Raw genomic sequence first — 68,005 nt, forward strand, 5'->3', positions numbered from 1 at the left:
GTTTAAATGTTTTGTACTTGTTTAATAAAATGAAGTTTTTCTTACACCGATTCAGTAATTTGATATGAATCATCTGACCTGATGAATCATCTCATCTGCTTTGAATCTATAAAAGATCCAAATAAGAAGACAATGATCAAATTAGATGAAGTACCTTTCAGTTACGGATTGTAGGCATTTTCATTTGTGTCAAATTAAGTACAGCATCGTTTCATCTTATTCCCATGTCTATCTACAGTTTAAGACATTTATTCCTTAAATGAGTGTAATCAGGCTCTGAACGGCTCACATTTGCTCGTGTAGGCGAGGGAGGGTGTAGATTTGATGCTGATGAGTCATTTTGGAGTGAGTGTTTTATGAACGCATCTCTGCTGACTGCAGATAAGAGCGTTTGAACACTGTAAGACTGGATTGGTCGCGCGCTCAGGAACAGTTGATCGCTCAGTCATTTCTAACCGCACAAACCAACCACAGCTTGCTCAAGCAGAATGAAAGCGTTGTTTAACACACTCACACTGTTGCTCAACGAGAGGCTACGTCACGCTTTGCACACACTGAACACACACTGAGCCACTGTGTGTCTGCTTACCTACATACAAACCCTGCTGGTTTTCATGCCATACGCAACCACATAAACGTATTTGGACACTGATGTTGCACTTAATATTCTGCATAAAGAAAATGAAAAATATTTTTTAACACTAACACTTGCAATTAGTATGATTAGTTCACATTGCTTAATGCATTAGCTAAAATTGAGCATTTATTAAACTTGGTTAATGTTAGATAAATAATGTTAGGTAAAATATGATGTTTCATTATTAGTACTATGGATATTATAGATAACAAAATAAAGCTATAAAATAAACTTTAACTGAAATAAAAAACAAATACACTTATTTAATTGCAACTAGTTTCTGAGGCAAAGTTAGTCTTTTTCGTTTTAGCTTGATGTACTAAAATAACTAAAATATAAATAAAAATGAGTAAAAAACTATATATATATTTTTTTTAAATGTAAAAAAAGAAAAAAAAAGGCAAAAACAAAAAACTTTACAAAAACTTTTATTACGATTAAAATAAAAAATGAAAATAAAAATGAAAAATAAATTCAAATTATTAATAAAAAACTTTATCTCGCGTGTGTGTGTGTGTGTGTGTGTATGGGTCAAAGACGTTAAGATGTCCGCATCAAAAGAAATGTACAAAAGTGATTTTGTGTCCATTTTAAGGTTTCAAATAAGTTTTTGGAGAATAAAATGTCAAAATTTGGTTGAAATAATGTCACATTGTCATTCAGTGTAACACAATATTTATGCAAAAATGCAAACAACATGCTTATTCTGACGTGTACATATTAAAATATATAAAAGAATAATGGAGCATACTAAATTTTATTGTGTTTTAAATTAGTAAAAAATTCTTACTGACAAATGGGCAAAACCTAGGATAGTGGCAAATGTTAAAAATTTAAAATTACAACTCATTAGTATTTGGGGTGAAAGTAATTAGTCTTTTAATATGTCATAAATTGATTTTTGTTGTAAATATGCCTGACGAGATTGTTACACTGAATGACATTTTACTGGGTGTCTTCTGTAAATCAGGGGGAAATGTATGATATTTATTTTTTGCTCAGAAAAACAAAAACAAAATTGCAATTAAATAAAACAGAAAACTTTTAGCATTTTTGGGGGGAAAAACTACAACAGTTTAAAGCAGTATTACACTTTTTTTTTTAATGCTTAAACGCTTTTTCGTCTTTGACCCGTATATATGCATATATATTGGGCATTCCAAACAAAAATAATATTCGAAAATTGCAGGTTATTATTAGATTATGATTTGAAAATTGCACCCCTCCGCTACATGCACGCACAAACATAAAATATACAGAAAAACAGAAAAATATACTTCAATATCTTCTGTTGCAATTATATCGTTGGGTAATTATACTGTAAATAAACTGCGGTAAATAAATAAATAATATATGATAAATAAAACAATTCCATCGCACACTTTACTGAAATACAGAGGGGAAAAGAAAGAAAGGGAAGAAAAGTCAGTAATTAAACAACACAGTGCATCAGTGTTGGTACTGTATCAGACACTTGCACGTAACATTAGGTTATATGAAAAACAAGCACAAATTATTTGGCCGGCGAATGAGGAGATCTGTGTTTTGTCTGTCAACAGAACGTCCGCATCTGAGGCCACATTATACGCTTTCATCAACTTTTACAGGCTATATAAAGTTTATTGTTGCTATATGGGTGCTTAGCTTTTCTTGTTGTTTAATACACTTGGCCAGAATCTCATGATATAAACGATTAAGAGCTTATGCACAGGATATTTAAAACGTACAAAAGTATATTAGCTAGACGGCAAATAACCTACTTCTCCGCTCTTCAAACACACAAAAACATTAGCCTTTAAATACATAGTGTTTGAGGAAAGAAAACCCTGTACTATTCAAACATCAGTTAATAAGATATATATATATTTTCATTATTTTCATTGGTTTCTGTGCTTTTTTTATTATATTATTATTTATAAATAAAATAAAACATTAAGCACAACAAAAGGTACCATTATGTACAATCTATATATGTGGTGACAATATTGCAATTTTTTATATACAATTTGTTTTTGCATTAACCGTTAAAATAAGCTTTATTGTCAGAAAATAATGCATGTATTTCACAATGCACGAAATTGATAGTGGTTCTAAAATAGCGTTATTTTCTTCATGCAGAATCACATTTTTGCTATTTTTTTTGTCTCTTTTTTCTCTTTTTTTATTAGGTCTATATGAGTTGTTAGCTTTACTTTGTTTAGTTTTAATTATTTTTTTAATGTTTTTTTTTTTTTTGCATTAGTTTATTTAGTTTTTGTTTTTTTGTTTATTTGTTTTAGTGTAAGTTAGTTTTTGTTTTTTTTTTTTGTTTATTTTTTTATGTTTTTTTTTTAATGGCACATAGTTTAAGATGTGTTTAAGTTTGTTTGTTTTTGTTTTGTGTTTGTTTTTTATTTCAGCTTAATGTTTATTTAATTTCAAATAATTGCACATTTTTATGATTTCACTTTTATTTTTTTTTTTTTTTGTTTTTAAGTATTCTTAAGATAATAATCCTGCACTGAAAACAACTTTTCACTCAGAAATTGCTAGTAAATTTCACAAATTATTACAAAGAATGTGCAAATACTATATAGTTGCTTTGTAAAATCATTTTAATGGTGTGGTTTTAATAGTTTTAAATAATTTTGTAATATTTATCAGTAATTTGCATGACCTTTGGTGTAAACAGTCTAGTTTTTCAAGATGTGAGTGAAAGCAGCAGCGGTGATGATGAGGATCTCTTCATCGCATGAATGAGCGTCTTCAGTTCTCTCGGAGGGGCTCCATGTTTCTCTGCAGGCTATGTCAAGAGACGCATCGGGGGATGCGAGTGGGCTGTGTCTTGACGTCACTGCACTATTTCTGCATTCAGCCGCTTTTTCGTTCTCTCTGGTGCTCTTGATCTCTCTCTCTTCCTCCGGCGAGAAAATACAGGCTAGCCTTTTTGGAAAGGGACGCCTCTGCTGGAATCTCCCTTCCGGGACGCTGGCGGAGACGTTTGTTTAAATGAAAGGCTTTTGAGGGTTCGAGTCTCATTTGTGGCGTTTATGTACATTATGGGATGTTTCTTTTGTAAGATGTGTACATTTTGGGCCTTTTTTAGAAAACAAAATCTACAGAAGTCTATGGAATGCAAAAACTTTGAAGTTCAATATCTTAAAATTGCTCAGAATGCAGATAGAACCTTATAATTCTAAGGAGACGATATATAGAATTATTATATTATATTTTATATTATATATTATGTTATATTATATTACATCTATTATATTACATTTTATATTATATTGTTTTATTTTATTACATTTATATTTTATTTTATATTGTATTAAATTTATTATATTTTTATTTTATATTTTATTTTAAATTTATATTATATCGTTTTATTTTTATTACATTCATATTATACTTTTTATTTTATATTATATTAAATTTGTATTATATTTTATTTTATTATTATATTTTTATTAAATTTATATTATGTTTTATTTTATTAAATTCATATTATATTTTATTTAGATTATATTACAATTTATTAAATTTATATTATATTTTATTTTATATTATATTAAATTTATTGTATTATATTTTATATATATTATGTTGTATTTTTATATTTTTATTAAATTTATATTATATTATATTATATATTATTTCTAGTTAAACTAAAACTAAAACCAAAAAAAATGCTACTTGAATTAAAATAAATGTTTAACTGAAAGAAAATTACAGAATGTTTCCGATGGCAAATATTTCTCATTTTCATTTAGATTTAACAACATACAAAAATAACTAAAAGTGAAATGATAAATACAACTGGTTGAAACACAAAATTAATCTGTTAACAACAAGAGGGACTGATAATAAAATAAAATAGTAAAGAGAAATAGCTGCGGGATTATAAGGATGAGTGTAGATTGAGCTTTATTAAAATCTCATTAGAATTGAGAGTGAAACACACATGCGGCTAGTCGTTTCTTCCGTTCTTCATGCGAGAGATCAGTGCAGATGACAGGAAGAGTAATTTGATGGGTTGTTTTTAGAGGATGTTCTGTCTGAGCCGTTAAACCGGGTCTGAGTTTAAACCGGTTTGGTGTCACTTTAATCGGATCAGTTTGGAGAAGTCAAGAGGTCGTGTGGAAGTTGTTTCAGGACTCAAATCTTTCTGAGTTTATTGCTAGCATGTTTCTACACTCACCGGAGGACGTTTAGCATTGCTTGTATTACAGACAGACATGCAGGATTTAAACGTGTGTGTGAAATACATGCAGGGTTTGCCTGTCTACAAAGCGTCTGCTGCTCTAAAAGAAGCCTCTGCATACCCGTATGTGAAGCTCATGAAATAAAAATGGAAATTATATTTTTTGCATCGGGTGTGCAACATCATAATAGATCCATGCATTACAGTAGGTCTTAATATAGATCTGTCTCAATGTTAATCAGACATTAAAAGAAAAGGCAGCATCACTCGCTGCTCTTGATTAAACTAGAGCATTATTATAGAGCTATATTGTGATTTAATAATATAGTAGTTATTGTTAAGAAAAGAATTAGAGGAAAATATGCAACGTTGCTTGGTGATTTTGCTTTGGAATCTTCAGAAAACTCTTCTCTAGAAAATCTCTATTCTTGAGCTGAGAATGCTGGGATGTTTTTCCACATCTCCGTCAACATTCCTGTGTGCAGTATATCGCATGTTATGCAAGACACGACTGCACATGGATCTGGCCTTGGTTCCCATCGCATTACAGCATTCTGACAGAACTGGTGTAAAGGCTCAGGGAAGCGCCCTCGGGTGACGTTGTCGTATGGTGTCCCAACTCTTCAGGATATGATTAGTGGCTTGATTCAGTTCAGGATGTGCTTCTGCTTCGGCTTCAGTTCAGATGCAAATGTTCAAAGTTCACACTAAATGAGAATCAAGCGCACGTGAACATAGCACGGATGCATTTCTGTACTGTCTTTGCAGAGCGGATATGAAAACTATATATATTTTTACACACACACACACACACACACACTTTTTCCTCAGTTTTCAGAATTTCACAAAGAAACACATTGAATTAAAGATAATTGAAGATAATGTTTTATTTACAATTTTGAAATACAAGTTTTTACAGTGTAATTAAAATCACTTAAATTTTTGGGTATTATATTTTCATTTGAAAATAATTCAGTTTTTCATTTTCGTATTATATTTGTATTTGGTGTTCTGATTATTATATATATATAATATTTCAGCATGAGTTAAATTTTGATACATTTCCTTCTACAATGATGTTGTACCTACAGTAATTATCATTTGGAATAAAACGTGCTCAGTTGTCCATCTATAATAATGTCATAAATTATTTTCCACTTGAATGTCTTCAATTCTTTTTTAAAAATTAATTAATTAGAAAAAATTGTTTTTACAGTTAAAAATTTTTTTTTTAATTATATTTTCTGTTGTTTTTTATTTATTTAAATAAGCATTAATTATTTGAAAAATCATTTACACTAATAATGAAAAAAATACCATTATTTATATATATATATATATATATATGATATATATATATATATATATATATTATAATATATTATTTGATTGATTGATTGATTGATTGATTTGATTGACATTTTTTTTTTTTTTTTTTTTTTTTTTTTGGCTTTTTCCAGGTGGTGGGGGGGGGGGTTCTGTTCTGTTTTTATTAGGTTTGTTTTTTTTATTTATTTATTTATTTACTTTATTTTTTTCAGCATGAATCTAAAATCGATACAATACATACTGCAATGATTTATACTTAAAGCAATTATCATTTTTGGATAAAAATGTGCTTAATGCCTTAACAGTTTAAATGTGCCTTACTTATGTTTCTTAACAGTTTTTATGAATATGAACCTTTGTATTCGACAGACACAGTATTGAAACATGAATTTTTTTGAAAATCTCTCGTATAAATAACGGGTATGTATAATTTTATTGCAGGCTGCAGATTGCGTTCCGTGCCGGGTGAGAGGAGAAGGCCCAGGAGATACCTGAAGAAGGATCTGGTGAGACGGATTAAAGATGACTTGGAATATGACTTCTAAAACAGGAGCGGTCAGTGTAATAAAAACACACACACACGCGCACATCCAAGTGTGAACAGAGACAGTAGTTTTGGCCTGATTGTGGAGAGCGAGGTGCGTTTGAGGTTTATATGATGATGAGTTCACATGATTCCTGCCTTGCTCTCATGCTGGAGTCAGAGCTCAGCCTCCGTATGGCTCTCATATATTATTATTATAGTATATCTTACTATAATCGTCCCTCTGTAGGGGGACAAAAAAAATGATATTTTCAGTGAATTTTATCAATAAACAATAATTGCACAATAATTTGCTGAGTGGTGTTATTGTGGTGGTATCTTAAACTTATTCTTCTGAAAGTTTTTTGCTATATCCACTTCATAATCTGATGTTTTCTTTCTAAAAGTGTGCACTATCTTTTTGAGTCAACTTCTTTATATTTAATTATAGTGAATTAAATATAATCAGACATTTAGGGCTGTTACCAAGCAAATATAAATCAGTATTGACAAAAAATGAATCTTTGCTAATGCAGAGCGGAGAAAACACAGAAGATGCATGCATTACACACTGTTTAATGCAGTACATGAATGCATTTAACCTGCAGTTACAAATGCATTAATACTGTTTTGATATTTTAAACATAAAACGTTAGATAGTGATATTCGAAATTATGAAAAAATCACATTTGTCATCATGCCGAAAATACTTCACTCTTTGGCTATTGTCGTCTGTTGATTATCCTATATTAAATATAAATATATACAGTTTCTGCCCTCTAATATCTTGAATTTTGTTATCATTTTTAAATAATCATGGCATTGTAATCATCAGTGAAAGAAATTGGCACACTAGTCTAAACTACTAGAATTGGTCATCACGTTATGTAAGGCATGCACATCTTTGTTTTTGTTTTTTTTGCGATGTACTCGATGATGTCAAATCGGGTCAAATTCATGTCCTCATACAGCAGGATAAACACAACCGGCTTCTGTCTGGGATCTCGACGCTTTTGTCACGTCAAGCAAACAGCTGTTTTACAGTCCCCCCCCCCCACCAAGCAACAGCATATTAATATTGAGTTCATCTGACCTGCTTCACTGGAGTCTTTGAATGACACTCATTTAATCTGAATTCACAGTCAAAACTTAAATTTTTTCCCCTTAAATCAAATGCCAGTAACTGTTTTCTTGTTAAATCAGTTAAGCTACTTAACTAATTTCCCAGATAAGCGTGATACAAAAGCAACAATTTTATTTTCTGTATTTAGATTTTAATTTAATTTACTTGTATTTTATTATTTATATGGATGTAAAAATATCAAAATCTCACAATACAGTATTATTGTGATATTAAGTCAACGATACGATATTTATTGCCATATTTTAAAAAAAAAAAAAATTTCTTTGGCACATTTTAAAGTTAAATTATTCTATCTAATGCACTTTTGCACAGTAGTGTATGTATATATTGGTTAACTGCACATGCATGCGTGTTTAACAGTAACTTGTGTACAGTCATGACAGTTTATATGCAAACTGCAAATGCGCATTAATTATTATTATTAACAGAAGGATGTAAGTTTATGCGCTGGATTAAACCCCGTCTCAGTCTGACAGAGCATCACATTTGGCAGAAATGCATTCCATTTTTCTGCTGGAAGCCTATGAGACTTCAGGCTGAGTTACCGTGGTATTCGATCCCATCAAGACTTCTCACATTCGGGGTAATTTATAGACTCGTCCCACACGCATGTGCTGACTGGAGGTCCTGTCGCCGTGGCAACAGTCTCTCTCTCTCTCTCCTCTCGCAGGGGGGCCAAACCCCACAACTGAAGTACGGGACGGAGCTCAACCAGGGGAGACATGAAGCCACCCAGCTACGACTCAGGTACACACCAGCAGGAACACACACACACACACACACACACACACACATACACACACACATGAACACACACACACACAAACACACACACTCACACACACACACACTCACACAACACACCAAAACACACACACTCAAACACAGACACACCACCTCACTCACACTCACAAACACCACACAGACACACACAGACACACTCTCCACACACACACACACACACCCACACTAGAAGACACACTCACACACACACACTCACAAACACACACACAGACACACACACACAACTCACACACACACTCACACGCAACACCAGAAACACACACTGGACACACTCTCCGAGTCACACACAAACACACACACACACACACACATGACACACACACACACCCAACAAACACGACATCACTCCCACACACACACCCTCACACACACACACACACACACACACTCAACACAGACACACACCACTCACTCACACCACACACACACACACACACATGAACACACACACAAACACACACACACTCAAACACAGACACACACACTCACACTCACTCGACACACACACCACACACACACACACACACACACACATGACACACACACTCACAACAGACTCACTCACACACACAGACTCACTCACACAAACACACACACACACTCAGACACGCACTCACTCACACAAACACACACACACTCACACACACACACACACAGACTCACATCACACACTTCACACTCACACTCACACTCACACTACACACACTCACACTCACACTACACACACACACACACACTCACACTCACACACTCACACAAACACCACACACACACACACACACACACACACACAACACGCACACACCACACACACAACACACACACACACACCACACACACACAGAACTTACACAGACCTACACACACCACACACACACGCACACACCTTCACAACACACACTCACACACTCACAACATTCACTCACACACAAACACACACACATCCACACCACACTTACACACACATACTCACACAACAGGACCACACACACAACTCACACACACACACACACACACACACACACACACAAAACACACACACACACACACACACACATAACCCACACAAACACCACACACACACTACACAACTCACACCACACAGCACACACACAGACCACTCACACACACTCACCACACACCAGACTCCCACACACACAACACAAGACACACACTCACACACACAACACACAAACACACACACTAAAACACACACACACACACACACACAGACATACACACACAGACTCACACACACACTCACTCTCACACACACACACACACTCACACACACACATACAAAACACGCACAAACACATGAAGAACACTAATAGAAAAAAGAAAAGTATCGTACATTTTGACTGCAATGTGATGTGTGATTAAAAAAAAAAGTCTCTGTGCATGTTTGTAGACGCTGCACAATTTGGCCCAAAAATTTAATTATATTATTAATTATATGTTTGTTGTTATTTTTGTTATTATTTGTTGGTTTGTTGTTATTTTTTTTTTTAATTTTTTTTTTTTTTTCAGATGATCATTCAGAAATAATTTGGTGATTAACTAATAATAATTATTATATTTTAATTTTTTATTTCACTGATCTTGATTGTTGATTAGATATAATTTAAAATATCCAGGTTTGCTGTACTTGTATTTGGGGCTGCACCCATATTGTTGTATTTTGTGTGATTATATATCACTATTAAATAAAATAATAATACTAATGTTATTATATTACTACTACTACTACACTAAATTAAAAATGTATCTATTTTACTATTTAATTACTATTGTATTATTATTATTTCCTTCAAATTACCTAAATTATATATAGTGAATATTGCTATTTTATTATTATATATTATATGTATTATTATTGTCAGATGGATGTCACTCTCACAGCGATTTGTTTTGTTGCTGTAGTCTGTAATGATGAATGTTGAATGTACGGTCAGACAGGAAGCTGTGAGCAGCAGGTATACTGTGAGTGACAGGTGTCTGTCATCCTGTGTCTGACCTTTGACCTTTAGATGTAGTGGGAACGAGAACGAGGCTCTTCCTGAAACCGCCCTAACAGTGCAACTGAGCCTGGAAAACAGGGACGACACAGCTGCTGGGACAGTGAGTGACACCACAAACACAACCCACACCTACACCACACTACTCAGGAAACACACACACACTCACTCTCTCACACACAGACACATACCTCACAGACACTCACAGACACACACACACACCACACACACACACACCACACACAAACACCCTCACACCACACACACTCACACACACTTTATGCGTGTGCTGCTTCACTGAAAATAGCAACCTGCTTTGTTCGTTTACAGAACTGCAAAAAATAATATCCAATGATGGCACAATATTCAAAAGACGTTTTTTTCCTGCTGTAATTATGACCAGCCTTGTTATTGGTAATTAAACCACTTTAAAATAGTTTTCATTAACAAAATAAAGCTGAAATAAATCAAATGAATTTTAAATAAATATTTTTATATATATATTAAACTGAAATAAATAAGTAACTACAAAGCTACGTAAAACTAAGCTGTATAAAATTAGATGAAAAACATTTAAAAATACACAAAATTACTCATACACAAAACTGAAATAAAAAGAAATCAAAACACAAAGATAAAAACATAAACTAAGAAATGACACAAGCATATAAAATAAAATGAAAACTAACAAATAATACAAATAAAAGCAACTTCATTATTATTCATAATACTATGATAGAATATAATAAATAATTATAATTAATAGTGCTGGCAAACGATTAATCCCGCAACTTTATCTCATCCAAAATAAACGTTTTTGTTTATATAATATCTGTGTGTGCATGCGATACATATTCTTTTTTAACAGCACTAATATAAAAAGTACTAAAAGAATACAACTAGATTATGACAACATTTATTGCGCAAGCACAACTGGGGAGTATTACTTATAAAAATTAAATGATTTATAATTTCATTTTGTGAGGTATCATCAAAAATAAAAAGTGTTTTTAAAATATTATTATTAATGTTTATTTTTTTTCACCATACAATCAAACGAATAAAAACATGAAATTATATTTTGCATATAAAAAATTTATTTTAGGACTATTAATTTATGGTCATTAATGGTACTGTTTATGCAAAGTATAATTTCTAGTATTTATTCCATCATTTTTAGTTTTTATTCTTTTGATTTTAGGATGAAAAGTTCTTGACAGGTTTTATAAGACCCTTAAATTTTTGTATTAAATTAAATGGTGTGGGGTTTTTTGAATATAGGGGTGGGGTTCACTTAGCATCTTGATTATTTTTTCTTATTTAAGTCACTTTAATGTATGTCTGAATTTAGATTCTGATTACATTAAAACAGCAGTTAAAATGTATTTAAAAGCAGTGAGTAGACACTTGAAGCAGTTAGACGACTTACTGATATTAGTGTTTGATGGTAACATGATCAACCCACGACGTAACGCGGTTTCAGGTTAACTCCACACCACTGAACATGAAGTTCTTCGCACACCTACACACTCCCGGGGGTGTCTATTTATAAACGCTGATCTATCTGCGTGATGTCGGCTGTCATATTGAACGGTGATACTGACGATCGTTTTAATCTTGGGAGCACATTAGAAGGAAAAACCCCGTTCAGGCGTGATGTAATGAATCCCGAAGGCAAGTTCACCACGCGCTGTGCACCGTACTAAGTGGGGAGTTGATGAGGTTGTAAGCCAGCTCGGAGACTGTAACTCTGAAACTCATACTGAACTCGCACCTCTGACACGCGGATGAACTGTAGAAGCTACCAGCATCAGACAAGATGATGTCATCATAACGATCCTCTATGACTCCATCGACATCATGCGCCTATATTCCACGCCTTCTGCATCTGACCATCTCTCCCAAAGGTAGGGTACGAATAAAACCTTAAAAATCACATCAAGAGAAGTGAACTAGATGCTGCATTATTGGAAGAAATACAAAGCACGTTTGATTTGCGTTCAAGGCAGGAAGGATAAACACCACAAATGCAAGCAACAATACAGGTTTAACAATGTGACAAAAACCACACGGCAAAGACCAAAGTCCACTGATTGTTTAAAACAGATTTGCATATGGTTATATCATCTGCTCATATGAATGCATCTCGTTAATCTTGTGATACATAGCATAATTAAAAAGCAGTGTGATAGTGCTTTGAGAACATAAACTATCAAAGCGTTCTTCAGCCGAACAGCAACTGGATTTTACACACTTAGCGTAGTCCTATGAGTTTATAAGCGCCTTAGCGATGTTGGTCGACAGGAGGGTCAATCCGACTCAACGTCAGCATAGCAGAAGAATTGATAGAAAAAATACTGCGTGTGTGTCAAACTACTAAATAACACTAATATGTGTCAAAACTGGCTCTTGTTTTCCAGCCTTTTATTTATTTATGTTTGAGACTGTGGTAATTTGATATAAATTATTGAAAAAATAACACATTTTGTTTTGAGATATTGGTGGTGGAGAGATACTTGTGCAAAAATTTTTATTTAGTAGATATTTAAAGACAAGAAACAACATTCTTGTCTACAAAACTGTATTGGAGTGGGTTCAATCTGACCAAAAATCCTTTGAGGACTCCAGTTCTCAAACTGTAAAAAATTATGTCATACATGTAATAATTTATATTATAATTATTATACGTATTAAAAATTGGATTTAAGTTTAATTAGTTTATATAAAAAACCAATAGGACACTCTATGGCAGCCTTGATAGTTATGACTGATGTTGTGTTGGGGTGTGTGTGAGAGAGACGAGGAGGTTGTGGTTGTTGGGTGAGAGATGCGAGAGAGATAGAGGAGAGAGAGAGGGAGAGAGGCTAGAGAGAGTGTGTTGTGTGGTGTGTGGTGTGGTGTTGTGTGAGCGAGGAGAGGAGACGAGGGAGAGAAGAGTGTGTGTTTGTGGGTGTGTGTATGATAGAGAGGAGAGAGTGGGGGTTGTGTGTGTGTGTGTGTGTGGTGTGTGTGTGTGTGTGTGTGTGTGTGAGAGGAGAGAGAGAGGTTTGTGTGTGTGAAGAGAGAGAGGAGAGCGCGTGTGTTGTGGTGCGATGGGTGGTGTGTGTGAGCAGAGAGAGAGAAGTGTCGTTGTGTGGGTGTGTGTGTTGTGTGAGAGTGGGTTTGTGGGGTGTGTGTGAGACGAGAGAGATGAGAGTGTATTGTATATGTGTCTGGTGTGTGTGTGATGGGAAGGGGAGAGAGAGGGAGAGAAAGAGTGTGTGGTCGTGCTGTAGTGGTGGTCTAGTCTGGTAGTTGCTCGTTGAGGAGAGCATACGGAAGAGTTGTTAGTGTCGTTCGTGTGAGAGAGCAGCGAATGTAGAGAGGGTGCTGTGTGATAGAGAGCCTAGACGTGAAGAGTGCTACGTGGTGGTGGTTGAGGTGTGTGTGAGGGACGGCTAGAGGAGAGAGTGTATGTATATGTTCCTGTGTGTGTGGCCTCGTCTGGAAGTGAGAGAGTGGGGACGGAGTATTCATGGAGCGGAGAGAGTCTGTCGTGTGGTGCTACGAGGGCGAGGGAGGATCTGCGCTAGAGAGCTGTGTGTGTGTGTGGGGTTGTGTGTGTTGTGTGTAGTGTGTGAGAGAGAGAGAGGAGAGTGTGTTGTGTCATGTGTGTTAATAGTGGAGAGCGAGGAGAGATTGTGTGTGTGGTGTGTGTGGAGAGGAGAGTGTGTGTGTGTGTGTGTGTGTGTGTGTGAGAGAGAGAGAGAGAGGCTTGTTTGTGAGAGAGACGAGAGAGTTCTGTTGTGTTGTGTGTGGTGTGATATGGGTTGTGAAGAGGAGAGGAGAGTTGTGGTGCTGTGTGTTGTATTGTGTTGGACGGAGCGAGGAGGAGAAACAGTGCGTGTGTGTAGAGAGGAGAGGAGAGTTTGTGTGTGTGGTGATGTGTGTGTGTGTGCTGTGTGTAAATTGGGAAAAGGAACGAGAGGAGAGTTGTTGTGTGTGTAAGTACGACTGAGAGAGCTCACGATTAAATCTAGTGTTTTGCGGTAACGAGAAGAGAGTGTGTGTGAGCTAGAGAGAGAGGGGGTGTGTGTGTGACGTGATGTGCCTGGTTTGTGTGTGCGTGCGTTGGCGCGTGCGCAAAAACGTTGTGGAGGTGTGCTGTCAGTCGACCACACAGTATGGACTTGCCTCCCGCCATAGTGATATAGCGGGGTTTGTTCGTCCTCGTAAGGGAGTTTCCCTCGTGTCTGGAGAAGAGGCTGGTACAGGGCAAGAGATACTACACTCTCTCGCAACCTTCGCTCGCTCGCTCACGTTGATTCTCTCGTGTTTTCCTCTTCTAAGTTTCTCCTGCTGCCAAAGATTTAGTTCATCAACGCGTGTCTCCCGAAACCCAGGACTCAGACCGCAGGGGTGTTAGCCCAAGGACCGCTGTGTGTGTGTGGTTGGTGTGTGGCAGCCCGGTCAGTTACGTGACACGGCCTTACTCCCAACCATACGCTGACCCTTGTACTGGATAGCACGCTTCGGTCTCCCACCATATGGGGTTTTGATTTAACTGCATGTTGAACGGTCCCAGAGAGCGGATTCAACCTGAAGAAAACAGCATTATTGAGACGTCTCATAGATAACTTGACGTTGTTTGTAAAGGTGGTTTGCTTAAACCTAAGTATGCTTCTGGTTCGAGGTAATCCAAAAGTAAAACCATAAAAAATAGTATTTTAAATAAAATAAAACATTTTTCTGAAATACAAAAGTATTTATTAAAACTGTGCTTTTGATGTAGAAATTTTAAAATCGAAATACTAGCAACATTACATATAAAAACTTGTATACCCAATTTTAAAAACCAATAAACAAAATTACCAAACTTTTAAATAAAACTGGAAAGAAAGTCAATCTAAAAAAATATTTCAACTCAATATTAACTGAACATAACCCTATTCTAAAAATTATATATAAAGTAATAAAATTTAAAGTGAAAAGTAAATATATGAAGTATGTAAAAATGAACTTAATTACTATTGTAATATCTCAAGTACATAAGATGTTTTATATATTTCTCACCCCAACCCCCCACATGTCACATACAAGTAACAAAAACCAGTTAAAACAAAATTGAGTAACAGAATAATGTACAGATATATCATGAATATAAGCAAGAGCTATCATCACAGGTAGCCAAGGGACTAACATGCGTAGCCGTACTGTTCTGTGTAGCCTATATTCTTAATACCTATACTACAACAAATTAGCAAATTTCTTGTGTTTATACTAATCACTTTTGATAACTTGCACGAGCTTGCATCTCCTGTATACCCCAGACTTTTGAGCGATAAACTAGATTTGTTTGCAGCCACGTGGAGCATGTTCTATATGTAATTCGACAACAAACCATCACTCTCAGTGACAAAAAAAAAAGGAGAAAAGACAATTCTGATTATAGTAATGCATCAGGGCTAGAAAGTGCGGATGGATTGTTTGTTGAAGGAGAACAGAGTTCTCGTTCTGATTTCAGGGTGTACGCGTTTATGTAATAGTTTCCCATCAGCGCGGTCCTATCTGAATCCATTTGGTTGCCTTCTAGGTTTTATTTTAATTACGAGCCGGTCGTACCTGTCCTCTCCTCTAGGTCACTGTTTTCAGTTGCTTGAACTTTGCCATCTTGGTTTAACTATTAACTCTGAGGATAATCTTTAGAGAGAGCTGAAGCTTTTCTGGGTGACATGTCATGCCTGCGGCAGTCATTAGGTGACAGGAACACTGCTCAGTGCCACGCCGCCGCCAATTAGTCCTGTGATCTGAGGCGGTCTGCCCTTCGCCCTTCACCTTTCAAGAATCTCCGGTCTCAAACTAGTTTAGGTTGTGTTTATTGGTGCCTTCGGTTCTCCAACCAAACTTTGCATTGAAGCCACGCAGACTGGATATCGTCCTCTAGCACGTTCATGTGCTCGTCTGTGAGGATTATCAAGACTGTCGTGATAAAAACGTAGTTGCACTTGTGCAGATATTCTGGATCGGGTAGTGGCGTCTTTCACGTTCACGCACCTTCCACTCTGTTTAGAGACTGACCATGTTTTATCTGAAATAATGTGCATGCTATTTGACCAGCATCGAATAACATGAAAGATCTATCATAAGTCATTGGGTTTTTTTTTAATTTTAAACTCCCTATAGAAGTATATTAGCATAGATTCTTCTTTTAGTTCCTATTGATTAACATGTACTTTGCTCGAACCAAGCATTATCATCATCTATTTTCCATATTTTAATTTGGAATTTGAATTATTTTGTACCACCTTTTTTTAGTATGAAGTCAATGATACTATAGGGGGTAAAAGTTGGTAAGGTGTTTATTAATTTAATTTAATGTAATTAATTTCATTGGACAGTTTCAGTTCATTAATTTAATCCCAAAGCTAATGATGCCAACGCAAAACCAAAATATGTTTGTTAGATTTTATATTTTAAAAACACATAACAAAATTACAAACTTTTAAATAAAACTGAAAGTCATAAAAAAATATTTCAAATAAATATTAACTGAAATAAAATATTAAAAAATTATATATAGTAAAGTAAAAATTCAAATAAAAAGTAATATATGAAGTATTAAAAAATAACTTAGCGTCTAAATTAAAATTAATATCTAAATACATAAATTTTATATATTTCTAAAAATGTATAAATAACAAAAAAAAACACAATAAAAAAAAATTACTTTAAACTAATTCAAATATTCATGAAAACTGTACTAGTATAATAGGTGATTTTAATAAAATTAGTAAAAAAGAAAACAAAAATATAAATAGGTGTTTACTTTCTAAATTCATTCAAAATGTTTTAATAAAAACTATAGTAGTGTATGAAGAGCTTGCAGCTCTATTTTATGTTAAACCAGAATTAAAAGATATCAAAACTAGAATTTTATTGGTTTGCATATAGAAAATGACAACTATTTATTGACCAATAATATTTTATAAAATAAATTACAAATAAATGATCATTTATAATAGTAATGCATCAGGGCACAAAGATGTTTTTCATGCTTCTGTTTATGCAAAATATATAGTTTCTATTCAGGTAAAAAATTTTAGAATAGAATTTTAGGACACCTACTGTAATCAATTTTGAATACAATGACAGCCGTGTGCCTGAAATCATAAATTATCCACGGTTGCAGTTTTTAACGGTTATTACTTTGTATAAATATTAACTCTGTGCATTAATATTCTCAGTAACCCTGAAGTGTTTGGACTCTGGCGATGTTTTGGTCTGTGCTCAGCCGGTTACTACCTGCAGGGAGGTGGGCTACACCGACACCATCCTGAATGTGAGAGTCTCAGCGGGTCAAAAGCAAGCTGCTGCGAGCAGAGTCTCACTCTTCCTTGGAGACAGCGGAGAGAGGATGCCATGTATTCATTGGGTTGAGCCATGGTGATTAATGATCTGCTCGTCTTTTCTCAGGGACCGAGGCACAGGCTTCGCTGAAGGACAGCACCACCACCATGTCCGGGTCAGTGATGGAGCACATCGGCTTGTTAGTTAGTTTAATTACTGACCATATATCAGCCCACATTAGCTATGCTATTTTATTTTACTTTCTAAACATATATCTTACGCCTGTTTTTGGTATATTTTTACTCCTAAACATATATTAGCATCTATTTTCTTTTATTTCCTTTTATTTTTCTTTTACTTTCTAAACATATATCAGCATCTATTTTTGTTTTATTTTATTTTATTTTATTTTATTTTATTATACTTTCTAAACATATATCAGCGTCTATTTTTTTTTATTTTTTATTTTATTTTGCTTTCTAAACATATATCAGTGTCTATTTTATTTAATTTTATTTACTTTCTAAACATATATCAAGCGTCTATTTTTTTTATTTTATATTTTATTTTACTTTTTCTAAACATATATCAGAAAGTCTATTTTTTTTATTTTTTATATTTTATTTTACTTTCTAAACATATATCAGTGTCTATTTTATTTAATTTTATTTACTTTTCTAAACACATATCAGCGTCTGTTTTATATTATTTTATTTTATTTTATAAACATATATCAGCGTCTATTTTATTTTTATTTTACTTTCTAAACATATATCAGCGTCTATTTTTTATTTTATTTTTACTTTCTAAAACACATATCAGCGTCTGTTTTTATATTATTTTATTTTACTTTCTAAGCATATATCAGCGTCTATTTTATTTTATTTTACTTTCTAAGCATATATCAGCGTCTATTTTTATTTTATTTTACTTTCTAAACACATATCATTTGATCTGTTTTTATATTATTTTATTTTATTTTTATAAACATATATCAAGCGTCTATTTTTATTTTTTATTTTACTTTCTAAGCTTATATATCAGAAGCACGTCTATTTTATTTTTATTTTGCTTTCTAAACACATATCAAGCGTCTGTTTTTATATTATTTTATTTTACTTTCTAAACATATATCAGTCTATTTTTATTTTATTTTACTTTTCTAAACATATATCAGCGTCTCTTTTATTTTATTTTACTTTTCTAAACACATATCAGCGTCTGTTTTTATATTATTTTGTTTTATTTTATAAACATATATCAGCATTTATTTTATTTTATTTTTACTTTCTAAACACATATCAGCGTCTGTTTTTATATTATTTTATTTTATTTTATAAACATATATCAGCGTCTATTTATTTTATTTTACTTTCTAAACATAGATTTATATATTAATTTATTTATTTTACCTACTGAAGCTATATCAACAATTTATTTATTTATTTATTCAATTTAACTTCCTGAAGTTATATGGAAGTATATTAGTTTGTTTGTTTTGTTTGTTTAAGTCACTGATGGACAGTATTATATTTGATTTATTTATTTACCTACAGAAGATATAGCTGCCTCTATTTATTTGTTTGTTTGTTTGTTTGTTCGTTTAAATTACTAAATATATATCAGCCTTTTTTTTATTTATTTTTACTCACTGCTGACCAATATTCATTCATTCATTCATTCTTTCTTTCTTTCTTTCTTTCAGTCACTCACATTTCAGCCCATATTATCTATTTATTTATTTATTGTCCCCCACTTTCCCCCTCTCTTCTTGTAATTACCAGGTTTGATGAAAGTCTGTATTGTTGGTAAGAAGCAGAGATGCTGTTGATTGTGTGAGTGTGAGACGCTGGCGTGATGAATGATCTGCTCGTATTTCTCTGTGTGTTTGTGGATTGGACCCGCAGTAAAGCGGAGATGTCAGAATCTGTCACGGTGCTGGAAGCCTTCAAGTTCATCGAGAAAGCCGCCGCTGAGTTCAGCGATGAAGACGAGGATGACGACAGCGAGGGACAGAACAAAGGAGCATCGTGGACCTCTCCACCGTGAGTTGCGTTCACACTGAGAGCCAGAACATGATCCCAGTTACACCAGCTGCCCTCGCTCACCGCGTCCTCTTCCTGTCGTAGATGGTGAGGAGGAAGGTGTCTCCGTCTCCCTCCTCTTCCTCAGCTGAGATGAGCGACGACATGGACACGGACGAGGTTCTGAAGGACTTCGACTTCCTGGCCAACAATGAGGACATGGGAGGCTTCGCCCGGCGCGCCGTCCTCGGAGAGAGAGCGATTGGGGTGAGAGTCAGCTCTCTTCCTGCTAAACACCAACACATACCGACAGGCGGCTTTAGAGCACAGATTATACTGACAAACAGACCGAGACGCAGCAGTATAGGGGTTTGTGATCATGCAGAAGTTTGGGGTCTTCAAGTTTGATCACCAGGGCTGCATTTATTTGATCAAAAATACAGTAAAAATTGTGAAATATTATTATAATCTAAAACAGCTGTTTTCTCTGTGAATATCTGTATTCTTTAATTTTATTTTAAAAGGGACAGTGCACATTAATTAACAGTACTCAAATCTATTATGTAAATAATTAGTTCTATCGGTATAGTACACAAGTAAAATATCTGCAAATTTAATCACAGTTTCCCAGTTTAAAAACCCATATTTAGTTAAAATTTTACATGACATGAATTAGACTTTTTCTCCAGTTATTCATGTGTGAAAAGATCATAGCATTAATATATAATTTTGAAGCCTCTGTAATTAAATTATTCCTGATATGTTTAAAATTTGTCTGATTAAATTTAATTCCATTCCTAACTTTTATAACTTGTTTTTTAAATGTAAGTTGTTAGTCAAGTGTTATATCTAAATATTTATACTCATAGACTACTGTTAAATATCTGTTAAAGTGTAATTTATTTCTGTGATGTGCAGCTGTATTTTCAGCATCATTACTCCAGTCTTCAGTGTCACATGATCTTCAGAAATCATTCTAATATGATGATTTGCTGCTCAAGAAACATTTCTGATTATTATCAATGTTGGAAACAGTTGTGCTGCACAATATTTTTTGTTGAAACCTTGATACATTTTTCTTTTTCAGGATTCACAGATGAATAGAAAGTTCAAAGAAAAGCATTTATTTGAAACAATTCTGTGTTTTTTGTTATTTATTTATTTTTATATTTCTGTATAGTTTTTAGTAATTTTTATTTTCATTTGAGTTATTACAGTACATGAACCTTAACAAGGTCAAAATGATAAATGCTCTTGTGGCGGAAAGTAATCATTTTTTTTTTTTTTATTTTGTTAGTATTTTTTTAATAAAACATTAAAATGTTAATATTACTATATAATTTTTTATTATTTTATTTTAATATCATTTTATATTTTTATGTTTCTTTATATTTCAAGTAACAACATTTTATAAATATTTTTTATGGTAATAACCCTGGTGCTACAATTATATATCAGTATTTATTTTTCCTTGCAGTATTGCATTGATACTTTAGATAGTTTTTATTTATCTCTGCAATCATATATTTTCCTCTGGTTTCATTTATCATACAGTAACTGAAATCCTCTGTGAGAAGTCGTTTGAAAACAGTTCTGCGGGTTATTTATCATCATGTTGCAGATGGTTTGTGCTGTTTCTCCAGCATCATGCAGGAACAAACACAAGCTGCTCCTCGCTTTGTCTTTCATTGCAGTCGATGACAGTTTTTCAGTATTTCAGAGCAGCATCAAATGCACTGGATTTGAATGAGTTTCTGTCTCCCCGTGTGTTCCTCACACACACACACACACACACACACACACACACACACTCTCACACACACACAGACACACACACACGCCTTGCATGCACGCACCCATACACACACACACACACTCACACACACTTTCGCCACACTCACACACACACACACACCTCCACATCTTACACTCACTGAGGACTTTTACCACAGGAACACACTCTTCCATGCTCGCTGATACACTTTCCTTTACAGACACACACAAGACACTTTCCATGCTTCCTTACTATTGGACCAGGATTTCTCGGGGTGGCAACCACGTGTCACGTGGCACTTTGTGCCACACCTGTTTTCTGACACATAATGACACACACAGCAAGACACTTTCGCACACAGACACACACACACACACACATTTGTTCTGATGTGACAAACACACACACAATCCACGTCACACACATTTACACTCAATCAGTCACAAAAACACAAAAAATAGAAATACAAACACACACATTAACACTCGCACACCTCACTCCACACACACACACACACACACTCACGCACACTTCCTTGTGTGTCTGTGCACACAGACTTTACCACACTCTTTTAGACACAGACACACACACACACACACACACACACACTCACACACACACACACACACACACTCAATCACGCGCTGCGCCTGTGCCCCACACTGCATACCCTGAACACACACACACACACACACACATTCACCTGACACACACAGACACACACACACACACACACACACACTCCACGCACACCACTTGCCCCTTTTGCACACACACACACACACACTTTCCTTAACACAAATACATTACACAGACACACACACACAATCGCACACATACACAGACACACACACACACATACTCACTTACACACACCCTACCCCTCAATCCATCTCTATTTGGAGTATCTGAGAGGAGTGGACTGATTTTTTCTTGTTCATCGTCCATTACATCAAGCTCTCTAAATGAAAACAGTTCTGAAAGGATTTAAACTGCAGCTCGAGCCGCTGCCAGAACTCTCCGTGTGTAGTATTTCATGACTTCAGCACTATTCAGACAGGATTTCTCAGGCTCCCGTCAGTCACATGACCACAACACAGACGTGACGCTCAGGAATCAACACTGAACCCTTCATACATATTTCTGACATCATGACCCTTTTTAACTCCATGTGTATTGATGTTTTTCACCAGTGAGAGATTAAAAGGGAGAAGAAACTTGTAGAAATCACAGATGATAGAGTCAGACCAGGCTGTGTTTTAGCAGTCCTGAGCCCATGTGCTGAGGGGACGTTCACACAGCAGTTATGATAAGATGATCAGCATGTGTTCAGTGGAGTCTGGTGACTGGGTTCAGTGTGGCGTTTAGGCCTGAGTGCGAGGAAAGCGTCGGATCAGAATCAGTTTGTGTCTGATTAGGCCTGATCTCCATGTCGTTCATGTTCATCACGAGCAGAGCCCCTCGTCTGAGTCCTGGGACGTGGATGAGGGTCTGATCTCTAAACTCAAGGAACAGTACAAGAAGGAGCGCAAGGGCAAGAAAGGGGTGAAGAGTAAGTGGGACAGGAACCTCTCGCTCGCCGCCGCCTCTTTCTTTCTGTACTCTTTTATTTCTTCTAGTGCTCAACCGATATCTGCTTAAACCCACTGAAATCTTCTTTTATTTCTTCTAGTGCTCAACCGATATCTGCTTCAAACCACTGAAATCTAGAAGACAGGAGGCTGATATGATGCTTGTGAGGCTGAAAAATCACTATAGTTTTAGAATATGGTGATGTAAATATGAGAAAGAACTCACAGGGTCAGAACAAATTCATTTTGATAATGTCAGATAGCTTTGATACAAAGGAAATTCTATATTTACATGGTCAGGTCAAAAGTGTCATATCAATTATGTTTTTACAATAGTCAACTGTAAAAACAATTATTTGGGTATAGTAATAACACAGATATAATTATATTTTGCTCTCCTCACTTACAATAAATATACTATAGTGTCTAGTTATATACTATTATGTTTAATTAAATTTGTTATTTAAAATCTGTTTTATTTAGTTGAGGATGTATTTGAAGCAGAACAACAAATGCTACCATGATGTTCAAAATTAGTTTACAATTTAAATAATGTATCGTTGTATTTTTTCACATTACGTTAAAGAGAGTTTATGTGTCATTGTCATGAAAATGATACAAAAAATCTTACTGCAGTGAAGAAAAAAATGGTGCAGGATTTACTTTTAAATTTTTTTTGTTTTTTTTTGTTTTTTTTGATATTATAAATTTTTACAGTATTTTCCATTTTTAAATTGCAGTTTTCCTTTGGAAATTACTGGAAAATTTAAAAAATCATTTAAAATTTAAATTTAAAAAGTGGCAGTTTGAAGCAGAAAGAGTGAAATATTTTTGTCTTGTTTTTCTAATAAATGTATCTTTGTTTTATTTACAACTTCCTTTTCTCACAGTGTGGTCCTTAATTTCTTTATCTTTATTCAAAATAAATTCTAATTTTTTATAATATCATAATATTCATATTTTTCATTTATTTAATTTTTTATGTGTTTATTTTGATTTCATTTTTTATGAAATTTGCCTCGAACATGTCTTGTTTTTGTGAGATTCGCTCATTTATGTATTTATTTAAAAATATCAAAAAAATGGAAACCAATTGATCTGAAGGCCATTTCTGGTAAAGTTATCAGGTGTCGTTTATTTGGCCTGATATATCGGTTTATCACTAGTTTCTCTTCAGTCCTCCCCGTCGCTCATCCGTTCACAGACACGCTCTCCTGTGTTTTCCGTTTCTTTTAGGATCCAGCTTCATCAGCTGCTCATTTCTGTTGCTCCCTTTGCATTTATGCTGGTGCTCTGAGGGGGTGTGGCTTGTTTGCCCCGCCCCCTCTGTGACTGGGGCGTGTGTATAAATCAGGCTCCGCCCCTTCCCTGCTTCCACTGTAAGAAAGTTCAGATGGGACATCAGCGATGGCTGCTTGCTTTATCATGATCACTCTAATTTTTCCTCTGATTTTTATTCCAGTGCTTCATTTCTTTATCATTTCATTCTGACTGATTCAGTCGTGTTGAATCCCTCCATCAGAAAACAGTCCTCCTGGACCATGAAAAATCATTTCATTCCCGCTAGATGAGACTTTGACTCACAGTTATTATAGGTTAACTAACAATTTAAAAAAACTAACATAAAAACCAGTTTACACTAGGCCTGAAATAAAATAAAATGGTTAACCTGAACATGAAAAAAATAAAAAATTGAGGTCTAATTTGTTTTATTAACTTGATGTACTAAAAAAAAATGTAATAAAAAAAGCTACTAAAAATGACTAAAACACACAATAAAATGACTAAAACTTTAACTAAAATTAACATGAAATCAGAAAATATAAAGAAAAATCTAATTTAAAAATATTAACAAAAACTAGAACAGTATCTCAGTGATACTAAACTTAAAAATGTTATTTAAATATTTGTTTAATTGTTTAAAAAATACAATTTAATAAATTTGAATATAAAATAATAATATAAAAATGTTATTTCTGTATAGCAGTGTTTATTATCTGATTTTCTCCTGGATTGGGGTGGAAAATCATTTAAACTCTAATTTAGACAGCAATTAAAACAACATATCTTCATTTCTAATATACATTTTTGTTTAATTCTAATTTAAAAAGTAAGTGGGAAACAAAAAATTTGGGAAAAAAAAAGTTAATTTAAAAAAACTATTTAAAAAATGTTTTATATATATATATATATATTTAATAAATTTTTATATAATATAGTAATATAACCATTTTATTCTCGTATAGCAGTGTTTATTATCTAAAGATAGAAAACGGCTGAAATTCTGATTTAGACGGCAATAAAATCAGCATATCTCAGTTTCTCTCCTTATTTATTTTTGTTTGTTTTACTTGTGTAAAATACACTGAAGATAGAAAACGGCTGAAATTCTGATTTAGTGGGATTTAAAATAAGAATTTTTCATTTTAATATAATATAGTTGGATATGTGCAACATTTACTTTTGTCTCAGCTCAATTGATTTTAGCTCTTTGTTTTAAAAAAGTTGGGCATCTCTGGTCTAGACGAAGCATAGAGAGTTTTCTGATTAAAATTATAATTTATTAGTGTATGTGGATTGGATTTGTGAGTGTTTAATTCTCTTAGTGTAGCTGCGGCTGGATTTGGTGTTGTTTTGTTTTTTTTGTGTGTTTCAGGGCCGAACCGCTGTAAGCTGCAGGACATGCTGGCTAACCTGCGAGACGCGGAGGATCTGTCGTCCATGCAGCCGCCGGTGGCTCCCTCCGTGCCGGACCCAGCCTGCCCGGCTCAACTGAGCCCCGCTGGACGCCACCTCTGGGACGCACCGACGAGGGTAAGTCTGCCGCTCAGGGTCCGGCGCGGCCCTCTTGATGCGTGCTGTGCTGTGTGTTTTTGTGTTTGTTTGTGTGTTTGATGGTGTTGGCGCTGTCCTCGGGAAAGTCCTTCATCATGGGGACGGACGAGGCGCTGGAGAGCGAGCTGGGTCTCGGAGAGCTGGCCGGACTCACCGTGGCCAACGAGGCCGAGAGTCTGTCCTACGACGTGAGTCCAGACACCAGACACACATTCTCAGCACTGCAAACCAAATACACATGGACACATGGTTTTATTTCAGGTAGTGGCCAGGGCAGCAGCTCTCACTTTTGTTTATTTTTTTAGTGTTGAAATATATTAAAATAACTAAAATATATAGACTTCACTTTTGTTTAACAAAAAAAAAAAAAAATTAAAAAAAAAAATTCGTTTTGAAATGTAAACAGAATAAAAAAAAAAAAATCCATTTCAAAATATTAAGAAAAAACTGTTATTTTAGTATCTTTAAGATACTACTTTTATTATTTTTATAATATATAATATATGTTATAATATATGTAAATATCCTGATGCATTTCAGTTTTTATTATTAGAATTTCCACTTTTATTTTAATTAAAAAAGTTTAAATAAATGCATAAATTTGAAGATTTAATTAAAAAAGTAAACTACTTTTAGCTTGTTGCAAAGGCAATATTTCTTATTTTTTTAGTTGAAGTGCTTAAAAAAATAAAAAAAATAAATATATATTAAAAACTAACAAAGTAAACTACTTTTAGCTTGTTTGAAACATTTACAGAAAAAAAAACAGAATATAAAAATTAAGTCTATTTCAAAATATAAAGAAAAACAGTGTTATTTTAGTATCTTTAAGATACTTTTATAGTTTTCATTATTTTTATAATATATATTGTTTATTATAATATATGTAAATATCATGATGCATATCAGTTTTTATTTTTTATCATTTTCACTTTCATTTTATTTTAAAAGTTTAAATAAATATGTACATTTAGTTTAATATTTAATTAAAAAGTAAACTACTTTCAGCTTGTTGCAAAGGCAAGATTTGAAGTACTTAAAAACATATTATATAAAATATAAATATATATGAAAAAATTAAAAGCTAACAACAAAATGAGTAAAAATTTAACTAAAATTAAAATGAAAACAGAAATATAAAAATAAAATATTTCAAAATATTATCGTTTTCTTTTTTTATTTTAGTTCTCTTGCTATTTGTTTTTATTTTATTTCTCATAAACAAAACTAAGATGAAACGTTTATTATAATGGGTTTATGGGATCATTGTTAGTTTGTTAAAAATTTAAAACTTTTACCAGATTGTATGTTTATAATTAATCATAATGAAAGCGGTTAGATGATATTTTATTTTATTTTAGTTCATGTTTATTTTCAAGTAAGTTTTATGGTTTTAGTTGTAATTTTAGTTAACTGATAGGAACCCTGGCGCTCGGGTCCAAAAACTATTTTAAGCCAAACGTTATTATAATTTAATTAAGTGAATTTATGTTTGCAGCTTTAGTGTGCCTATTTATTATAATATATATCAACAATATATAAATAGATATATTACAGTACAGGTCCAAAAGTTGGAAACATTACTATTTTTAATGTTTTCTCGAAAGAAGTCTCCCTTTCTTCTGCTCATCAAGCGCTGCATATATTTTGATCAAAAACACAGTAAAAAAACTGTAATATTGTGAAAAATATTATTGACAACTTAAAATAATAGTTTTCTGTTTGAATATACTTCAAAAAAACTAATTTATTCCCTGTGATGCAAAGCTGAATTTTCAGCATCATTACTCCAGCCTTCCAGTGTCACATGTAACATCCAGTCTATCACATGATCCATTTAGAAATCATTCTAATATTCTGATTTATTTATGAGTGTTTGACAACGTTCTGCTGTCTATATCTATTTGATGAATAAAGGTTACAAAGAACTGTCATGTTTTTTAAAAAGCAACGAAATAAAAACATTCTAATAATAGTATTGCTAATACTATATTTTTCGTTTACTATCACTTTTTATCAATTTAACACACTCCTTGCTGAATAAAAAGTATTGATTTTATTTTAAAAAAAAAAGAAAGAAAAAAAAATTACTCTGCACCCCAAATTACTGACCAGTAGTGTATATTGTTATTACAAAAATATTTATATTTTAAAAACACTAGCGTTTTTTTTTTATTTTGTTTTTACTTTTTATTTTCATCAAAGTAATTCCTAAAAAAGTATCACATGTTTCTGGAAAAAATTATTAAGCAGGCAGAACTGTTTTCCAACTTTGATAATGAATCATCCATATTAGAAATGATTTCAAAGGATACGATGTGATAATGATCCGGAAAAATTCAGCTTTGTGCATCACAGAAACTAAATGATAATTTAAAGTATAATAAAGTTTAAAAACTCATTATTTTTAGATTGTAATAATACTAATCACAATATTCAATTTTTTTCTGTATTTTTTGATCAAAATAAGAATGCAGGCTTGAATGAGCAGAAAAACTTTCCTTTCAAAAACATTAAAAATAGTAATGTTTCCAAACTTTTGACCTGTACTGTATATAGTATTTGATACTATATCAAAAATGGCATTTTTTTAAGTTAATACACAAATAGTCTGATCGAATTTGATGGTGAAATGAGAGCTGGTATTAATTTCAGTGGAAATGTGCTGTATTTGTGAATGTTTTTCTCAGATCACGAATAATAAAGACGCCCTGCGGAAGACGTGGAACCCCAAGTTCACACTCAGAAACCACTTCGATTCGATCCGCGGTCTTGCGTTTCACCCCATCGAGCCGGTTCTGATCACCGCGTCTGAGGATCACACGCTCAAAATGTGGAACCTGCAGAAAACCGCCCCGGCCAAGAAGTGAGAGTCTTTACACTGTTCCTCATTCAGGGGTTTGATTCATATTTTAAACCAGATTTTATTTCTATACTTGGGATTCATTTAAATTTGTTTATTTATTTATTTATTATTTTTTAATTTTTATATATAAATTAAAGTTAAACAGTTATATTTACAGTATTTCAGTTTTTATTTTTTAATTTATTTTTATTTCAGTATTAATTTACTTTTTTTATTTGTTTTTTAAATATTACTATTTAAGTTATTTTTTTTTGTTTCAGATTTTTAATAGTTTTTATATATATTACTTTTAGGTTTAATTGGTTTTATTTCAGGTTTTCGTTCGTTTTTTTAAATGGTATATTATTATTTAGGTAAATTTGTTTTCGTTTTGTTTTTTTGTTTTTTTTCAGGTTTATTTCAAGTTTTTAATAGTTTTTTTTTATATATATATTACCATTTAGGTTTAATTTGTTTTATTACAGTTTTAATTCAGGTTTTAAATCATTTTTTATACTGTATATATATTTAAGTAAAAAAAAAAATCACATTTTAAGGGATTTTTTATATTACTATTTAGTTTTGATTTATTTTTTTTCCGTTTTATTTCAGATTTGTATTATTTTTTATTACTATTAATTTATTTTTATTTTAGTTTTTTATTATGTTTACTATTATATACTATTATAGTACTATTTAGGTTTATTTTGTTTTAACTTCAGTTTTTTTATATTACTATTTCGGTTACTTCAGCTTTAGTTTTTAAAATTAGTTTTTAAAAATTAATATTTAGGTTTAGTTTATTGTTATTTAATTTTTGTATTTAATTATCTATTTAGGTTTAGTTTGTTTTTATTTCATTTTTTTTTTTTATTTGTTTTTTATTTGTTTTTTTTTTGTGCTTAAATTTTTTTTTTTTTTTTTTTGCAACTTTTATAGTTTTTTTTATTAGTTTTTAAATATTAATATTTCAGTTTTATTTCAGTTGTTTATTTTGCCCTATTTATTTTAATAGTACTATATATGTTTCATTTGTTTTTATTTCAGTTTCATTATTAAGTTATTAATCGTGGTTCCTCAAATTAAGCCAAATGAAAAATAGAAAGTTTTCCTTTCATCTTTGTTTCAGAATGTGGTAAGTTAGTAATAATGGTGCCTCAAATTAAACTAAATGTAAGTTTGATGGTTTTGTTTTTGTTTTTTTTTGTGCGCTGCTCTGGATGTGGAGCCCATCTACAACTTGAGGGTTTAAGTGGTGTTTCAGATCTGATAAGCAGGATAAACCAGCAGCTGTCTGATGTGGTTTGTGTGTGGTCTGGTCTCAGGGGTCCGGTTCTGTGTGTGGTGATGAGCTCCAGCGGTGAGCAGTGTTTCAGCGGCGGTTTGGACGCGAGCATCCAGTGCTGGAACACGCCGAGCCCCAACATCGACCCGTACGACTCGTACGGTGCGTCCCCGTCCCCTGCAGACGCCGGTGAGTCTCTGTGAGTGTGTGTGTGGTGACGGTGTGTGTCTGTGTCTGCTGTAGAGCCGTCGGTGCTGCGGGGGGCGCTGTCGGGACACACAGATGCGGTCTGGGGTTTGGTCTACAGCTCGGCTCATCACAGACTGCTGTCGTGCTCCGCTGACGGGACGGTGAGGCTCTGGAGCGCAGCGGATACTGCTCCCGCCATCGCTGTCTTCAACGAGGACAAAGGTACTGCGCACCTGCACACAGACACACATCGGTTTACAAGACATTTCAGTAGATTTGATGCTTGTGATGAGCTTTTGTTTGTGTAAAGAATGATTCACCACACATCTGTATGCAAAAATGTGTTTTATTTTTTATTTTAGCATTGAAATGGACCCAAATATAACAGTCTTAAAGAATTAAAGAATGAGACCACACAGCAGTTTACCAAAAATATTTTAGTTAATATTTAAATATATCATTTGTAATATTTATTTATTTTTTTATTTTTTTTTTGATGAAATGACTCCAAAATGAGTCTTAAAAAACTAAAGAATGATTTTACAAAATATATTTTATTTCATTTTATTATTTTTTTTATGAATTAATTATCCTTTTTGTTTGTTTTTTAGGATTTGTGCATTTTTTTTGCATTTTTAACTCAAATAATTATTAACATTTTACTAGTTACAAAAAAAAAAAATTATATATATTTATCTTATTTTATTTTTATTTTTTTTTGGTTTGTTTTTTGATGAACAAACCCCCAAAATAATAAAGTCTTACAAAAAAAATAATAATAATAATTACCACGCATCAGTTTAAAAACATTTTTTTTTTACTTGAGTTGAGTTTATGCATTGTTTGTTTGTGTTTGTCAGTCGTTCATGAATGATCTCCTTGTGTTGTTCAGAGCTGGGCGTCCCGTCGTCGGTGGATCTGGTGTGCAGTGATCCGGCTCACATGGTCACGGCCTTCACTAACGGCAGGACGGGCATCTTCAACATGGAGACCCGACAGCTGGTGCTGGAGCTCGAGTCGCAAGCCGCCGGAGAACCCGGTACTTCACTGCCCCCACAGGGTCCTCTTTTAGTTTACTTGACGTAAAAAAGGCCTTTCCAGAAATCTCAGTATATGGAATCGTAATAGTTTAATGATGAGTGAGTGGAGAAGTCCCATGATGCTCTCTGATGTTGATGTGTTTGATGTTCAGATGCGCCGTGTCAGATTAATAAAGTGCTCAGTCACCCGACGCTGCCCATCACCATCACAGCACAGGAGGACCGCCACATCCGTTTCTACGACAACAACACAGGTGACCCACAGAAAACAACATTCTTATTAGTAATTTAATATATGTACATTTTATGTGTGTGTGTGTATATATATATATAGACACTTATACACAGTAATATTTTTAATGTCTCTTCTTACAGTTTTTTTTTTTTTGCTCAGCAAGGTTGCAATTATTTGATCAAAAATACTTTAAAAATATTGAAATATTTTTATTTTTTAACACAGCTGTTTTCTGTGTGAATCTCTGTTAAAGTGTAATTTATTTCTGTGATGCGCAGCTGTATTTTCAGCATCATTACTCCAGTCTTCAGTGTCACATGATCTTCAGAAATCATTCTAATATGATGATTGTACTGCAGACAAGAACATTTCTGATTATTATCAATGTTGAACACAGTTTGTGCTGAACAATATTTTTGTGGAAACTGTGATATATTTTATTTTTCAGGATTCACAGATGAACAGAAAGTTCAAAAGAACAGCATTTATTTGAAATAGAAATCTTTTAGAACATTATAAATGTCTTTACTGTCACTTTTGATCAATTTAATGCATCCTTGATGAACAAAAGTATTGATTTATTTTATAAAAACAGAGAAAAAACTTAAAAAGTTTACTCATTCATTCATTCATTCTCTGTTGGGTTTTTTCTTGTTATTTAGATTGTTATTTTTTATGTTTATGAATGCATGTATGTTGATGTTTCTTCTCAGGCAAGTTGATTCACTCTATGGTCGCTCATCTGGATGCTGTCACCAGTCTTGCGGTGGATCCTAACGGTCTCTATCTGATGTCTGGTAGTAAGTACTCGAGAATATCAGCTTTACTCTACAGACTGATGCAGAACAAAGTCATGCAAACACTTGTAATGGTCAGTCACTGGCTTATGAATCAGCTGTTTGAACGAATCGAGTGAGCCAGTGATTCAATGACTCATTCGTAAAGACAGTCACTGGCTTATGAATCAGCTGTTTGAACGAATCGAGTGAGCCAATGATTCAATTACTGATTCATAAAGACAGGCACTTGCTTCATTTTTGAATGAATCCATATATTTGAACAAACCGAGTGAGTCTGTGATTCAGTGACTCATAAATGCAGTCACTTGCTTCATTTCTGAATGAATCCACGTTTTTGAACAAATTGGGTGAGTCAGTGATTGTGTTTCTATTTCGTAAAGAAAGTCGATGGCTAATGAATCACCTGTTTGAATGAATCGAGTGAGCCAATGATTGTGTGATTAGTTAATAATTAATGTAGATGGTTTCTTGCTTCATTTCTAAGCCATTTGAACGAATCGAGTGTGCCAGTGATTCAGTTACTGATTCATAAAGACAGACACTTGCTTTATTTTTGAATGAATCCACATATTTGAACAAATCGAGTGAGTATGTGATTCAGTGACTCATTCATAAAACTTATGAATCTGCTGTTTGAACTAATTGAGTGAGTCAATGAATCAGTGACTCTTTCATCAAGATGGTCACTGCTTCATTTCTGAATGAATCAGACGTTTGAATTAATCGAGTGATTCATTGATTCAATGACTCATTCATAAATGCCGTCACTTGCTTCATTTCTGAATGAATCAGCCGTTTGAACGAATCGAGGTGAGCCAGTGAGTCAGTTACTGATTCATAAACACAGTCAATTGCTTCATTTCTGAATGAATCAGCCGTTTTGAAACGAATCAAGTGAGCCAGTGATTCAGTTACTGATTCATAAACAGTCACTTGCTTCATTTTTGAATTAATAAGCCGTTTGAAACGAATCGAGTGAGCCAGTGATTTCAGTTACTGATTCATAAACACCAGTCAATTGCTTCATTTCTGAATGAATCAGCCGTCTGAATGAATCGAGTGAGCCAGTGATTCAGTTACTGATTTCATAAACACAGTCAATTGCTTCATTTCTGAATGAATCAGCCGTCTTTTATGATTTTTGTGTTTGTTGTTGATTAGTGTGTGGATTTAGCCAAGTCACTGGCTTCATTTCTGAATAAATCAGCCATTTGAACGAATCGAGTGTGCCAGTGATTCAGTTACTGATTCATAAAGACAGACACTTGCTTTATTTTTGAATGAATCAGCCGTTTTGAACGAATCGAGTGAGCCAGTGATTCAGTTATGATTCATAAACACAGTCAAGAACGAATTGAGTGAGTGAATGTGTTGTTTGATCTTTTATAGTGATGGTTTGATTGAGTTACTGATTCATAAACACAGTCAATTGCTTCATTTCTGAATGAATCAAAACCATTTGAACAATCGAGTGAGCCAATGATTCAGTTACTGATTCATGAACACAGTCACTTGCTTCATTTCTGAACTTGCTTCATTTTTTTAATTAATGATTGAGATATTTGTTCAGTTAGTGTTTGTTTGTGATTGTGTGACACATTCATAAAATTTGAAATCAGCTGTTTGAACGAATCGAGTGAGCCAATGATTCAATTACTGTTTCATAAACACAGTGAATTGCTTCATTTCTGAATGAATCAGCCGTCTGAACGAATCGAGTGAGAGCCAGTGATTCAGTTACTGATTTCATAAACACAGTCAAAAGATGGTCACTTGCTTCATTTCTGAATAAATCAGCAAGATGGTCACTTGCTTCAGTTACTGATTCATAAACACAGTCAATTGCTTCATTTCTGAATGAATCAGCCGTTTGATTTGATCGGTTGAGTTGAATGAATCATTAATTAATTGATTTAATTCAATCTATTTATTGTTGGTTTTTATATATTCATTTAAAAAAAACACTGATACTCATTTATTGTAGTTACTTATGAAATGTTTTCTTTGTAAAGCTACTTTTTTGTAATGTTCAGCGCGCTGATGTTGCGGTGTGTCTCAGGTCACGACTGCTCGGTGCGTCTGTGGAACATGGAGAGCAAGACGTGCATCCAGGAGTTCACGGCTCACAGGAAGAAGTTCGACGAGTCCATCAACGACGTGGCGTTCCACCCCACCAAGTGCTACATCGGCAGCGCGGGAGCCGACGCCCTCGCCAAAGTCTTCGTATGACCTCCGACCTCCGACCAAAACTGCCTCCACAAACTCATGCGCGGTGAGGCCCGAACACGGACCCCGAACGGGACAGGAGGGCCGAGGCCGAGATGATCCGGGCAGGCCTGGGTGCTCGAGGGGAAGTCAGCAAACACGGAGGAACGCCAGAGGAAGCTCCAAACATCTCCTCCGTTCGTCCTCACAGGAAGCTGGGTGCTGCCCACACTTCTCCTAGAGTTTCTCTTCTCCTCCGCCCCTCTCTGGTTTTCCCGTCTTGCGTTCGCTCCTTTTTAACGACGTGCCTTTTGCTTCAACACGCGGATCCTCTCTGAGGGAAAACGAACCCCGTCGATGTTTCAAACTTAATAAATGCGTCAAATTATTCGGACGGAAACTAAAGTTCGGTTACGTTTCTCACGCAGGGTCAAAATCCTAAACGAAAACAGATGAAATGCATTGAATTAAAAGACTCAAATTTAATGCTTCAGATCCTGTCGCTAATTAAAACGAATTGTACATAATATAACATAAAAATAACTCAGAAAAAGTACTAAATTTCTACATGTTTGTGTCTAAATATAAATCCTGCATCTTCGGCTCATTTCGCCCCAAAATCGAGAAAGCAAAGCCTGCTTCAAGCTTCTTTTTTTTTGCATTGTGACATTGTTTATAAAATGTCAGAACGTTAAACAAACTATAAGATCTGAAAACAGGCTTCACATTCTTCATAATTTCCTCTTTCGTTCTTGTGATTTTGTGGCGAAACACATCCCTTGAGATTCAAGCGTCGACTCGAAACACTCCGTCAGATCCAGCGCTGCGTTTAATATCCAAGCTGTTATTTTAGGCATAAACCTGCAGTTTCTCCTGAGGGTCTGTTCTGTGAAATCATCCCAACATACTGATCTTGAGACAACATCTCGATTTAGAGCCGTTTCTGAATATTCGTTGAACTTCGTCAAAGTGATAATGCGCAGAAGTCTTATAATAGTTTGAATGTGTTGCAGTTTTTGACAAGCTGTACTCATAAAAGTACAACGATTCGGAAGTCTATATTTGTCTGAAATCTTCTGTAATGTTTATTTATTTGTGCCTTTTTTTACTTGTTTTGGCTGTAATGCCAGATGCATTAGGATTTAGCTTCAGGAAGGAAGGGACGAGCGGTTGTAGTTAAACACAGACGTTACGTGCATAAACACCTTCATCAGTTTCGCTCGCTCATCCCTTCTCTTTTAGGTGAAAATGATTTGAAATCTATTTTATATGTGATCTTTTGAAGCGGATACTAGTGTTTTTTATCATTGTGTGACTGGTGAACGAGGTTTTTTATTTAAAACTCTTCTGGTTTATTTGAATTTGTCTGTGATTACTTGAACTGTCCGGTTTTTTTTTTTGTGTGTGTTTTTTTTTTTTTTTTTTTTTTTTTTGTGTGTGTTGTTTGTGTGTGTTTTTTTTTTTTTAACTGCTAGGATAGAGATTTTCTGCTTTTATGGGGAATCGTTTGGCTTTAAATGATGAGTGGAGTGTTTGTGTTTCCTTCAGGTCTGTGAAAAGTGACGCGCGTCGCTACTCTACCAAATGATGAAAGAAAAACGGACGGAATGTATGAGCTGCTCTTTTATATTTACTGCAGTGTTTCACGAAAGAAAAAACACAGGTTTTGATCGACATGATGGTGATTAAATATTAAATTAAATTTTTTTCATTTGTGCATTCTATTCCTTTGGAACCGCGCGGCGGCGCTGGCCGTGTTTTCGTACTAGTAAATATATTTTTTAGATTTCGTTAATTTTGGTGCATATTAATTTTAAACATATAAGAAAGGATCTCAATATGTATAGTTTTAAAGTATTGATCAACATTCTATTTATGAACCAGAATACAGTGTATATTAACCTGCGAAGCTAACAGTGAAGATTAACCAATAATTGTGATATTTTGTCGCGCTGAGAGTTTAGTTGGAGAGTTTTGTTGGTCAGAGATGGTGGTGTGAGATGGGAGTTGTATAGTGGAGTTGGTTAATAGATATTGGTGAGAGTTTTGTTGGTTTAGTTTGCTGGTCATGGTTGTGAGATGTGGGGGCTGTACAGCGGACTCAAGGGAACGGCGACGCCGATGCGATTGGACGAGCTGACGATGACGTCACATGATCGGACGCTTCTTGTATAGTGAGCTTGTCACTTCGAACTTCTTTAACCCTTTGGTTGTATAGAGAGAGTTTGGAAAGATAGTGTTAATAAATGCTATACTCCTCTTGTACATATTTTATTATTGATATTACAGTTTATTCTTGATTTCTTGTTGTATTCTCTTTTTTTCTTCCCCTCAGATGGACATTTATCAATATAATACAATAATAAAAGAATATGTTGTATTTCATATGCGTTTGGGTTTTGTGTTGTTGTTTTTTTGCTCACAGGTTCCTGCGCTGATGGAAAACTTGGTATTTTGGTAAATGGTGAATAGGCATTTTCTACACGCGCTTAATTAGCTCTTAATGAATGACATTTTATTTGTTAGTGTAATATATTTGTAAATGATATTTAATGATTTAAAATCAAACATTTGAGCCGGGGACCTCTGGTTATAGTATGATTTATGACTATCTATAATTTTTTTATGAATTTCAGTATGTAGAAATGGACTGATCTACTATAAGATGAAATCACAGTCCGTATTAGAAGCAATGCTTTTGTGAAGCTTCGGAATCTTTTCGTGAATCGGTTGTTTAGGATCAGTGATCTGGATCGCGAATCAAACCGCCAAAAGTCACGTGATTTCAGTAAACCAGGCGTCTTTTTGAAATTTCAATTGAATATGAACCTAAAGAATGAGTAAAATTATATATATAATATTTTAATGAGACATTTGAGTATTTAAAGATGAAGAGTATTAATCAGTTGTCTCTTCATTGGCCCTGTTTAGACAAGCCTTGATAACACGAACAAAACCCCTCAAAAATAGTTTACAGACTCTTCATCTTTGGTATTAGATGATCATATAATTGCATTTAGAACATTTAAACATTTGCATTTGGTTCGTAAAAGGTGTTTTTATGCACGTCTGGCTTGAGTTTTTTATATGCATTTACACGGTTTTGAGCAGCCGGTGTCACGAGCGCTTCAGTGAATCATTTTTCAAAGCAGTTGGTTGTAAATTGATTCAAAGCTTCCCCCCCGTGTCAAAAGGTTCGGTTCGTCCCATCACTTAGTTAATTCAGAGATCCACAGAGGCTGCTGCAATTGGTTCAAGTCTGGCCTCCAGGTGTCGCTGCAGGATTCAGTTTAAAACACGATTTACTGCTATGATACATGATTGAAACTGGAGTAAACATAACCAAAGCAGCAAGCATTGCCAGAAATGATTTTTCTTTATACTTTTCTCCATTAGTTTTACAGGTGTTTTTATATTTCGTACTTTCTTAATTATTTTTTGTCTACTACTACTAATAATTGATAAAAATAATAATTTTATTTATCACTTGTTATTTTATATATAAATTATCTCTTCTAAGAGATACATATACAGAATGCATAATTATTTTTATTTGTTTTGATGATGACGATAATATAAAAAACTAATAGTAATTATATTTATATATATATTTTACAATTCACAGATCAACAGTTAAAAGATTAGCCTCTCATCAACCTTAAAATAATTTCTGTTTTTTTTCTTTTGTCACTCTGAATGAAATCAAATTTGTAACACACTTCCATCTAAAAGTTTGGGGTCAGTATTTTTATTTTTGATATTTTATTAATAAATTTTTATTTCTTCAAAGTCTGCATTGAATTGATCAAAAGTGACAGTTAAAGACATTTATTTATGTTACAAAAAGATTTTTATCTTCAGCTGTTTTATTTATTTCCTATGTGATTTAATGTATAAATGCTATATATATATATATATATATATATATATAATATATATATATATATATAGGTATATATATATAATTTCAAAATATTAAAATTGATTACTTTGATAAAAATCCCATACTTTTTTATTTGCATTACATTAATGTTAACAGATGCAACTTTTGATTTTAAAAAATGTTTTAGTAAATGCTGACGGAGTCTCCGGGTGACTGCCCACACCTGAGTCAGGGCTGGGGGCGGGGTTTGCCGGATGGTATTTTTTCTCGTTCTTGTTTGCCGTCCGCCTTCCCCTTGAACTCTTTGAAGCGCTTGAGCTTGACGGCGTCTCTGGCCTCTCCGCCGCAGGGCAGCAGCACGCTCACGTCGCGCCGGAACTTGGAGCTCAGGCCGAAGTAGATGAGAGGGTTGTAGAAGCTGGCGGATTTGGCGAAGAGCCGCGTGAAGATGCTGGTGAGACTGGGCACGTGGAAACCCCACGCTGACCACATGGACACGACCGCGTACGGAGACCAGGCCAGGATGAACGCCGTGCAGATCACTATAGACACCTGACACACAGAGAGGAGAACACGGCGCGTTAATGATCTTTAACAACTGAACATCGTCACGAATCAGAAAACTGCTGAGAAACTCAGCCAAAATACTTGATTCTCACACTAAACCAGATACTTTTCCCCTAACTTATTCATACATAATATTAATATTTAAAAATCATAAATTAAAATGAATTTTAAAATTTATATTTACATTTTTTTAATTAAATGTACTTATATATATATTTTTTTAATATATATCTTATATATATTGTTTTTTTTTTTATAATTTTTAAAAATAGTAAGTTTTGTATATTATTTAAAATACAGGTAATATATAAAATGTGGACCGAATTATTTATTTTAACTTTCATTTTTATTTTTTTTTTTTTTATCCACATAAAAATTTTGATTTATAATCTTATATAAATCCAGTTTTTATTTATCTTATTTTTTATTTATTATTATTATATAATATAATATTTTTTTTTTTTTTTTTTTCCACCAGGGAATAAACAAAGATATTAAAAAAATTGAATACAAAAAAAAAAAAAAAAACATTCTGACTTCAAAAACATTGTGACTTTGTTCTCAGAACTGCAAGAAAAAAAAGTCAGAACTGTGAGATAAAAAGTAATTTCAGAGCAAATACCAACATATTTAATATTACCAAAAGTCATAAACATGAACTGTGTAAAGAAACATCAATATATCTATATATATTTAATTGATTCTATAATGATATAATAAATAATATACTGATTCTTATTGGTCTTTGGTCTTTTTAATCTCAATATATTCAGATCCTATATTGATTCTTAATGAGTACAATGAATTGGTTTTTTTTTTTATCATATGTTTTGTATTTTTTGTGAAAATACAGATTTAAAAAAGTATGAAAATATTTTTATTTAAATTGATATTTTTTAATAGATAAATTAAAATGATTCTAAGCTGTGCGTGTGTGGTTTGCAGCAGTGGACGGAGACTCACGACGGTGACGTCTCTCTCGATCTTGCGCTGTCTGTCGGTCAGATCTCCCTCCGCTGACATGGCGTTTCCTCTCTTCACCGTGTTGATGATGGAGATGTAGGAGAACAGCATGATCAGCACAGGGATGAAGAAGCAGAAGATGAGGATGGAGATGATGTAGGACTTGTGGATGGTTGAGTAGTTGGCTTTGACCCAGTCGATCTCACAGGTGCCATATCCACGATCTGACAAGAGCACAGACAGAGAAGACGCTTCACTATTAACCCTCTCACACCATCCAAACCAGCTTCTAATGAGCTCTAGCTTCAACAGAACAAAAAACATCTCACAGAATCTTACTGTAGTTACCTACTTCTTGCTTCTAGGTTTCAAATAACATCTAACATCATCTTAATTTATATTGTATTAATGATTTTTGAAAATATAATATAATATAATCAATATGTATAATATATATATTATAGATATATATATATTATAGATTTGTAATTTATTAAAAAATACAGTATGGAAAAATGTTGAAAGTTTAATAGATTTATCTCCAATTAATTTATTTACTTTTATATATTTATCCTATATAGTATATAGATCATATATATATTATATAGATTTATATTATATATATATATATAGCTATATAAATCACCGAAAGTTTTAATATATATATAAATTATTTAAAAATATAATGAATTTATATTCTTAATTGAATCCATTGTATTTTTTATATTTAAGTTATATTATTTTATAAATATTTAATTTATATTTTACATATATTATTATATTATTAATATATAATATTTAATTATAAATGATGACTTTTTATAATTTATAATTTAGTCTTTAAATAAGTAATTTGTAATTAATAATAAAAATTGCAGGTATCTTGTACTTTATGAATTTTTGCAATTTTTATAATAGTGTTACACTTATAATCATCAAAAAAATAAGAATTAATAATAAAATAATTTCACATATTTAATAATTATATCATACATTACAATTATGTAATTTTTATAATATTTTTATATTTATAATCATCAAATAACTAAGTTAGAATTAATAATAAGTTAACCCTTTCACACACTGACCCGTGTAGCTTCCCCAGCCCAGGATCGGCGCTCCGGACCAGAACACGGCTCCCGTCCAGATGAAGATGATACAGATGAGCACGGTGACGCTGGTGATGCAGTGAGCTGTGACACACACACACACACACACACACACTCAGATTAGAGCGGATGGACTCAGGAGGAGCTGAGGCTGTGAGAAACACACTCCTGCCTTTATTGGGGTGACAGCCCTTGATGTATCTGCTGATGCTGATGACGGTCAGAGTGTTGATGCTGCCCACCAACCAACCAACCAACCCAACCAATCAACCAACCATCCCAACCAAAAACAATCAAACCAATCAACCCACCATTCCCAACCAATCACACCAACCAGTCAACCAATCAAACCACCAATCGCACCCACCACTCAACCAACCCACAACCCACTCAAGCACTCAACCCAGCAGTGTTTAACCCAACAATCAACCAATCAGCAAGCAATCCGATGGCCAAGCAAACCAACCAGTCAACCGATCAACCCAGCCATTTCACCCGTAACCAGTCAGCCAATCAACCAAACCAGTACAAAACAACCAGTCAACCAAACAATCAACCACTTCAACCAAGCCCATTCAACCAAGTAAAACAGCCAGTCAACCAATCCACCAAGCAATCAACCAGCCATTCAACCAACTAACCAACCAATCAACCAATCAACCAAACCATTCCAAAACCGACCAATCAACCAGTCAACCAACCAATTCCAACCAACCACAGACCAAGCGCAATCACAACCAACCCATTTAAGCCTGATGAGCTCCTCCCAAGTACCCCACAATTCCACTTCCCTGTACCTGGCGTCCGACACAGAGGTGATGAGGTATCCGTTATCCCTGAAGAAGGCGTTGAAGATCTACGAGGATTCCTCTGGAATATCCGAACCTGCGGAGATGCTGGCATCAGAAATGGCCGAGGTTGGCGATCAGATGAGTTCGCATGGGCTGCAGAGGCGATCTGGTGGCTTGAACAGAAACGAAGATCCGCGATGCTGTTGCCCGAACCACGACAACCAACCTGCCCCAAACAAAAACACACAAGACATTCTCACTGCATGTTAACAGATCCCTCAACTAAAGAACGTGGTAGCATATGTGCACGACTTGCGGTTACCAGCTTCATGATGTTACTGTGGTTAGTATTAATAATGATGTATACAACACAAAAAATCATGTGTTCATTCAATTGTATCTATATATAGGATGTTACAGACTCACTATATTATGTATATTTGTATCTATGTGTGTGGGTGTGTGTGTGTGGGTTGTATATTAGTTTCAGATAACACAAATAATTCTAACGCTCATATAGATAGATTCTAACCGACTAGCCATGAAATTTAACTGATGCAATAATATTACATATAATTGTGGAATGGTGATAGAGACAAACAGTTGTTAATATACAACTGTAGTATATATACTACAGTGGTAATATTTGAAAACAACAATTTTATAAAATAATTTTTAGAATCTGTCAGAATTAATTTTTTTGAATTATCATAATTATAGGGTATATAGATATATAGTCACAGTCATATATAAATTATTTATTAGAATTTAATAAATCGCATAATTAGTTATGTTACTTTTTAAATATTAGAATTATAATCTGCAAAAACATATTAATTTATAATAAAATAAGTTCTATATTATAGAACAAAGTATGTTAGTAACAGTTATGATTAAATTTATATAGCGAAATATAGTTTATAGAAGCTTAAACCAATTATATATATATATATATATATATATATATATATATATATATATATAGATATATATAACTGATTGCCCTGGAACTTAAACCCTATTAAAAAGCGGTTCGAGGAACGACGCTTTGAACGTTCCCGAGCCGGAAAGCAGACTGACCCAGAAACGAGAAAATAGACGGCGATGATCGTCTCTCCCTGCTCGGACGGGGCCGGGGTGCGGCTCAGAAGGGCTGAACGTGGTTGTTCTCCGGGGGCTGTTCACCACCTGAAGCGGGGTCTGCACAGACATAGCGGCTCCCGAGCGTCTACAGAGTCATGAATGAACGCTTCTCCGCCTGCGGCTCCGTTTAACGCCCGCTCTGCTCTCAAGACGCGCCGCTTCTCCCGCTGAGTGACTCTTTTAAAGCCGGTTTAAAATACCGAGCGCGGAGCCGTGACGCGACAAGAGCTATCCCGGCTTCAGTCAAGGACACACAAACATATACACACCACGCACGCACACACACTTACACACGCACGCGCACACATTACACACACAGACAAACCGCACCCTTACACACAACGCAAACTCCCCACTCTCTCTCTCACACAGGACCACACACACACAAGCACCCTCTCTCCTTTACAAACACTCTCACACACACACACACACACACACACAAATAAAGTTTATCCTATCCTAAGTCCTCTTTAAACAACATCTCCCATTAGGAAAATCTATTCTGTCATCCTTTATTCACAGATAACAAATATATTTTGTTAACATTTCTATTAGCATAATCATAAGTCTATGATTCGAAGAGTGGTGTTTCTTTGTTTAAATTAATCCATGATTTCACTACAGTAAAAATGCAGTAACCATGTTTTTGGTGGGATGGGTTAGCATTTGTAAAACCAGAGTTTTACTAGCAAATATCATGGTTAAACTATTGTTAGTTGAAGCAGAACAGCCTCGTTTTTTAAACATCCACTTCATAGTTTCAGGACTGCTTTAGAGAGAACATTAAAAACCCTAATAAATCTACTTTATGGCTTCTATAGACATTTTGCATAACTAAAAAAAAATGGAAAACGTTTGTACCAACTATCAGAAATACAACCAATTTACCTAAAGAAGGCATCGTTTCAGGTGTTTGGAGGCTAAGAATGTAATAAAATCAGTTCTTGTGTTGTGACTGATTGCAATGCAACGTTTTTGACTCGAAACGCGAGGAGAACTTGAAGTGCATGAAGGAAATGTGATGCAAACAGAGTTCTGTTATGCAACTACTTTTATGTGAGTTATAGTGAAACTAGCCTTTAAGGAAAAATATGAATGTGTTTGTGTCCAAATGAATGTCAATAAGTGTTATGATTATAATGATGCCGCTGTCCAGGGTGCTGAACTGGAGGTCAGTGCTCAGTGGAGATTGGGGGGCAAGAACTTTTTTTTTTTTTTTTTTTTGTGCAAAATTTTAAAAATACAGTGTATCAGATGCATCATTACCTCTTTAGATATTAGTGTAAATGATCCTGAAATGAAAGCATTTGTTTTATGAAATACCGTAGAGCTGGGGACTCACGACCTGCTTGATTCCAGGTGGAAAATCGAACAGACTATTAACTATGTTGGAACGGGTCAGTTGGGAGGGAATGTTCTTGACTAATAGGATCTGTGAGTTAAAGAGTTGAGGATTCTGGAAAGAGCAGCGACGGCTTCAGGATCATCCTTGCGGAGGCACGTCAGAAGGGTTCAGGACTGATCAACAATACATGCATTAGATGAAGTAACAGCATATGATTTAACATAAATCAGTTTAATACATAGTGTAAGTGGTTTTAAAAAATCCCTAGTCCTTGATGCTTAAGAGATGTAAGTATGGATAGTTTTAGCATAACCAAACTTTAAAAAAAAAAAAAATAATAATAATGCAATGCATATTTGTTCAGCCCCATACATAAAATGAAATGGTCAGGGGACAAAATTTCTGCACTCAGAAACCCAAAACAAAAAAAAAATGCATAATTTATTTTGTTTACTATTTGAATCTATTTTAATTTTATTTAAATAAACTTGTTCTTCAAAATGCATTTATGACAAATCAGCATTGAATAAAAACAATGACATTATATCAAAATATGATTCCAAATATGGCTAGCTGTGGATTTAATGTATGACTGACAAATATGCATCACCACTAAGTTATTATTAGTTCATGTAAAAACTGTGTATGTGTAATTTGATATGCAATTTAAATATGTAAATTCTTAAAATTTAGGCAACTACTTTAATGTTTTTGAGCATTTCCATGAAATTGTTCACAAATAAGAATCAAGTATTAATGAAAACACGGTTCACCTGCAGGATCCAAGACGAGAACAGCATCCTTCACTCAGAGCTGAGGATGAGTTTGAGTGCAGAGTGAGGAAGTGAATGATGGTTTCTGTGGTTCTCCTCCAAGTCCTCAGGATAATCGTCTCGTGTTGCTCAGGTTCAGTCCGGGACGCTTCAGGATGCCAACGGCAGCTCAGAGCTGGAAGCAGAAAGACTCTGAACATTAACATCTATCACAAGAACATCCAGATTTTTTCTGTTGACATTGCTATGCTCGTGAAGCACATTTTAACTCAAACTTCATTATTTTAATGCATCCAAATGTTTTACTTTGAAACTTTTTTTTATGTTTTGTTAACAGGTGTTCGTCAGTAATATACACCTTCTGGCACCATATTGGCTTAATTCTTCATAATTTTGGGCTTTGATTACACAAAATATGTGTCTGTTTTGCCTGAGAAACAATCACACTTACTCCACAAAATATGATGTCATTTTGTAGCATTTATGCTTTTACAATCATTTGTGGATGATGAAGTAAGAAGAAGTCTTGTATTCGGTAGAAAAGCCACCATAAACAACCTGATTTTCTGTTGAATTGAGCCAGGATTAAAACTATGTTGATTCATTATCAGCCGGTTTTTCAATCATAAAAGTATGGCCAGTGAGGAAGATAAGTATGATCTTGGACATTAAATTCTGAATTTATATCACAATTCAGTTTTTTTTTCGAGCACCAGAATATTTTTTTTTTTTTAAGTAACAGCTCATTAATTCAGACTTGTTTTTTCAGAAATTCCAAGATATGAATTTTGAATTCTGGAAGAAGAAAAAAAATCTATAACTGAGAGATTATAAAATTCAGAATCCTGACTATTTTTCCTCAGAGTTTATATCTTGCAATTGTTTTGTTTCTTTGCCACAATTCTGACATTTTTTTCAATTCTGCTTTTAAAAATTAAAAAATCAAAATGTAATATTAAATGGTAATTGCGATAATAATTGCGACTTTTCTGTCATAATGTGCAATTTTATATATTCACAATTCTGTTTAAGAATTTTTTTTTGTTTTGTTTCTACCCCAGAAATAAAAAAAATAATTAGAGTAAAAAGGATAATTGTTGCATTTATTGTCACCGTTGAAAGGTTTTATCTGAACTATTTTTTTCACCCCACAGACTAAAACAATAAAAAAGTAATTGGCAACTACAAGAAATTTTTTTTCAAAATGTTATCTGATAAACTTTGATTTTATATCTCACAATCCTGACTTTAATTTTCAGAATTGCAAGTGTATATCTGAATTGTGAGAGTAAGGTCACAAATTAGGTTTTTTTACTTTATCCCGTGGCAGAAAGAACGACGCCCACAACTAACCAGACTGTGATTCACTCATTTTTGACACTCATGAAAGCGTGTCTTTTGGGTTGTGAAACTGAAATGACATTCAGGACAGAAACTTAAATAAAGACGCTGCTGTATGATGTGCACATAAAGATAACAGCTTGTACAATGTGTGCTCAGTAAATGGATGTCCATGTGAAATAACAGCAATGCACATCAGACTCGTGTGTGTCTGTCACGCGAGCCAGGAAAGGGACTCATTTAATCAAGCACGACTTCTCCTCACGGCCGCTGACGTCTGCCAAACATGAAGGTTATGATAAAACTGCAAGCACACAGCGAGTTCCAGAGAAAAACACTTCAGTCTGAGACTTCAGCCATAAGTAAGATTAAAAAACCTGCAGTCCAGCTGCAACAACACCCTTTATCAGCTTAGAAAAAATCGAACCTTCGTTTACCCTAGTGTTTCACACCACAATCTCCTCATGTTTCTGTCTCTGATTGATAGTTTTTAGAGTGTTTTATTCCGTAGTAAAAGCTGTGTGAGTGTAATTGCAACCAGCGTCCTCCAGCTTCAGCTGCTTGCTTATGTTTGTCAGATCTTGAGTGATTTTGAAGTCGTGAAGTAAAGGTCAGAATAACCTGCAGTAATATCTCCAGATGAACTACTTACTGGACTGGAAGCAGCTCAGCTTTACTTGACTTCTCCATCAATTCATGTTTTAGAGGTCTCAAATACTGAATCATCAGGATATTTTGAGGAGCGTTTTGTTTTCTAAAGGGTGGTGAATCTTTCTATAAAATGCTAACACTTCATATTTCAGCCTATAATTTAACATTATATGGGAAAGCATAAATACAGTTGTCATAATGTGAAAACTATTCACATGGCACAAGAATTTTTTGCATGCTTAGTGCAGTGCAGTTTCTAGTTTAATATAAACAATTTCCTTTGTGCATCACTATGTATAAAAATGAGAGCATGGATGCACATTAATTAATCTACATGCTCAAAAATGTCTTTTCTTATTGTATTACCTCCACAATATCAACGCCACAATGTCCAATTCAACCATGACACAAAATAGGCTGATGACCAAAAAATCTGCCAAGTCAAGGGTTTATAAAAAAAAAAACTGGTAGTGTAACAAAAAGTGCAGTTCCAAATTTGGCTTTCGTTGAGGCAGTATGCAGTATTTCAAGGCTTTGGTCTCTTTAATGCATACTCTGTGGAGGCCAGGTCACCAGACTGTGAAATGAGCATTGCATTGTCCTATATGCTAAGTTAAATGGTTTCTTGTGTGCACATAAAATTCTGTATATTGTTTATTTTTGCAAAGGTCCTTGAGGCTACGCAATACGGTTTGAAAATCTGGAATCTGAGGGAGCAAAAAAATCTAAATATTGAGAAAATCATCTTTAAGTTGTTTCCAAATGAGTTTCTTAGCGATGCATATTACTAATCAAAAAATTAAGTTTTGATATATATATTTCTGGTAGGAAATTTTACTAAATAGCTTCATGGAACATGATATTTACTTAATATCCTAATGATTTTTGGCATAAAGAAAATGGATGCAATGTATTGTTGTATATTGCTACAAATATACCTGTGCTGCTTAAGACTGCTTCTGTGCTGCAGGGACACAGATATTCTGTAGAAATGAGCTTTAGAGGTCTTACAATGCATGTTGAGGTCAATCTAACTTTGAGTCCAGATCAGCGATCTGTATCACTCAATGATTGTAACTGCCATCAGCTGGAAATAACCTGCTAAGAGGATTGAGAGCCGTGCTGGACATTCACAGCAAGCACACACAAGCCATAAAAGGCTCCATTAACACAAATGAAAGACAGCGGATGGATCCAGACTCATATTTGTGAAGCAACAGGGTCAGAGAGTTCATTTGAAACATTCACCTCGAGACACCAGAAAGAGTTCCTCCCTCTCTTGGAATAAAGCGTAATGCATGAACAGAGCCAGTAATTCCAGGCTATTAAAGTTACTAACTGGAACTCGTTTTTGAAGGCAATAAAGATGCTTCAATAGAATGCACCTTGATGCAAAATGAATCTTTCGCCAAGGCACAGTAACAGCAAAACACCAATGTAGAATTATTCACTAATCGATGATTTTTGTTATCAGTTATATGAAGCTTTGACAAACTGCTTTCTAAGTCACTTTGCTAGGGTATAAATGTAAATCACAGATAAGAATTAGAAAGCACATTTAGTTTTCTGACACTCAGCTGTAATCTAAATTACACAAACGGCTGAAATCAAGTGCACTCTGACGCTGCAGTTCAATCAGAAGCTTTGCTGTATTAACCACAAAAATCCTTCAAATAAACAGACTAGATCAGAGACAAAAAGATTCTTTATTTACAAAAGCCAATGAAGCGCCGCTTAGAACACAACATCTGAGCGCTCCAACTACGCAAAGAGAGTAAATAAAAAGGAAGCATCACAAGAAATGGGAAATAAAAATCAGACGACAAAGCAAAACTGTTCTTGGATGTTTTCAGCTCCGGGATCAGATCAGATCAGCCACTGAAAAAAAAAAAAACAAGAGTTTGAGAGAGTCAAAAAACTGGATGACACATCTAAAAACACACTGTCTCAAAGAAAATCTAATGACAAGTTCTGTTCCTGAATGTTTCTGCGTTTTAAATGGATCGAGCAAGTGAATCAATGAGTCAGAAGCCTATTCATAAGTGAACCGTTCACTTCATTCATGAATGAATCAGTCGTTTAAACGAATCAACTCATTAAAAAAACATTTACCGCCAGATGCTGGTAGTTTTAGCTTCTTCTATAGAGTATATCATTACATAAATAGCAAAGGGATAGATTAGCCAAAAATAGATAAATAATAATTCTGTCTTCATTTATTCACCCTCATGTTGTTTATGAGTAGTACTGCTCCAGTAATCACGCCCGGGACAATGTCACGCAGGATACGGATGTCGTCGTTCTTCACAAAGTTGATGGCCACGCCCTTCCTGCCGTAAAGTCCTGATGGGAGAATCATGGCGGTTGAATTACGATGTACATTAACTAAAGGAAAATGAAGAATGCTGCCTTGGCAACCAGCTTAAATAAGTTAAAAGTTTTTAAAATATTTCCATTTTTATTGACGTTTTAGTAATTGTTTTTATCATTTTCAGGATTTTTGTTTTAATTTTGTAATGTCTATGCAGTCATAAATTTCATTTATTTTATTATATAAAGCTAAACTATATCAAAATAAAAAAATTGTCTTGCCCCAAAAAAAGAATTGGCAACCAGCTCACAAATAAGGTAAAAAGGTAAAAAATATTTCAGTTTATTTTAATTGACATTTTAATAATTGATTTTAATTTTATGTCTATAACAGTCGTACATAATTTCATTTATTTTATTATATAAAGCTAAACTAAAAGAAAGTGAAAAATGCTGCCTTGGCAACTAGATAAAATAAGTTAAAAGTTTTAAAATATTTTCATTTTTATTTTAATTGACATTTTAATAATTGTTTTAATTTTTAATGTCTATACAGTCGTAGTTGTTTTATTTTTTTTTTTTTTTTTTTATATTAAGCTTAAATGAAAGTGAGTGAAAAATCTGGCAACCATCTTAAATAAGTTAAAAGTTTTTAAAATATTTCCATTTTTATTGACGTTTTAGTAATTGTTTTTATCATTTTCAGGATTTTTGTTTTAATTTTTAATGTCTATACAGTTGTAAATAATTTCATTAATTTGGTTATATAAAGTTAAACTAAAAGAAAGTGAAAAATGCTGCCTTGGCAACCAGCTAAAATAAGTTAAAAGTTTTTAAAATATTTCCATTTTAATTTTAATTGACGTTTCAGTAATTGTTTTTATCATTTTTAGGATTTTTACTTTAATTTTTAATGTCTATACAATCTTAAATAATTTCATTTATTTTATTATATAAAGCTAAACTAAAAGAAAATTAAAAATGCTGCTTTTGCAACTAGCTAAAATAAGATTTTTTTTAAATATTTCCATTTTTATTTTAATTTAGAAATTGCTTTTTGTCATTTTTATAATTTTTTTATTAGTCTATACAGTCTAAATTATTTTTTCATTTTTAACTATTTTATTATATAAAGTTATAATGTTAAAGTAATGTTAATTTCAAGTAACACTGTTTTAATGGTAATAATTTCAGTTAACGATAATAACTCTGGTCTATACGTTTGGAGAGTGAAGAGTTAATTCAGTTGTGGTTTAAAAATCTCATTAAAATCCGAACCAAGTGTTTTGTTTAGTTTTTTCTCATCAGACATGCACAGTGTGAACGTATCCTCATACACAAGAGTGTGCGGGTGGTGTGCTGTACCTGTGGATGTACAGCTCTCTGTTGTTGGGGAGGTCGTAGTTAATGATGAGCGAGACCTGAGGCACATCCAGACCTCTGGCCCAGACGTCTGTGGAGATCAGCACTCGACTGCGCCACACACACGAGATTACAAACACTGTGTTTAAAGTCATGAATCACAAGTTCTTGTGTGTTGTGACGGACACATCTGAGGGGAATGGATCATCAATATAAGAATAAATGCACAGAGGGGCGGAGCTTGGCTGGGTGCATCAGTTTTGATTGGATGTTGAGATGTAGGCGTGGCTCTCAAAAGTGTATGCAGGTGAGGGGCGGAGTTTTAGAGCACTAATTTATGATGTTATGATTAAACATTACAAGCTCAAAACATTAATTTGACTCCCACTTTAAACGTCGGTGTGAGAGTTTACCTGGCCCCGGATCTGAACTCCTTCATGATGGACTCTCGCTCTTTCTGAGGCATGTCTCCGTGCATCGAGGACACGGTGAAGTTGGCCTCCCTCATCTTCTCCGTCAGCCAGTCCACCTGAACACACAGCACAAGCTCAGTACTGGTCACATGATCTTCAGAAATCATTCTAATATGATGATTTGCTGCTCAAGAAACATTTCTGATTATTATCAATGTTGAACACAGTTGTGCTGCACAATATTTTTGTGGAAACTGTGATGTATTTTATTTTTCAGGATTCACAGATGAACAGAAAGTTCAGCATTTCTTTTCTAACATTATAAATGTTTTTACTGTCAATTTAATGCATCCTTGCTTACAGCATTCAAACTTTTGAATAGTAGTGTATCATAAAAAATATTGTGCAGCACAACTGTGTTCAACATTGATAATAATCAGAAATGTTTCTCGAGCAGCAAATCATCATATTAGAATGATTTCTGAAGATCATGTGACACTGAAGACTGGAGTAATGATGCTGAAAATACAGCTGCGCATCACAGAAATAAATTACACTTTAACACACATTCACACAGAAAACAGCTGTTTTACATTCCAATAATATTTCAGATTTTTACTGACCTTGCGTTTGGTGTTGCAGAAGATGACGGCTTGTGTGATGGTCAGCGTGTCGTAAAGGTCACACAGCGTGTCGAACTTCCACTCCTCTCGCTCCACGGCCACGAAAAACTGCTTAATCCCCTCCAGCGTCAATTCATCACTGCACACAAACACCTGAATTCAACAGCTGAGCACACCAGATCTCATATAAGAGCTCTCTCTCTCCAGTAATCTGTCTCAGTAAGATAAGATCCAACGCGATTTGAATACTGTTTTTATTTTCCGAATAATAATTACAGATTGAATATTCGACTATGAGATGCACTAGGCTACAAAGGGTTAAAACAAAGCGTCTCACCGCTTGACCAGGATGCGGATGGGGTCGGTCATGAACTTGTTGGTCATCTCCAGGATCTCGTGAGGCAGCGTGGCGCTGATGAGACACACCTGCGTGGCAGGCGGCAGGTATCGGTACACGTCGTAGATCTGTTCCTTAAACCCTGCAGAAACACTCGTTTACACACGCGTTCTCGTGCAGTCAGAAGGGGTTTCGGACACTTTACCTTTGTTGAGCATCTCGTCGGCTTCATCCAGCACCAGCATCTTAATGGCACGCGTCCTCAAACTCCTCCTGCGGATCATATCTGACAGAGGAAGATATTTATTACATCATACACATTAAACAGGACCTACTCTTGTGAAATGACACTTGTGAGTGAATATAGTAGAAACACAGCACGCTCACACGTCACATTAACATGTGCAAGCATGCATTTGTATATCAACACACATTCAGTATTTATCAACCTCATGCACGGAGTGTTAAAGGTCAGAAAGGATGGACATGAATGCAAACTCACCGAACACTCGGCCTGGCGTTCCAGCCACCACGTGCTGACCGTAGTCCAGCTTCCGGATGTCCTCGCCCACGTTTGTGCCTCCGATACAGGTGTGACACTGAACGTTCATGTAGTCGCCCAGCGCTAGCAGCACCTGCAGAACAGAGGAAGTGACATCACGTCAGACTCGGGAGATCAGAAACTATGAAACACATGTGCAACTGTGTTTATTTTTATTTTACCTTCTGGATCTGTCCTGCTAACTCTCTGGTCGGAGCCAAGATCAGCGCTTGAGTCTCTCGAACCTGAAGTACTTTCTGGTTGTGTCCTGGTTAATCTCTTGAGTCTCTCGAACCTGAAGTCAGAAAAGACATTTAAAACATTCTGTGACGAAGAAAGATTGTTACTTAAACACTGAAATGTAATAAAATAATTTTTTTTAAAAAACATCTAGTTTCTATGAAAACTTTAAACATGTATTAATTAATATTTAGCTTAAGTTGAAGTACTAAAATAAATAAATATTAATAAAAATTACAGACATAAAAAAAACATTGAAAATAAAAAATATAATTATTTTATCTCAGCTAGTGTCCAAGACAACGTGTCATTTATTTAGTTTAAGCTGATGTACTAAAATATCTAAAACTTAATAAAAACTATTAAAAATAATTAAATCAGCTAGTATCCAAGGCAACATTTTTCCTCGTTTAAGTTGAAACTAAATAAAAACAAAATAAAATAAAAAACAAAAGACAATAACACCTATAGAAAATAATTTAAGATTAAAACAGATAGTATTTTGTAATTAAAACAGAAGGTATTTAAAATATTTTGTGATGAAGAAAGATTGTTACTTAAAAAAAAAAAAAATCATTTGAAATAAAAAAACATTAACTGAAATGAAATAAAATAAAATTTAAAAAATCATCTAGTTTCCAAGGAAACTTTAAAAATGTATAAACTAATGCTTAGCTTAAGTTGAAGTACTAAAATAAATATTAATAAAGATTACAGAAATAAAATAATTGAAAATAAAAAATATAATTATTTTATATCAGTAAAAACAAAACAAAAAAACACTAAAAAAACTGAAAAAAAAAAAAAAACAGCTAGTTTCTAAGGTCACATATTTAAGTTTAAGTTTAAGGTGAAGTACTAAACTAATTCAAACTTAATCAAAACTATTAAAAATAAATAAATCAGCTAGTATCCAAGGCAACATTTTTCCTCGTTTAAGTTGAAACTAAATAAAAAAATAAATAAAATAAAAAACAAAAGACAACACAAGATAGCTAAACCTTTAAAAATAAAACAGAAAACCTGAAGTCAAAAAAGACATTTAAAATATTTTGTGATGAAGAAAGATTGTTACTTAAAAAAAAAATCATTATTTGAAATTTGAAATAAATTAACTTTAATTGAATTGAATAAAATTTAAAAAAATCATCTAGTTTCTAACGAAACTTTAAAAATGTATTATTTAATGTTTAGCTTAAGTTGAAGTACTAAAATATTAATAAAAATTACAGACAAAAAAAATTGAAAATAAAAAATATAATTATTTTATATCAGTAAAAACAAAAACAAAAATCACTAAAAACTACTGAAAAAAAAACAGCTAGTTTCTAAAGTCACATTTCATTTTTTTTTTGTTTAGTTTAAGGTGAAGTACTAAACTAATTCAAACTTAATAAAAACTATTAAATATAAATAAATCAGCGAATATCCAAGGGAACATTTTTCCTCGTTTAAGTTGAAACTAAATAAAAAAAACAAAAGAAAATAACACAAGACAGCTAAACCTTTAAAATTAAAACAGAAAGTATGAAGTAAAAAAAGACATTTAAAATATTTTGTGATGAAGAAAGATTGTTACTTAAAAAAAAAAATCATTATTTGAAATAAAAAAAAACATTAACTGACATGAAATAAAATGTAAAAAAAATCATCTAGTTTCTAAGGAAACTTTAAAAATGTATTAATTAATGTTTAGCTTAAGTTGAAGTACTAAAATAAATAAATATTAATAAAAATTACAGACATAAAAAAAATTGAAAATAAAAAAAATAATTATTTTATATCAGTAAAAAAAAAAAAAAAAAAGAAAATCACTAAAAACTACTGAAAAAAAAACAGCTAGTTTCTAAGGTCACATTTCATTTTTTTGTTTAGTTTAAGGTGAAGTACTGAACTAATTCAAACTTAATCAAAACTACTAAAAATAAATAAATCAGTGAGTATCGAAGGGAACATTTTTTCTCGTTTAAGTTGAAACTAAATAAAAACAAAATAAAATATAACGCAAGATAGCTAAAACTTTTAAATTAAAACAGAAAATATTAAAAATAAAATCTAATTTAAAATAGGACAACAGTATTTTAATTGTACCCAAACATCACTGGAAGTAAACGGGACTCTTATTTTCAGAAGTACCTGAATATCCAAACACTGCAGCACTGAGATGCAGAACGTGGCTGTTTTACCGGTTCCAGACTGAGACCTGCAGAAGAAACACACCACTTTAATCAACTAAACCACACATAAACATGTTCACTGCATCTTCTGTAACCTCTCTACAGCGTGACTCACTGAGCGATCACGTCTCGTCCCTTGATGATCTGTTTGATGGCTCGCTGCTGGATGGCTGATGGTTTCTCAAAACCTGAAAGCAGTAAATAACACAAACACGCATTAAAACAAACATTCATGGTGTTTAAATAGTGGAGTGATAGTGAACGGAAGACATTACCCTAACCATAAACATCCCACAATATATCAATGAGATTGTAAGAATCAAATTATTTAGAATTTAATCTCTTTCACACACACAAATAGATAAAAAAATAAATAAACTGCAAAAAAAAATTAATAAATTTTTAATTAAAACAATAAAAATAATATTAAATAAAATTTAAAATAAATAAATAATACAATTAAAAATAAATTAAAAATATAAACTGATTTTTTTAGAGCTTTTATATATATAAAACAATGACTCCTGACTGAATTATACTGAATTAAAGCTGCAGTCGGTAACTTTTGCGGCTCGCGTCTGGCGGAAGAACATTGTATCCGGATCTACTTCTCTCTGTTTACATCTATGGCGAGTCACGCAGATACTGTGCTACTCCGCAGCGCTGCCGACCCCAACCAGACTAAAATAGTCCGAATATAAACACTTATTATAGGTGTACCATAGTGATTCAGGATTAGACAAAACACGGTTTGGAAAATGGATTCATGATGTACTCGTTCATTATATATATTTTTACATATAGCACAGCCCTGCGCTGATTGGACCAGAAGAGCCGGGAGCGTTTTGTTTATATTGGAGAGAAGTAGCTCCGGCTACAATGTTCTTCCGCCAGACGCGAGCCCCAAAAGTTACCGACTGCAGCTTTAAACGTTGAGTTTAACACAGTAAACAAAAATGTACAGTCTCCTCAGTTTCTGATCAACATGATAAACAAGCGGCGGCTAATGTTGTACAGATCCCTAATAAAGCACATATAGGGCTCTGCGAGCTGAATTTGAGCAGAAATGAATCATAAACGAGTGTTTGTACCGTACGCGTAGATCCCGCGCAGCAGATCTTCCCTCAGGCCCATCGTGTCAAACGTCGGCGTCACATCCACCTCCTCGCTCGTCTCGAACTCGATTTTCGTCATGTCTTCCTCCTTCAGGAGCCTCTTCCTTACGGGAGCTGCGGCGGCGGCCATAGTTATTACAGATTTTCGGTATAAATAGCGAGTTGAAATATGAAAGCGCGTCGGTGCGCGACTGCAGGCCGAACGGAAGAGCAGCGTGTGTCGCAGCTGTGACGCACAACGCAGGAGACGCGCGGTGACGTCAACCGGACTAACCCCGCCCACTAAGCGTTCAACACCCTTGAAAATCAAAACAAGCGATGTCTGGAAACTAATAATAATAATTCTCTTCCTAAATATGAAGAGATCAAACAACAGATTCATGAGTTCATTCAGATTTCACCAAAAACTCACGGACATTATTATAATATAAGTCAGATATTGAAGCGAGTCGCTGTTTTGTCTCTTCTGAGGAAGATTCATTCACTTGTTTATCAGTGAAGCACACTTTGATCAGATTTATTTAATGTTCATCTGATCTCTAAAAGTAGTGAAAACTGCATCTCTGTATTCATCCTATGTGTCCTCTTAAGGTGAAAGAACTACATTTATAATATAATAAAACCATGGTTCATTTTTAAGCTATTTGTATCTGTGTATACTTTCTTTCTTTTTATTTGTTTTGTTTTTATAACTGTACTGACTTAATAGTTTGATGTCTTGTAATGTAAACAAAACGAAAGAACTCAGAAAAAGATTCGAACTAAATCGAATGATTCGCGATCCGATTGGAGCGCTTCGAAACAGTGAATCATTTCGCGACGCAACTGTTTAACTGATTCGGAAAAGCTCCGTAACACCATCACTATACGTGCTTCTTAAAATCATTACAAGCCATGTCAAAAGTCGAAAGTGATTTTATATTTACAAGCCATGTCAAAAGTCGAATCGCTTGAGAACTGAATGAACGGAATTTCGAGTTTGAATCAATCGGAGCGGTTCCAGTGTAAATGACTCACTTAATTGACTCGGTTCGTCTGTTCCTCTTCTTTCCGTGCCTTCAGAGTGGATCAAATGCACTTTAGCCTAGGGTTATTATAATTTACTAAATAAATAAATTAATTTTTTTTGGTTGATTTAAATTAAATTTATTTTGAATTAAATTATATTAAATATTTTGTATTATTTTATTTAATCTAGTTGCCAAGGCAACATTTCTAGTTTTCATTTAGTTTCACTTGAAGCACTAAAATTAACTGAAAACTATAAAGGCAACATTTCTAGTTTTCATTTAGTTTAACTTGATGCACTAAAATAAACTAAAAACTATAGAGATCAGATCTATGTGTGCAGCACTGGTTGCTGTTCATACAAAAATCTCACTGGATTATTACAATTAATGGCAAATTTAATGTTTGGAAATGTAAACTGATATTTCCTACTGATACACTACAGCACAAGATAGAAATAACTCACTTAAAACCTTTTTTTTTGGTGAAAATACTAACGGCCTAAGACTTTTGCACAGTATTGTGTGTATATATATATATATTTTTTTTTTTTTTTGGTGATAATGGTAACGGCCTAAGACTTTTGTATATTTTTGTATATAATATATATATATACATATATACACTACCGTTCGAAAGTTTGGTTTCAGTGAGACTTGTAATGTTTTTAAAGAAGTCTCTTCTGCTCATCAAGGCTGCATTTATTTGATCAAAAATACAAAAAAAATCTTGCAAAATGTTATTAAAATATCAAATGTTTTCTATTTCAATATCCTTTAAAATATAATTTATTTCTGTGATGCGCAGCTGTATTTTCAGCATCATTACTCCAGTATAAAGTGTCACATGATCTTCAGAAATCATTCAGATATGATGATTTATTATTAGAATTATCAATGTTGGCAACAGCTTCACAGTTTCCAAAATATATTTGGCTGTTGCCAACATTGATAATTATAATAATAAATCATCATATCTGAATGATTTCTGAAGATCATGTGACACTTTATACTGGAGTAATGATGCTGAACATACAGCTGCGCATCACAGAAATAAATTATATTTTAAAGGATATTGAAATAGAAAACATTATTTGATATTTTAATAACATTTTGCAAGATTAGTTTTTTTTTTGTATTTCTGATCAAATAAATGCAGCCTTGATGAGCAGAACAGAGTTCTTTCAAAAACATTACAAGTCTCACTGAAACCAAACTTTTGAACGGTAGTGTATGTGTGTATATATATATATGTATATGTATATATATATATTATATATATATATATATATATATATATATATATATATATAGGGAAAAAAATAAACATATAGCACAAATTTTCATAACTTACATATAGATGAACCATGCTTAATATATAAGCACATACACATAGGTTATATATGGAGACATTGAGCTTAATATGTAAATAAAGGTTTATATCCAATCCTGCAGTCCTGAAAACTGGTTTAAAATCCCCTAACATTCCCAGCTTTCCCACGACTGTGAACCGTGACCAAAGCGTCTCCAACAAATTCTCATCGACTACATCTGGTTTATATAAAATATTGTAGTCGTGTAAATATGATTTATAATCTAGTACGTTTGTTATGTGATCTTGAGTTCTGATAGTTTGATCCTGAGTTCTGACAGCTACAGCACACTCGGGTTTATTATGGGATGTTCAAACGAGCCACAGATGTAATGATGATGTGAATGGATCCGACACATGTCTACTGGTCCTTCAGCTCCCTCAGACGCTTGATGGCAGATTTGACCGTGACGGCTGACGTGGTGCTACGGGACAGACAGCAGACATTAGTCTCTCATCAGACGCTCACAGACGCTTGCATTAATCAGCGGACGGCTCTTACTTGTACATCCAGGCGCCTCCAGCCACGGTTTTCATGCAGGAGCCGCAGTGCCAGATCCCCACAGCCTTCCTCTTCATCTTAGTCTGGACAGAGACAAACACCTCAACCTCACAGAAACCACACGAGCTCTCTAACCCCGTGTCTGGAGCGCGTCTCACCTTTCCGCAGAAGGAGCAGGTGTATTTGGCGTGCTGGCTGATCTCGATCTTCTTCACCATCTTCCTGAGCGACAACGTTCCTGAAGACTCTGAATTAGCAAAAATGACTTTTGATGAAAGTCCGTTGAACGACTGCTTAATACTGAAACTTATTTATTAATAAAAAAATAATAGCTGCAACTTATCAAAATGGGATATTTCCCCTCCTTGCTATTTTTTTTTCTTCTCAGTATTGTGAGATATGAACTGAATTGCAAGGAACAAAAGTTTGAATTGTGAGATAAATTGCAATTACTTTATTCTGTGTCGGAAATGAGATTCTCTAGTTATAAACCTCCCACAATTCTGTTTATTTCTCATAACTCTAAAAAAAAAATTAAATTCGAGAGGGGAAAAAAAAAGGTCTAAACTGTGAGAAAGTCACTCACAATAAACATTGTTATTTTAATTCTGTGGTTTAAATAAACTTCCACGGCTCTAATGTCGACAGTATTAAATTCTGACAATATTCTCGTAACACTAGTAGCTCATTATCATGTATATTGCTAACATATTGACTGTTTATTAGTACTTATCAAGCATATATCAACGCCATATTCTGCATGAGCATAGTTTAAATCCCTTAATCCACCCTAAACCTAAACTAACAACCTTAGTATTAATAATCAGGACATTTGAAGTTTGAGGGGAAACTCAGTTATTAAAAATTACTCCCCAAACTCAAGTGTGCACAAACTTGTTTAGTAAAAATGTAAAGGAAATGTACAGGAATATAAACTGTGTGTGCAGAGGAAGTTTACTGCTGCTGATGTTAATGAGAGCACACCTGAATGAATGAATCCCTGAAGAGCTTACAGAAGAAAACTACCAACCAATATCCTGACAGTCAGTTTATATTACACTAATGTTATTACATCAACATTATGACAAATACAGCTCGTTGCAGGGGTTAAAAGACGCGGTTTAAACACGAATGTCGCGATCAAACTCGGTGTTTTTCGTACATTCATCAGATTCTGATTCACAGACGGCGATCATAATAATACCGTTTAAAGTCGTTCTGATCGCCTGTGTGAACATATACAGCACCGATGGTGTGTTATTCACTCATCCGAACATCGACAAACGAGAAAAGTGCGTTATTTGAGCGAGATAGAGAAGATGTTTGAAGATTCCGCTCTCGGGGCAAACACACTCACCATTCTAGCAGAAGAGGTGCGGAGCCAAAAGAGGATGAGCTACTGCGCATGCGCGATTTACCAGCGCGGACACTGACGCATTATGGGATACCGGAGGACCAACTCCACAGAGAGGGCAATGAAGATTTATGGGATACCGGAGGACCAACTCCACCGCGCAGCCAGAGCGCAGAACGCTCTTGTAGATAGTTAAACTTAATTGTATGCACACACACACACACACAATTATAAATGTTGCTGCTCAGTAAAAGCATGCTACAAATTAATAATAATTTGTCAAATAATTGTGCACTATTATATATATTATATGTGGTTTATGTTTATATTGTATGTTACAAGTCTTAGTTTATTTAAAAATATAAGCTATTTAAGAATATTATTATATAATAAATATAGAATTATGAATAGTAAACAATTTAAGTAGTTCTATAATATAAAACCAACACACACACGTAGCATTTATTGTATTTATAATCTCATATAAATACTTATAATTGGATGCATGTTGGCTGGGGCCTTTAAAATTATGCCGCTTGCAGTTAAAAAAAAAAAAAAAAAAAAAATACTGGTTACTAATAATATTTTTTACTCAATGGTTGCTAAATAATTGCTGGTGTACACTTGATGATAATTTATAGAATTAAATATTATAGAATTTCAAAATTTTATTTGATGTTCTATATAGATTTTTATTATATTTGCATTATATTCTATCATAATCATAATTTTGTTATTATTATCAGCTTTTCTTATCGTTTTTTTTAAAAGACTGTAATGTGGATCGCGGATGTTTTTTATGTTTAAAACACAAACGTTGTAACAAGGGTGACAAACATTCAAACATTTGAGCTCTGTACCATCACAATGTTGCATTTATTAAACATATGCTTTTATTCAGTATATCAAAATGACTTCGACATATTTTGTTATCTTTTGAAGTTCATCTAGATGCACACAAGATCAAAAAGTACACTTAGATATTAAACACAAGTTCAGATGTTACATCTTCAAGCAAAAATACAAAATCTTTAAAAGTTCACATGCGGATCATTAATGTAATCACACTGAATTTTGCATATATATAATCTCAGTCACTGATTTCATGGCAGTCTCGCTCTCAACATGTGACCTGAAAGCAACACTAAAATAAATCTTGGCGCTCTAGCGGTTAATAAACAGAACTGCACGCATCCCGCGGAAGAACATTCTAACCGGAGCTACTTCTCCAAGTTTATGTCTATGGCGATTCACGCAGGTATGTGTTACTCCGCAGCGGTGACGACGTGACGTGACATTCAGCCAAGTATGGTGACCCATACTCAGAATGACCCGAACAACCTACAATAGTCCAAAAATAATTACTTATAATAAAAAGTACAGTATTGATTTGGGATAAGACCAAAAAGGCGGTTTGGTAGATTAATTTATGATGTACTCGCTCATTATATACATTTAGCAAATTTTGAACATAGAAAAATTTACATAGCGTTGGAATCATGTTGATTAGGACTTCTTCAGCCTGTAGAGGGAGGAAAATGTGCTTAGCTAACAACTAGTTATGATTCATAAAATCACTGATAAACGATCTGTGCTTCAGATGTATGTATGAATCACTCAATCCTTGATTCCCTTCGTCATCCTCAGATCCTCCGATCGATGTGACTTGAGCTCATCCAGCTACTTTTCTAAATTCACCAGAGCTGAAATCTGAGCAGGAGAGGGTTTGAGTCCAGATTTCAGCTGTGTTTTTATTTCCTGGATTAAATATCGTTCATCCAGTTCTTTCAAAGCGTCAAACAGGAGACTGCATTTGTCTGTGTTTTCTGGAGATGACTCCATGATCATTGATTTGATGTGTTGAACTGCCTTGTGACTGAATGAAGAGCTGGAGGTCTTCAGAAGGTCTTTTAAAGCTCTCTGACTGGACTCCAGCGACAAACCCAGTAAAAAGCAGAAGAAGAGATCCATCTGTCTTTCTGAAGCTTTTTCCATCACACTCTTGAGGTAAGAGTTTGATGAGAAGCACATCTCTCCATAGTAAAGTCCTAGACTGGACAGATCTCTGCGCTGGAGCTGATTGTTCCCATTAATGACTTCAGTCGCATATAAAGCTGCCAGAAACTCCTGCGTTCTGCGATTCCCAAAACAGAGCAATTTCCGCTTGCTCTGATCTTCAATCTCCTTTATGATTGATGAGCGCATCAGGACACTTTCGTCTCTAATGCCACATTTCTTTAAGTGTTCGTAACAGAAGAGAGAGTTTCCGTTCGCCAGCAGATGAAACGCTAGTCTCCCCAGAGCCGTGACGCTCTCTCTTCTCTCCGGGATCATTTCAGTCTGAGCTAACAGGAGTCTGCTGTACATCTGAGTGAGGGTCTTGGGGAAATCAGTGAACATCTTCTCTGGGATCGCTGCGATGATTCTGCAGTAATCTGGTGAGTAACACATGCTGCTGATGCGAGGTGATTTCTGGATGTGACTGATGACTTTATCACTCATTCTCTGATCACTGATGCTCTTTCTGAAATACTCCTCTTTCTGTAGCTCATCGAAGCCTTGGATCTCCGTCACGCGATCGATAAACCCGTCAGGAATCTGATTGGCTGCCGCTGGTCTGCTGGTGATCCAGATCTGAGCGTCTGGAAGCAGATGTCCCACGATGATGTTTACCAGTAGATGAGACACTGACACTGGCTCGTGTACGTCAGTGATCTTCTTTGCGTTTTTGAAATCTAGAGGAAGTTTAAACTCATTGAGTCCATCGAAGATCACACGAACGATCCTCTCAAGTCGCTGCGTTCACATACATTCATGTTTTTCGAAGTCCTCGCCGCAGGCGCTCCGTGAAAGCTACACTTCTTCACAACCGTCTCTCTGATGACGTTCAGCTTCTGAAAAGGCATAGGAAATATATATCGAGATATCGGTGTTTATTTCCTCCTTCAGCCCAGGCCAGGATGAACTTCTGCACAGTCACGTTTTTCAGCGCCAGCATCTCCCTTCGCAAAATCTGTCCTGATGTGCCGCCTTCAAACACATCGTTGCGCATGATAGTGTCTTGTCGCCGGCTGATGTGAGAATCAGGGTCCTCTGTGATGTTTGCTGTTCAGTGAGACGTCCATTCAGGCTTTGTCTGTCCGTTCAGAATACTGAAACTCCTCCTTCAGTCGCAGTTTTAAACGTCTCCGTGAGGACACTCAGACACAAACACATTCAACAACTGCTTTTATCCATGTTTTCCAAGCAGTTTCGGGAAACTTCATTATTCTGATTTAACAATTTTATATTGTTGTTATTATGTTTCTTCCTTGTGATAATCTTACGATTGTGTGGTTTGTTTTCATGAGTATGAGATGTCTTGTTTTCAAGGTTTTTGGGTGTTAGACAGCCCTTCCTAAAACTGTTTGAATACCAGACTAAATGCATATTTTCTGACGTGGAGACTTTATCTGATCTTACACACAGAAGTGTTCTTCTAGTTCAGTTATGAGTGTTTTATGCTCCCTAGTTTTTTAGAAAACTCCTTAATTATATGACATGAGTTTGTTTTAATATTTTGTGATTGTAACAATGAGTGTCATGAAATAGTGATGCAATAATTCATTTAGGGTTGTAACACAACCTCAATCTCTAAAGATTTAAATCACATGCCATTATTAGTTACCTGATGATTGGCTCTTTGTGCTGCTTTCTGGTTTGATCAAGCAAGGCTTGAGCTGCTACAGTAAAAAAGACAAACTATGAGGCTAAATGACATTCTGAAATATCTTATTTTAAGGTTAAGGACTTTAATCTACGTTACAAAAACACTGAGATGCTTTTGATGACAATCACAATACCTTGAAGCTGGAAACATCGGATTCTTCAATACTTTCAAATTCTGACTCCCGGCAGGAGAAAATAGAAAAGGCGTACGGCTGAATATCCTCCTCCATTTAACCCGATTTCTGGATTTATTTTATTACCAATGACTGCTCATTCAATAACCACACTTTCAGTTTTTTTCTTTTAGTGCGTTCTTCATATACACTGAAGTCACAGCTCAGTTTTGATATTTTCTAAGCACCAGGCAAACTCTCTAACATTGTAACCCTTCCAGTTGGAAGGTAAAACATCAAACAGGCGTTCGTGATCGCTTCATCTTGTTTACAATATTCTCCGCCTCATCAGTAGATTCTTTGGTGATCTGCACATCTGGATCTACTGAGCTGTCACACACTGGGACAGAGTGCATCATAAAAAATCTTCATAACAACCTGATAAACTTGAGTTGCGAAAATTAAACAAGGCACTGCCAAATTTGGTCGCTTTCAGGGCTGTGACCCTGGAGCCTTGTCTTTACGTGTAAATTTTTCGAGAAGTTAAGTGTTTGATGTTATCATCTGAACTCGGATTAATTGGAATAATCTCTTCACACGGAGTGTCTTATGGTTTCGTTTATGGTGATGCGTTAATAGCTTGTCTGAGGGTACAACTATTTGAAAATCTGGAATCTGAGGGATTCAAAAAAACATCCAATATATTGAGTCATCAAATTCTCTTAGAAATTCGTCCAAATGAAGTTCTTAGCAGTACATATTACTAATCAAAAAATTAAGTTTTTGATATATTTCACATTAGGACATTTACTAAATATCTTCATGGAACATGAGTCTTTACTTATATGTCTATTGATTTCTTCAGCATAAAAGAGAAATGTATCATTGTGACCCATACAATGTATTGTTGTCTATTGCTACAAATATACCTGTGGCTACTGAGAAGACTTACAGCACTCAGGGTCAAATTTACACATAACTGTAAAATACAATAAAACTCTCTCCCACTGTGAGGTCAACTTCATATAAGTGCAAGGAAGAAGCTTCTTCTGTTTGCAAATCCATAAGAAGACTCGTTTATTGTGTGGATTTGCCATTAAAGACTATTTTTGGGAACCTTCTTCATGATGCACTTCCACTGTCTTTGCAGCTTTACGGTGCATCTGAATTTTCCATATCCAAATTAAACCATTTTTGCTACTTAACCAACGTTATAGAGCTTGCGAAAAGGTGTGGCTCCCACCATTACTCGCCTCCACGTCTGCTCCTTTCCCTGAAAGAGCGACAATTTGATACTGAAATTCATAGAGAATTACCAATACCAAGATAGGTATACACATTCTCAGCAGACTCATCATTACTGTATCTCACTTTCAGTGTGTAACTTCAGTTGGAGATCACTGTAAACAGTGTAGTTGAGTTTCTCGCTGCCACGCGCTGCATCATATGATCTCATGATTCTTCCTGCTCTCAGATCAGTTCAGCAGTACTCTCGTGTTGTTTTGATCCTTCATCACCTACGCATTTTTCCAGAGAGATCCGACTGGAGTCCTTGCTTGGCTTCTTATAACAGTAATCCTGAGCTCCTCTGTGTGCAGGACACGCTGGAGCAACCCTTCACAACTTACACCTTCATCTGTGACCTCCGTTCCAGGGGAGAGACTGGACAGCACTGGGCTGGTGGATGGAGTTGTAATGAAAGCACCCCCTTCACACATTCCACCTTTCATTACAGCATAAGATGCAGGGAGCCTGGATTATATCTCCATTTCTCCTCGGGACACAATGAATAGACTGGTTTACGATCTCCTGGTCGATCAAGCTCTTAAATGTGCTGGGTTGCTCCCTACGGTCTTCTGGATCCTCAGGACTGAGGTAAAGACTTCTGCACTGCATCAGAGGTTCTGATTCCTTCTCTTCCTTCGCTGAAGGACTCAAACAGTCTTGTTGAAGCAGCAGCACGTCCCTGTCCAGTCAGGATGAATATGAAACAGACCAGATTCTCCAGCTTCCAGATCCATTAATAGCAGGTCTCACGTTGACTTCTGCTTGTGCACGGCATCCTTCCAGCTGCCGGAGGACTGATTAATGGCGATCAGACTCTCTTTCTCTCTCTTTCAGCCATTCTGCAGTTAAGATCTCCTGAAAGGAAATTCCTCGTGCTCTTGTGAGAGTTCATTCAAATTGTTTCCTTCATTCGTCTCTCATGTGGATGTTCGGCAGCAGAGAGCCGAAGTCTCTTCATGAAGCTTCAGTTTGTACTTGTGCAGTTTTGTTTCATTTGCAGAATTTTATCATGAAACGCAGTGAACGTCAGAGCGGGTGAGTCTTTCAGAAGATCACCGCATCTCATCCCAGCTGCATTTAGACTCTCAATCACTGATTCTATGGCTATGATTAGATCCATGCCGATTTCCCTCTGAAGTTTCGAAGCTCTCGAGTGAAGTTTGTCCAGAGGATAGAGCCAAACTCTCAGAGGAACCGCCAGCTCTTTCTTTTCTCCCAGCAGTTTTGGAAGATCAGTGAAAACCTTCAGAGCATCTTCAAAAGATATTGGGTTAGACGGTAACTGGAAATCACCATAAAACGTGCATGTGAATTTCTGGACTGCATTCTTCTGCGCGTCATTCATCTTCAGACTTGCGTCCACATCTACTGAAATGAATTTGAGTTTCTCAAGAGCCAGTTTTGCTTCTCCTTCTACTGTAGTTTTGTTCTCATCTGCTGAAACTTCTCTGTCAAACACGAAGCAGGCGTCTGCTCCATACAGCACTGCTGTCACCACGTGTGTCGCTGTGTCATTCTCAAACACGTCCTGATTAATGATATTTTCAGGTGCCAGGTGATTCATGGTCAGCTCTTCAAACCTGCAGGTCGAGTGATAATGCAGCGTCAGTCTCTGCTGTCTGAAAGACTTCTTGGTGTCGTTGAGATATCTGGCTGCTCCTGTCACACTGACCAGTCCTCCTAAAAGACTGAGTTTCAGAGAGCCGTCGATGTTCAGTAAGGCTGATTTGTCCTCAATGGAGTCTGAAGACGTGACTTGGAAATCTGTGTTAATTTGGGGACGGGTTCGTAAACTCTGCTGGAGCTTCTCTGGATCCCACAGTGTGATTCCTGTGAAAAAAGGGGGATAATTGCGATGGATTACCTTTAGGGGGTTCCATCTCAGGCATACAGTGGATCTTAGTGATGGAGCAATCACAGATATGTTTTCCAAGTGTGAATGAGGGCATCAGTGAATGGTGTGATTGCATTCGCAATAGTTGGCAAAGTTTTCAATATATGTGACCCTGGAGCTCAAAAACCAGTCACATAAAGGGTCAATACTTTAAATTTAGATGATCATCATCTGAAAGCTGAATAAAATGAATCTCTCCATTGATGTATGTGGTTTGTTAGGGAGGACATATTTTTGTTCTGAGATACAACATTTTGAATCGGAATCTGAGGGAGCAAAAAACAAAAAATCTAAATATTGAGAAAATATCTTTAAAG

The 68,005-nt window shown here is 34.6% G+C and overlaps 4 protein-coding genes across 4 annotated transcripts; 1 reads left to right on the top strand and 3 right to left on the bottom strand.

The window, feature by feature from the left end:
• Window positions 1–19,715: 19,715 nt before the first annotated feature.
• LOC109080487 (striatin-like) lies at window positions 19,716–35,796 on the top strand. The gene is given in 14 exon segments (XM_042733465.1): window positions 19,716–19,986; window positions 19,989–20,009; window positions 20,094–20,255; window positions 23,218–23,314; window positions 25,990–26,147; window positions 26,234–26,356; window positions 28,859–29,034; window positions 30,220–30,264; window positions 30,336–30,460; window positions 30,542–30,709; window positions 31,380–31,526; window positions 31,680–31,781; window positions 32,476–32,562; window positions 34,622–35,796. Coding segments are annotated over 14 exon segments (1,746 nt in total). The 5' UTR covers window positions 19,716–19,821; the 3' UTR covers window positions 34,792–35,796.
• A 3,082-nt stretch (window positions 35,797–38,878) lies between these two features.
• On the bottom strand, window positions 38,879–43,292 carry LOC109080486 (opsin-5-like). Its single transcript, XM_042733466.1, has 6 exons — window positions 43,161–43,292; window positions 42,087–42,306; window positions 41,462–41,533; window positions 41,269–41,373; window positions 40,181–40,404; window positions 38,879–39,202 (listed from the first exon to the last, which is right to left on the bottom strand). The coding sequence occupies exons 1-6, from the start codon at window positions 43,290–43,292 to the stop codon at window positions 38,879–38,881; spliced, it is 1,077 nt and encodes a 358-aa protein (XP_042589400.1).
• A 7,667-nt stretch (window positions 43,293–50,959) lies between these two features.
• eif4a3 (eukaryotic translation initiation factor 4A3) lies at window positions 50,960–56,689 on the bottom strand. Its single transcript, XM_042734679.1, has 10 exons — window positions 56,428–56,689; window positions 55,452–55,524; window positions 55,296–55,362; window positions 53,102–53,164; window positions 52,881–53,013; window positions 52,584–52,664; window positions 52,379–52,520; window positions 52,042–52,180; window positions 51,419–51,534; window positions 50,960–51,116 (listed from the first exon to the last, which is right to left on the bottom strand). The coding sequence occupies exons 1-10, from the start codon at window positions 56,579–56,581 to the stop codon at window positions 50,975–50,977; spliced, it is 1,110 nt and encodes a 369-aa protein (XP_042590613.1). The 5' UTR covers window positions 56,582–56,689; the 3' UTR covers window positions 50,960–50,974.
• Window positions 56,690–59,120: 2,431 nt separating this feature from the next.
• On the bottom strand, window positions 59,121–59,572 carry LOC109057459 (60S ribosomal protein L37a). Its single transcript, XM_042734680.1, has 3 exons — window positions 59,491–59,572; window positions 59,333–59,415; window positions 59,121–59,255 (listed from the first exon to the last, which is right to left on the bottom strand). The coding sequence occupies exons 1-3, from the start codon at window positions 59,548–59,550 to the stop codon at window positions 59,192–59,194; spliced, it is 207 nt and encodes a 68-aa protein (XP_042590614.1). The 5' UTR covers window positions 59,551–59,572; the 3' UTR covers window positions 59,121–59,191.
• Between the last annotated feature and the right edge of the window lie 8,433 nt (window positions 59,573–68,005).

The sequence above is a fragment of the Cyprinus carpio genome, chromosome B11 (assembly GCF_018340385.1).
Source record: "Cyprinus carpio isolate SPL01 chromosome B11, ASM1834038v1, whole genome shotgun sequence".
Taxonomy (NCBI): Eukaryota; Metazoa; Chordata; class Actinopteri; order Cypriniformes; family Cyprinidae; genus Cyprinus; species Cyprinus carpio.

Bases quoted from the DNA above. Each gene is read 5' to 3' on its own strand.
- LOC109080486 (XM_042733466.1), bottom strand. From the start codon at position 43,292: ATGTCTGTGCAGACCCCGCTTCAGGTGGTGAACAGCCCCCGGAGAACA. The intron at 41,374-41,461 runs GCAGGAGTGTGT...TGTGTGTCACAG, and splicing joins GGGCTGTCACCCCAATAAAG to CTCACTGCATCACCAGCGTC. The intron at 40,405-41,268 runs GTCAGTGTGTGA...TGCTCTTGTCAG, and splicing joins GGGCTGGGGAAGCTACACGG to ATCGTGGATATGGCACCTGT.
- eif4a3 (XM_042734679.1), bottom strand. From the start codon at position 56,581: ATGGCCGCCGCCGCAGCTCCCGTAAGGAAGAGGCTCCTGAAGGAGGAA. The intron at 55,363-55,451 runs GTGAGTCACGCT...TTTCTTCTGCAG, and splicing joins GGACGAGACGTGATCGCTCA to GTCTCAGTCTGGAACCGGTA. The intron at 53,014-53,101 runs GTAAAATAAAAA...TCTGTTCTGCAG, and splicing joins TAGCAGGACAGATCCAGAAG to GTGCTGCTAGCGCTGGGCGA.
- LOC109057459 (XM_042734680.1), bottom strand. From the start codon at position 59,550: ATGGTGAAGAAGATCGAGATCAGCCAGCACGCCAAATACACCTGCTCC. The intron at 59,416-59,490 runs GTGAGACGCGCT...GTCTCTGTCCAG, and splicing joins CCTGCTCCTTCTGCGGAAAG to ACTAAGATGAAGAGGAAGGC. The intron at 59,256-59,332 runs GTAAGAGCCGTC...TCTGTCCCGTAG, and splicing joins GGAGGCGCCTGGATGTACAA to CACCACGTCAGCCGTCACGG.